This window comes from Pinus tabuliformis, chromosome 1_2 (assembly GCF_031772625.1).
Source record: "Pinus tabuliformis cultivar Carrire ecotype Pingquan chromosome 1_2, CPIR1, whole genome shotgun sequence".
NCBI lineage: Eukaryota > Viridiplantae > Streptophyta > Pinopsida > Pinales > Pinaceae > Pinus > Pinus tabuliformis.
This window is the reverse complement of record NC_142298.1, coordinates 23,237,700-23,309,788: the sequence shown is the minus strand read 5'-3', so window position 1 is coordinate 23,309,788 and position 72,089 is coordinate 23,237,700. Positions and strand designations below refer to the sequence as shown.

Below are 72,089 nucleotides of genomic sequence, written 5' to 3'. Positions count from 1 at the left end.
CCAGATTAGCGTGGATCCATGTAGGATATTTGACTCTAAGGGTGTAAACCATGGTAAAATACCAATCTGTGGTTTGGAAGAGAACATTAGATCTCTGAAATCCAAGTAGCATAATTCTAGACCTATGCAAATTAAAATGTCTGAGTCAAATTCAAAATAGGGACATATTTCAGATGATTTGGATTTGTAATTTAAAGAGGCACATATTTGAATTTTGAAGAGAAGAAGACTAAAAACAGGGAAAAAATTCATAGCATATATATTTGCAATTTAGAGAGAGGAAAAACGTGCTTGGAATGAAAATAATGGACAATGGGCACAAGTATTTGGTCCACAACTCCTCCAAGCTTCACGATACATTATAACCTCTTGGTTAAGCTACCTAAATCCATTTCAAACAACCTCAAACAAATGCCAAACTAGCACCAAGCTCAAGCGTCACATTGCTCTTCAAGGTTTCAACTCTGCTCCAAAACTTGAAATGCTCACAAATGCTCTGTGAGAAAGGTGTGAGAAAAGTAAAAGGGGTGGGATATCTCTTTATAGAAATTTTATCAGTTTAATGCTTTGTTTTTTAATTAAATAGTGAATTTTTTTCTTACATTCTGTATGGGGTCATCATGCATATACTTGGTTGAATAGGTCTTATTTGGTACCAAACTGGCCCATCGAGCCAAGTCGGACCAATTTTTAGAACAATAGTGTTGGGACCTTGTGCATTTTCTCGTAATATACTCAAAAGAAAATAATACTAAGTATATTTTGGTTGTTGTCCACTAAATATAATAGAAGCAAGACATTCCAATGTTGTATATAGCTTGGCTAGTAGCCACTAAATCCTATGCTATTAGAACAATAGAAATAAAAAATATAAACTAAACCCTCATAGAGAGAGGGACGTAAGATTCTTCATGTTATTCATTCACTTCAAGGAAATGGGCTTTTGGATGTCTTCTCTAGCCTCATGGTCTTCCCATTGTCCCTCATCCCTACCTTTTGGAGCAAGCTCTGAACCTTGGAGGGATTCGAACAAGTAGTATTCATCATTGAATTATTTTAGCTTTCATTTGATACCATTCAATAGGGGGTTCTTCTTCGAGGTTGATTCCATGTGACAAGTTATCATTTCTTTAGCATGCTATTATAGATCTATGGTCAAAGAGGGGTTGTTATTCTTGTTTCTTGAAAACTCTGCATTGGGGATGATGTGAGACAAGTCCTTTTCTACATGCTTGTTGTTGGTAGCAAATTTTTGTCCATTAAATTGTTCTTCCAGTTTGCCAGGATTATGAATTGTGTTGTATTTGTGCCACTTATTGAAACCTTGTGTTATACATTGAGACTCACATTTTTGCATTTGGTTCGAGTTCTTTCAATAGAATCTTCTTGAATGCTTATCTTTAGTGAATTTATATCTGTAAATTCTTTGGCCTAAACATATCTTTGAATCTATAATAAATAAATCTTGTCAATATTTTCTTTTCAGTTATTAAGTTATATGTATCATGTTTTATAAATGTTAAATTTAATATATTTATTATTTCATATATGTTATATTGAAAAATTTATATTGAAGTCTTTTATATAGATATATTTGAATTTAATGGTTAATTTTATTGAATTTTTGTATGGGGTGATTTTTTTTTGAATTTGATGTTCAAACATGAAGACGAACCAAGTAACTATGATTCTAGGGAGATGTACAAGGTGAAGTGTGCTACTGATGATAGTGTTGACTACCCTTCAACATCTCTTCTCTACTAGAGCTTTATGAGTCAAGGTTGTGGTATCATGGGTTTCATGCAATAGCATTAAACCTTAGTCAAACGAGGCTTCAATCTGCCTAGCCACTTTGACTTTACCAAAAAACCATTTTGGATCGCCACTTTGAATCAATCTAGGTTAAAAGTAATTTACTTAGGTTATTTTAGGTTAAAGTAGTTTAATTTAATTTAGGTCAGATTAATCTTATTTTTAATTTAGGTTTAAAACAAAATTAAATTTATTTATTTAATTTATCAATAAATATTTGAAAATCTAGCCGACCTCTCAAACCCTAAAGCTTCCTCTCCATCCTTCTATTAATGGGTTCACTTTCTTGACTCTCTCTTCTCAAAATACAAGATCTCATTACCCTGATGATGGACTCACCTAGCTAGTCCGAAACGTCGGTTTCATAAGCTGCTCACAGGTTTTTTCCATTGATTAAAAATCTCTACCAGCCTGTATGGAATCTCTCTTCAACATCAGTGATCTTATAATTCTATACATGTAAACCTTGAAGATGGGGTATAACTCTTAGAAAAACCTTGGGATTTCACCATTGTCTAATGCATGCTAATTTATGGAATCCATCTGATCCAACATCATTTGTATGAAAATCTTGGTTTAGTATCATCCTTGGGATTTCACCATTTTTTGATGCATGGTGTTGGGTGGAATTCATCTAATCAAACATCATTTATATGCAGTTCCTAGTTTAGTTGTATTCCTTTGTCTCCAATGGATTCTGGAAAGGAAAACATGAGCCTAATGACATGACTTCCACTGTCTTTCTATGGCATATGTTTGGAGTGTGGTTTACAACATTATCTTGTGTGGATATATTCACATGACTATTCTTGAATGTTTCAAAAATATGAGATATAACCAATTTCCAAATTTAAAGACAAAAAATATCATTTAGCCAACAATGAAAGTTTCAAGACCTTGCCAAAATTTTAAAATACAACACCCTAGAGTCAAGGTAACAATAATGTGGATTCCTTTCAAATATTGTTCGTTGATGTTGAAAATAGAAACAAGAAATGCTAAAAATAGAAATGGTATAAATAGCATCTCAGGTACCAGCGTTGGAAATAGCAGCAAGGAATGATAAAATAGAAATGCTAAAAATAGCATTGCCATAAATAGCATATTAGGATACATTCCAATTTTAGTTAGTCCCTGAACTAAAATTGAGAATTAAAATTCGAATTTGATCTTAGCAGTTGTTTGAAAAATAATTAATTAATTCATCTTAAGTTAATTAGTTGGAGAAAATCAAACATGAAGTCTATGTGAAGACATGCAATAGTTTTCCCCTTGATTGAAGAAGTTATCCCTTAATTAAGGAGATCAGGATGAGTTGTACTTTGAGTTGTAATTAGTTAGCTCAGTTAACTGAGTTAAGTCCAGTTAGATTAGTTCCAACGTTTGTGGAATTGATTGTGAGTTCAGATAGTTAATGAATGCATGCATGTAACTAGTGTACTTCAGATAACTGAATATTCTCTCCTAAATAACTCATGCATGTCAGCTCAGTCAGAGACCCAGTTGAGATCAAAGTATGGGACAGTGTACTATCAGTTGGAGGAATTTTCCTATATAGGAAACTCATCCATGCAGAAGGAATTATATCCTTCAGAATTATGCATTTGATTCAGAGGTTAGTGAGTAGTGTCAAAGGTAATTACACACAGGTGTAAGCTTCAGGACCCAGGAGAAACTGCGCAAGGAATACGAGGCTTGGAGGGTAGAGGAGAAGGTTTGTGAGAAGCCTTTGACTGTCTATGAGCAGCAGTGAGGGATTTTACTAAGACTTGGGTAGCTTGAGAACTAAATATTTGTGTAATCCTGAGATATTTCCACTTGTATGATAATACAGATAGCGGGGTATTTATCTGAGGCTTTCCCGAGAGTATTATTCTATGTTTCATGTGTATGATTTCTTCTTCTCTGTTATATGTGTTCTATTTGATCTTTCTCAAAATCAATTAAGCTTCCGCAAGTTTGTTTGGAGAAGTAGATCAAGTATTTTTCTTTAGTATATTGCATTATCAGGTGATCTACAGTGAGAATTTATACATGGTATCGAAGCAAAGGTGATCAAAGCGGAGAAAAGTATACAAAGAAGGGAGAAGTTTGAAGTTTGAAGTTCTTGATTATAGAAATTGAATTCTTATCACATCTCAAATTTCACCAATGGCGTTCAACGGTTTGAGACTCGAGTATGCCCTAGATGGCAGCTTGAATTATATAGCCTGGAAGGATCGCATGGAAGCGGTATTATAGGACAAAAGTTTGAAGGACTTCATTGATCAAGAAGTCCCCTAGTTAGTAGTTTCTAATGCCAAGAATTGGTGGAATGGAAGAAATGTGTGGCTAGAGCGAGGAGGATTCTTCTGGAGGGAGTTTGAGACCACATTGTCTCGAGTCTCCATGGGAAGGAGACACCATTTTCAATGTGGAAAACATTGAAGGATCTATATCAGAACAGAAATGTTCAGAGGAAGCTGGCACTAAAAGACAAGCTTCGAAAAATCAAGTGTGAAAAGGGTGACACAATCTCGACATATCTAAACAAGCTCACCACCTGTAGGGATGAGATTGGCAGTGTAGGAATCATGACAGTTGATGATGACATGATGAGTCTTTCTCTCCTCGGTCTTCCTAAGAGCTAGCATAGCTACCAGGACTCAGTTAATGGAAGATAGAAACTACCAGATTGGGAACGACTATGGTCAGATCTAATGCAGGAGGAGATCAGGAGAAGCACCAGAGATGGTTCTTCATCCAATGAGGATGAAGAATATTGTGCCTTAGCAAGTAAGGAAAAGAAATGGAAGGAGAAGGATTCTCATCCCAAATCAATTTCTTCTCATGGTGGGAAGAAGATTGACAAATATAAAGTGTGATTCTTTAATTACCATGAGGTGGGCCATTATTCAAATAATTGTCCATTGAAGAAATCCAAGAAGGGATCCAATGAAGGATCTGAAGGTGAGGCATTGACTTCTCAGCTCGAATTGGATTTTATCCTCATTACATGCATGGTTTCATCGATGATGGGTTATGGTTGGTTTCTTGACAGTGGACCCTCATTCCACATGACTAGAGATAAGAGTCTGTTTAGTACCTTAGAGGAGAAATACCTCAAGATACTCATAGCGATGGGTAATGATGAAAAGTACAGTGTTTCAGGTGTGGGCACGGTTTCTTTTCAGAGGGAGCATGGAGCTCTGATGCAGCCCCGCCTCTCCAGGCCGCAACTACCAGGATCTTCTTTACCCCATGCGCATAAGAACTTATGTAATCTTATGATTTATAAACTCATGCTTAAAACCCACACCTTTCAAGCTCTCGGTACCCTTCATGCAATTCTCCAAAGAATATTTTAATATGTGGATTTGCGCGCACTGCGCCCTACTGTTCTCCAAAGACCAGAATTCAAGTGCAATATGCCCACTCTTCCATTTCTGTTTTCCCAAGCTATATATATGCTATCATATATATATACCCACGGTATCCTCGTTACGCAACCAGCCCCGAACAACAGTTTATTATAATCGGTTTTCCTCGGTCATAAACATACAGCGAACCATCAAATTGATTTAAACATGCGCATCCAACATATATATGCGCAGAGAATACAACACTTTAAACGACCTTTATATATATACATGAATCCACTTGAATTGGTTTATATATATTCAGGGCGCGTTCACTTGAACCGATATATATATATATATATATATCCAGGCTCATTCAATTCATATGAGGGCATGGTTATACCGCCTTACCATCCACAAAGATCGTATAACTACCTCCGCTCCCGGCTAGATATATGCCGCCTCCCGGACAGTATACAAACATACAACGTGTATATATATCATAGCTTGCTGTAATTTAAAATCGGTGCACAGCAATTCCGCCTAAGCTCTTTGTCATTCCTTTTAAACCTGTATTGACTGTTAACTACAGCGCCTGAGTTCAATACATCAACAGTCAGTACTCACACCGGAAACCACCAACAACGGATTAGTATATCTATTTCTGTAATTGCCAACAATGATTGAATCGCTAGCGCTCCTGAGATCTCTCACTGTCAATATAATCTTGAAGCACAACAAGTAAGAACGCACAGTTATATTCCCCAATTACAATACAGTTAGTTAATGAAATCGCAATCATCCTTGTCATAACCAGCATATAAATTCAACATTATATAACTGTATATATGTGCGCGGGATATAAAATCAAGCCTGAAACCTATGCGTAAATGGAAAATCAAGCCAGTCTATACATCAACCAAAAGAAAACCGATTCATCATTATACACAGCCAATGCGCATGGGAAAATAAAGCCATTATCCCTTTATGCAAATTATATCCAACAAATGGAATTCACATTTTCATATTTACATAAACAAGGTTACACATATATGGCCAGATATGCAAATCTATGGCCTCTTACAACTGCCTGAAGTCACTCCCAAGGAGAACTTCTCCCTCTCACACTCACTCCTCTCTCTCTCACACAATGCCTAATTTATTAAACTTAGCATGATAAAAAATCCCAACTAAAGCTCATGCAATGCATACACATGGAAAAGCATCTTTTTGTCTTTTTCCATCTTTTTCCTATTCTAAAATAGAAAAGCTATCCTTATCCCTTAAGGATCTACATCCATCACTTTTATGCCTAAAAGCTCTTTTATTTGAGAATATCTAATAAAAGCCTAAATGCATGACCCCTACTTCTATTATTTACAATAATTCTCTTTTTGGCTAGATGCTCCCGCATCATACTCCCAAGGTAGAAAAATTCATGATCTCCTGATCATGTGTTCAGCTCCATGTTTGCCTGGATCCCATATCTTGTACTGTAACTTTGCACTTTCCGCTGCTTCTGTCGTTTGTTCTTCTCCAGGTCTCCATACTTTATGCTGCTTTGCTCCACTCGCTGTACTCATGCAATCTTCTGTTGTTTTTCTCTTGCTTCTTCTGCTACTTCTCTTCTTTGCTGATGTCTTTTTCTGAGACACTTTCAGCATGATTCTTCTGATGAATTCAATTTCACAAGCTCGCATTACCTTGACAGATTTGAAGTATGTGCTAGGACTGAAGAAGAACTTGGTATTGATAGTGATGCTAGAGGACAAAGGCTATGATGTAGTCTTCACTAAGGGAAAGGTTTTCCTTAGATACATCAGCACGAGACAGGTGAAGTAGATCAGTTCACGAGTGAGGAACATGTATGCTCTTGAGGTTCAAGATGTGTGCAAAGCCTTTAGGAGCAAGGCAACTATTGGAGACTTGGTGGTTGAGAGGGAGAGTACATTACCTCTCAACATGCAGTGTTAGAAGAAGTCTCAGAAAATTGTGGAGGAGCCGCAATTGGTGAAGCAACTTCAGGAGGTTGTGGACCAGCCACAACTGGAGAAGTAGAGAGGAGACTGAGTGGAGGCATCCACTCATGTAGAGACCTCCAGTAGGGGGAAATTTTGAGCCAAGTGGGCAGAGGGATCACATGCATCCATACCTCCAGGTGGGAGGTGGGGCGAGGTGGAGTGATAATCACAAGAAGGCTGAAATAGGGGTACGATCCTTGAGGTACCCATCCTCTTTGATTAGACCTTGCTACGGAAGCCATGATGAGGGGTAGTAGGATTGGTTAAGTGGGTAGAGATAGATCTGGATGGAGCGGCAGAGGAAGCTTCAACATCAGAGGATGTTTCTCGCCCAATAGGGAGGTCATTTGGGAGATCAGTTATTTACTTTTGAGTAACTGAGTTGCAGTGCAGCAGTGGGTAGCATGATGCAACATGATGAGAGGAGGTCTAATGCAGATGCAATGCTGAGAGATAGGACCAGCAGCAACACGGATGTAGCAGGAGGAACCAATGTGATTGATACAGTCACAGATCAAAGTGACAGAGGCTAGAGTAGCCAGATTCTAAAGAGCACAGAGGTGCAGAGTTTTCAATTGACAAAGGAAATAGCAGTTAGAGACTTTGATGACAGAGGCATCATTATGATTTAGGTTGGATATTTTTTTGTTTCTAGAGTTGTTGCATCAACATCACTAGGGAGAAGTGTTACATGCAGAACATTCCAAAGGTTCGGGATCGGGTTCGATTTGAATTCCTTTCTTGTTGAGAGGGAGTGTTGAAAATAGCAACAAGAAATGCTAAAAATAGAAATCCTATAAATAGCATCTCAGGTACTAGTGTTGGAAATAGCAACAAGGAATGATAAAATAGAAATGCTAAAAATAACATTGCTATAGATAGCATTTCAGGATATATTCCAATTTTAGAGTTAGAGTTGAGAGTATTAGTTATGTGTATTTTGAATATTGATATTTTGTAAATAATAGTAGTGTGTGGAAAAATAGCAACATGTGAATGGATGTTGTTGAAAGATAGGATGGATGCTAATGAGTTATACTTGAAATGATTAGTTATGTGTATTCGAATATGGCTATTTGGTAAATAATAGTAATGTCATGTAGAGGTTATTCATTATCCATGTAGTTTTTTTTGTTTATATGAACATGTTTTTGTACATTATTTTAAAGTTTTTTTTTCTTTGGTCTTCCGAGATGTAATTTTTCCATATGCTACCTATTTATGGTGTTATTAGAAAATACTATTATATTGTAATGGAAGAGGTGAAAGAAACGATACGAAATTGTGAACAATATCATGGTCGTCGTTCCATGTTTGAAAATGCATGAAAAATTGTTGGAGCCATCATGATAATAAAAAAAATTCCATCATGCTTTTGAAAAAATTTAGCTAATTTTTTTGAAAAAGTGGATTATAGTTGTCAAGTTTTAGAATTTTGAGTGCCTTAATTTTGCACAGAAAATGATAGAAATTATAGCGTAATTTTGAAAAAATCCAGCTAATTTTTTTGAAAATGTCAATTCAATACTCTCAACTCAGTCAACTGAGTCAACAGTCGAATAGTCACCAGCAAATGTTTCAATTCACTGCGATTCTCGAGCCTCAATTCCTTAAATATCTTCAAGTGACCAAGTGAAAGTGGTAGACTATCCAGCGAAAGGCTCCCTATTTCCAGAACTTCTAAATCACCCAAGTCTCGAATTTCATTTGGAAATTCTTTTATGTTTGTACCCCTAAGATCTAATTTTTTAGGTGCTTTTGATATGCTATTTGCGGAGGTAATATTTCAATGTTCTTACAATAGGAAACATCTAAACATTCAAGTGTGCTGATGTTTCCCAGTGTTTCATTAGAGACGGTTAAATTATAGCACCAACTCAAATCAAGATATTTAAGACGAATTAAATTACCAAAAGAACCTGGAAGCATCTGCAACTGTAGGGAGTGAGATAGACCTATGTATTTCAGGTTTATTAAATTACTGAAAGACTTTGGAAGCACCTGCAAATGAGAAGTGTGAGACAGATTGATGTAATCCAAGTTTATTAAGTGCCCAAAGGAATCTGGCAGTGACTTTAGATTTGGGAAACTTGTTAACTCCAATCGTTTCAACGACACCAAATGACAAAATTCATCCGGCAAAGTTTTAAGATTAATCTTATGGAGGACAATCAGTTCAAGGTGCTTAAGGTTCCCTATTGATTTTGGTAACTTTGAAAGGGGAGAATAAATAACTAATTGTCACAACAACAAAGGTGCTTGCAAAATGTTCCAGGGTTTTAATTTTAAGAAAGAATTCGACGATTAGCTTCTGCAAAACCATTTAAATTCGTTGCAGATCCTATTGTGCGAAATCAATAACGAATAAACACATACTTTAAATCGCCAAAATTTTATTTACCTGATATCTAGATTACCACAATGATTTCAATTTCTTCCTCTGCACTTCTAAAACCCTAAGGTTCTTCATAGGTATCCAAGAAGGCAGAGAAAACCAGGGGCATTTATTCCAACGAAGCCATATAAGGTTTGGTAATCGCAACATAGTCAAACCCTGGAAGTGGATAGGGATAGCTAAAGGCATGCAAGCAAAAGAGTTCCTAGGACTGTTGTGCATCAAGGCCTGTTAATTTATAGATTGATGTGTTTTGAACTCCTGAATCTGTGAGAATATTTTTGTCTCTAGATGTAATCAAAATTAAGTTATCTGCCCTGAGTACACTTTGAACCGACAAAAATGCACCAGCTGATTTGCCTGATCTATGGCATCAAAAACTGTGAAAGCATTAGAACATGAGAGATTTATTTTAAGAATCTATATGCCTTCATAGATGATGTCTATATGAATATCAAAGTGAGTCAAGCCATTGAGAATTTCACTCTGCAAATGATGTAATGAACCTTTATTTTCATTTTCCCTAATATCACATAAAAAGTAAGATTTACTGTAATCTGACCTCTTCCTATTGAAGAGTTCTTTCGCCAGGGTTGTCTTCCCAACCCTGCCCAACCCAACAATCCCCATGACTTGAACCTTTCCACTCTCCTGCTACTATTGTAACAGGACTCTATTTTCAAAATCCTTCACCTTTTCCTCCAAAGCAGTTCAATATTTGGCGACACTGAATATCAATTTTTTCACCTGTTTCAACACGCATTCAACCACTTGATCTAACAACTCCCCTTCATCTCTGGTTATTCACAAGAAAATAAATATAGCTAATGAGAAACTTTAACCTATGTATATCTAATCAGCGTGAAGTATTACAATACTAAGAGGGAAGGGTTGAGATCTCACCCATTATATGCGTCCAAAGCGAAACCCCTTATTTCTGCAACACGAGAAAGGGCATCTCTCCAGGTTTGAATGCTGGTGGAGCCGTATCGTGGTTTCCCTTCACCTGTTTTCATTATTTCTAAGTTGCATAGATCTTGAGCATACTCTCCATATTTGCCCTGCGACAAACAAAGATCATCCGGTTTTACACTGTAAAACAATGGAATAATAGGAGCCTTCGACTCCAACATCAGGAAGAGCTCATTCAAACACGAAGGCAATGCTGCATATGTATGAGAGAAAATAGCCACATGAACTGAGGCGGTTCTAATGGCAGCGTCTATTTCTGAAGAAAAATTCCCCCCCTCATACAATTCTGGCCGGTCCCAAAAGACTCGAATTCCGTGTAAACGAAGGCAATGGTAAAGAATTATAGCCAAGGTTTTCTTAACATCCTACCGTATGTGATTGATAAATACATCACAATAGAAGTTGTGATTTTTTTGGGAATTACATGAGGTGGATGCTGTCGTTGCAGCCGCGGAGGATGAGGTGTCAATCGCTAAAACTGCAGGACGAAGATTGTGAGAACGAGGAGGCGAACTTTCAATTTCTATCCCGATTTCAGTTTCAAGAGGGTTTTGGGGGCATGAGGATACAGGGGATGCCATTGCCAATGCTGATCCAACTATACAAACAGAAATTGGAGCCCATAAACTAAAATAGCTATTAACTCCACGAAACCATAAATGGAAACAGCCATAAACTCCACAAACTCTTCCAGAAGCTTGGCGCACAAATGTCAAGTGGAGAGTGAACTATCAGCCTAATTAACTAATAACTAATACGACTAGAAATTGTCCCAAAAGGTACAAAGAGAGGCCGATAGATTGATTGAGAAAATCAAATCATGAAACTCTTGAAGAAACTCCATTTCTAATTTTTCATTTTTCAATTCTGGTAGTCACATGTAGCATATTTCCTTCAGGTTGGCATCTCCTCACATATGACCTTAAGAGGGGATTGAGAGAGTCTGAAGTTCAACAATTTTTTTTGTGGAATTCTGAATTAGGCTCTTAAATATATTAAAGTAATTTTTATAAACCACTGCCATTGTACATAATTGAGTTAAATGTAAACTTTATGAACCACATACATGTTATTAGTACGTAATCTTAAAAGTAACATGTTAAGAGTGATATGGTTCATAAAATGACTTAATGTAATGTAATAACAAATTATTAATGTTTAAAATATTGGTGGATCCATATCCAATTTTAAATCTGACATCTGGTAACTTATACACATACATACATCAACTGGATTTAGCTCACGTGGTTGGCATAAATGTTGTTAACTTGTTATCGCCCCCAAACAGGTTCAATCCCTACATGTGATGTATTGAGTTCATAATGAGTATTTCTTGTAATGGCTTTGAGCCTTGATGTGTGAGTGTAGGAATTTATAGGGTAAGTTCCTCAAACAGAACACCAAAGGACACCGCTCACAACCAAATCACAGATCAATACACCAGTATTTTTGACATGGTTAAAACCCTCAAAGAGGGAAACAGTCCACGGCCTGAGCCAAAGCAACCACTTCAGGCAATTTATTAATAAAAGAATGAAAATTTACATAAGTTTCTCTCATAGACGAATTACCCTACAAATGACCCTCCATGCGCTTTAAATAGAAATCATGGACCAATCGGGTGTCAAGCCACGGATCAAGTGTCGGTAATATCGAGGAGAGAATGAACCGTCGGATCACTACATATCATGACCGTCGGATTGTAAGTTACAAAATGTACAAGGTAAAGAAACACACTTTACCTAACTCTATACTAGACCAAGTTGTACTTAACTATTTCCTATGTGTCGAAATATCCTAACATCCCCCCTTAAGAACAACTTGGGATAGGATTAAAGGATTTACAAATATGACACAATAGGAGAAGGAAGGAGGCACTAGAGCCTATCCCCCCTTAGTGATAACTTCCTGAACTCCAACCATAAATTGAAGTTTAGTGAACTTCGCCTTTGTGAGAGCCTTTGTGAAGATGTCTGTAACTTGATCATCTGTTGAACACTATTGCACTTCAAGAACATGGTCATGAATGAGCTTTCTGATGAAGTGCATGTCCAGTTCAGTGTGTTTGTTGCGCTGATGTTGGACTGGATCTTTGCATAGTTGAATGGCACTTTGATTATCACACCAAAGTGTAGTCGGATGCTGCTGCTAAAAGCCAAACTCTTATAGGATCTGACGAAGCCACAAGGCTTCCTTACTAGCTTCTATGGCACCACGATACTCTGCCTCTGCTGATGAAAGAGAAATGGCACCTTGTTTCCTGCAAGCCCATGTAATAGGTCCTGAACCAAGAGTGAACACATAACCGACAGTAGACTTCTGATCATCAGGGTCACCAGCCCAATCAAAATCATTGAAACCAACCAATAGAGGAGTTTCTTCGGCACTGTAATGAATCCCAAACTGAAATGTACCTCGAACATAACGAAGTATTCTTTTAGCTGCTTTCCAATGACTTTCACATGGGTTTTTCATAAACCGAGAAACAAGGCCAACAACAAAGGAAAGGTCAGGACGAGTATGGGTTAGATACAAAAATTTTCCTACAAGTTGATGATATAAGGTAGCATCAACTTCAGGAGAAGTACAAGTGACTAAAAGTTTGACTCCAGACTAAAAGGGAGAAGGGGCTGGCTTACAGTGTTCCATGTGAAAGTCATTACCCTGGCTTACAGTCTTACCCTGTAAATTCCTACATGGTATCAGAGTACCCAAGGACACCACTCACAACCAGATCGCATATCAATACACCAGTATTTTTGACGTGGTTAAAACCCTCAAAGAGGGAAACAATCCACGGCCTGAGCCAACGCGGCCACTTCAGGCAATTTATTAATAAAAGAATGAAAATTTACATAAGCTTCTCTCATAGATGGATTACCCTACAAATTACCCTCCATGCACTTTAAATAGAAATCATGGACCAATCGGGTGTCAAGCCACGAATCAAGTGTCGGTAATACCGAGGAGAGAATGAACCATCGGATCACTACATATCGTGACCATCGGATTGTAAGTTACAAAATGTACAAGGTAAAGAAACACACTTTACCTAACTCTATACCTAACTCTATACTAGACCAAGTTGTACTTAACTATTTCCTATGTGTCGGAATATCCTAACATTAAGCACTCCCCCAAGGATTAAGGCACATTGTTATTCAATTGTCTTGTGAGCACGAGTTGGCGACACAAGGCAGTGGAGAACACAGATTTGTGTTTGTGTGTGTGAACTTGTGAGAGGTTTAGCATACAAAGAGAGGCTTGTGCACATATTTATAGGAGAATTTCCTTGGGACTTGCGCAAGGAAATAGGGAAGCACGGATCAAAGTCTTGCAAGGAGTGCTTCAGCTTAGTACAAGAATAGAAAACCAAATTGGTTCCTATTGAAACAAGATTGTTTTTGTAAGATATCTATTGCTCATTCTTCTATCAATAAAATTCTCAATCAAGCAGAGGGTTTTCCCAGTTGGGTTCCCTAGAAAAACAAGTGTTTTTATATTCTGCATCTCGAGTTACAAGTTAGGTTCAGATTTGTTCATTCAAGCAGATTAGAATTTTCGTGGAATTTCTACACATATGACAATGAATTTTCTGTCATTTTATTTTATTAACCCTATACAAGTGACGTAACACACATTTAATATCCTCTGCACCCCTGACTGTAGAGTGCACCTCACTTCTCTCAGGGCAAATGGAAAAAATCAAATATCCCAAACCAATAAGGAAACACATTTTCACAAAAGCAATCCTCTTAATTGATGAGATTAATGGATTCATATCTAGGCGCAACAATCTAAATTTATGTCAACTATATCAAATAGCTAGTTGCAGAACCTACAATTGTTTGGGCAGAAGAGTCTTCGAATGAAGAAGAGGTCCAATTAAATAAGAATGGAACATGTTCCTACAAAATGGTTCACTACAAAGAAGTTGAGCATGATTTACTATGCGATGTACAAGAAGAGATGTTTTGATCCGAAGACCCACCCCCAAACTTCACCCCACAACACCCAGTACTCTTTCTTCCTGAACATTGAATATTTTTACTTTGGGAGAGATGTCCATTTGCAAAACTATAATTTAGAAATCACTGTCAATGGTCAGGGTCAACTCTAAAATTTTGGAAACAACGAAAAATTGACTTTCCAACATATGTCCTACAATATGGAATTCACTAAATATTATAATTGTTAGACAACAGCTAAGTACAACAATAGTTACATCTCTAAGGTATCCAGCAAAGACATTTAGTAAAAAGTCTTGACTTCAAGATCCCGAGTTAGCAATTCAAAGAATCTTTAAAACACAAATTTCTTACATATAGGATGGGCATATTTTCAAAGTCCATTGTCAAAGGTAGAAATAGTGAGTTACCATCAAACCTGTATGCCATATGTTATTATGCAATCCATGACACTACCACATTTATCCTCCTCGTATAGGTTATTTTCAATTCATCCTTGGATATCTTATGTCAATCTTACTTTGAAAAATGCTCTATGCAATGAAATGAATTCACATTTGCTGTACAAACAGGCAAATACAGAAAAAAGAAGAAGAAGTAGAAGTAGAGATACAATGCACCACAATTTATGCCCTTGCCTCATGGGCCACCCAATATCAGTAGAAATAGAGATGAAAGTTTGTTGCATTCGTTCTTAGCAATCACAACATATAAACATAAAATCAAGACTTTGTGAACAATCTAAAGTGTCCAAACTTGCCCTGATTTATGTACCGTATAAGTTAGAGAAATAAAATGTGTCCTACCAATAAAATTGTAGAGGAGAGAAAATAAAGCTTTCTCCATACCTTCAAAAGGAAAACAATGAAAATGCACTTTTAGAACCTAGAATAATCTTATACAATGAGAAACGGCTTAGGCTCTTCTTTTTAGTATGCTCTTCTCCCATCGCCTTCGGTTATAATATCTTTAAAAGCTCCACCACTGGGTATCATAGGCAAGACATGCTCCTGGTGTGGCACAATGGCATCCAATAAATATGGCTCGGGGTATCGAGCATTTGTAAAATGGCCTCCCTGAAATCTCCTTTCTTTGTTACCTTAGCTGCTGGTATATTGCATGCATCTTCCATCTTCAAAAGATTGAGGAAAATCTCAGATTCAGCAAATGGATCCCCGAGGTAAGTATGTGCTTTGTTTGCTTTGTAAAAGTGATCTTCCCATTGGACCACCATGCCCAAGTACTGATTGTTCAATATCATCATCTTAACAGGCAGGTTTTCTACCCTGATGGTGGCCAATTCTTGCACATCCATCATAAAACTGACATCTCCATCTATATGAACAACAATAGCCCCTGGATTGGCCGCGAAAACTCCCAAGTGCTGCAAGCAAAACAAATCCCATAGCCCCGAGACCCCTTGATGTCAGCCACAGTCGAGGTCTCTCATATTGGAACCATTGGGATGACCACATCTGGTGTTGGCCCACTCCAGTACTGATTATAGCATTACCATCAGTTAATTCACATAGCAGTTGAATGGAAAACTAGGGAGGAATGGCATCCTCAAAATCTTGGAAACTCAAAGGCCATCTTCTTTTATGTTCTCGTAAGTCCCCATTCCACTCGGAAAACTCCAGCCTATCATATCATTCTTGCAATTGTAAATCACGAAAGAAAAAACGTAATATATTTTTCTGTGTAATCCCAAGGTTGTTCTGTAAATCACGAAAGCTATGTCGGATGTTAAATTTAATGAAATTTGTAAATCATGAAAGCTGCGTCGGATATTAAATTTTATATACAATATATGAAAATTTAAAATACATACTTTACTGGGATGTTCATGAAAATGTAAGTTTGTTACATGTACATATTTCCACTGTAGCCCATCCTCAAGTAGAACAAAAGAAGATTTGCAATGCCATTCAATTCTAAAAACATCCATGAAACAAGGAAATTTACTCCGGATAAGATAATTTTCACATTAAAATCAATAATAATAAGGTTTATGATTATTCTTTATAATCAGCCGAGATATTTAATTCACTTTTTTACAACAGACAGCCTAATTATTAACCTTTCTACTTCTGAAAGCAGTAATAATAAGGTTTATGATTATTCTTCATAATCACCCGAGATATTTAATTAACTTTTTTACAACATACAGCCTAATTATTATCCTTTCTGCTTCTAATCATCACCATTTAGCGAAACAACTCAAATATCAATTTTGCGCTGACTGCCCTGCACTCTTTATAACTGGCCACATTTGTGATGAGGAGTATGAGGGTTATTGCAGTTTAGCTTACAGGTTGAATAATTGGTTAATGTGGTTGCTGCAGTTTAATCAAACCAAAATATGCACCTCCTTCGGCTTTGCTCAGTAGAGAAGCGTGATTTCCTTGTTCAACAACCTTTCCATTCTCAATGACTGCTATACTGTCAGCATTCTGAATTGTGCTCAAACGATGAGCTACAACCACGCTGGTTCTTCCTACCATGACTCCATCCAGTGCTTCTTGAACAACTTTCTCTGAATGACTATCCAAAGCATTTGTTGCCTCGTCCAACAACAAGATGCTTAGATTCTTTATAATTACCCTTGCTATTGCTATTCTCTGTTTCTGCCCCCACAGACATCTGAGTTCCCCTGTTTCCGGTGTAGTCTCATATCCATCCCTCATGCCACTGAAACATTAACAATGCATGGAATTTAACAAGAAGTCTGGCAAGTTGTTCATATAGGACTTATTTATTTATAACTTAAAACAAAAAGATAACCTCCATTGAATTCAGTAAGAATATTTATAATAACCACTAATTTTTAGGTTTAAGAAACTTGGTTAATAAAACATGAAGTTTAAGATAGGATTCATGAAGTGTCCCATGGAAATTAGGTTTTGTAAGTTCAGAAAAGTTTGTGAAACAACTTAAACATGATGAAAAAAGAAACAACTTATACATGATGCACAAATAAAAAACTGTGGTTGGAAAACAAATTTTGCAATGGCTGAAAAACAAATTGAACAGTGGTCAGGGGATTTATTTCAGTGTACTTACGAAATGAAATCGTGGGCATTGGCAGCCTTTGCAGCCTCTACTATCTCAGTTTCTGTTGCATTCTCTTTACCGTAAGCAATGTTCTCTCTGATGCTGCCTGCAAATAGAGTGGGCCCTTGTGAGCTTAACTTGGCAAATGAGAAGAAAACCCAAAACCTAGAGCTTGGAATAACATGCCCAATTTGACATACACTAAGCCCTAATTTAAGTATAAGTCGACAAAGTGATCATTCGTCAAACCTGGGATCTATTCAGATGAAAATTCCACAAAACAAATGTGGTCAGACAAAATCTACAACTTGATATAACAGAAGCTTGCCCAGTTGAAAATAACAAGAGCATTGTACATACACTAAACCTTAATTTAACGACATCATTCAACAGACTGACCACTTGTCAAATTGTCACCTTACCCAGATCAAAATTTCACTTAAGTAACCTAGAGAGAGTTTTCTCAGGCAAAAACTGCAACTTAATATAACAAAAGCATGGGCAACAAACCTTAAAACCCTAGTTTAGCAATGAAATTCAGGGACTGATCATTCGTCAAATTCGTTTTTACCCAGATGAAAAAAAGTGTGCTCAGAAAAAAAATTGCACTTCATACAACACAAGCGTGGCGAGATGAAAGCAACAAGGAACAAGCCTAAACCCTGATGAAAAAATCAATTGAAGAGAACTATTATTCGTTAAATTCGGATTTGCCAGATGAAACATTCACAGGAAAAAAGTGTACCTGATCAAATTTGACAAACTAAAACTTTGGTAATCAATTAATTGATGAGAATTAAGGATCAATTAATTTTCTGCCTTGTAATAGAGGGATTTCCAGGCATTAGAGTTTGCTCAGACAAAAAATTCAACGTAATATGACAAAAGCATGGGCAATTGAAAAAATCAAGGGCATTTAAACAAACCATAAAACCCTAGTTTAGCAAAATAATTCAAGAACTGATCATTCGTCGAATAATTTTTTACCCAGATGAAAATTCCAAGAAACAAGTCTGCTCAGAAAAAAAATTGCACCTTCATACAACCAAAGCATGGTGAGGTGAAAGGAACAAGGGAATTTAAACAAGCCCCACACCATGATGAAAAGCACAATTGAACAGAACTATTATTCGTTAAATTGGGCTTTTCCAGATAAAAAATTCACAGAAAAACTGTACTCGGTCAAATATGAAAAACTAAATCTTTGGGATTCAATTAATTAACAAAAATTGAGGATCGACTAATTTGCTACCTTGTGATCGAGGGCTTTCCAGGCATTATCGTCGTTGGCCGCCCAGTGCATGGAAGAATTCGTCATGGAGAGACGGCACAAGCTCGGATAATCCAAATAACTGAGAGCATGCGTTGTTATTTCGGGAACCAATTGCTCCATCATCGATGCTCCTGGAGGGTGCTGTGATAACCTCTCAACCCGCTCACCGTTAACCAAATTGGTGGTCCAAGCATTAAACGAATCAAATGCCTTGCAAAAGCACAAACAGCTGCAGGCTAATAACGTTTTTTAAGGTTTTTTAATGTTTTAAAACATTTTTTATTAAATTAGACGGCTGATTTTTGTTCAATCGTCTAACGGATACGATTAGGACAGAAAAGCATTTGGGGGAGTTCATTTCAGAGGGAAACGCCTTAACTAGATGCAGGAGCATGCTTCCATCTCCCCTCAACTGCAATCATGGTTATCTTTTAATATTCCTTACAACTCAGCAAAATGATTAGTGGAAAGAAACCGCACTACATGATGTGAAGAAAGAAAAACTAACCAGGGAATAGGTGCTAACAAGGAAACGTGGACGGAAGGTGGGCAGGCTACTTCTACAACTCAACTGTGGCAATTCCAAAAGGACATACCATCAATGAGATCTGTCACAATCAACTGGCATTTTTTAAGCTCATTAAACAGGAGTCTGGTTTGGTATAGATGTATATCCAGTGCTTATAATTGTCATAGGAGATAAAGAATGTGCTCAGATGAGCCATATGCTAAGGGAAGCCATTGTAGGGCCGGTATGCTAGTTATCTAGGGAGTTTTCTTTGTATCAAAGATTAGAGATAATGGAATAAAGGCAACTTTTCTAGCATTTCGGAAATCTAAAGATTGGTGTTGTCCCCTGTAGATTATTTATCCCCAACCTGAATATTTTAGTGGTTTGCATTCATAAATACCGCAATTGTTTGCAGGAACGGAGCATCATGTAATTCTTCACTAAATCTCTTCTGCTGTAAACTTGTTTGCAGGTTTTGAGATTGGAAATCTTCATTTGATCCCTCTACTAAAGCTTGCACAACCTATTCTCTATTATAGTTACTAACCCCTTTTCAGATCACGGGAAGCGTTCTTTGACATTTATGTCAGGTTTAAATGGGTGGTGTAAGTCTACCCCTATGGAAACTTGAGGACCAGAGTGCTGTGCAGAATGGAGGTGTCTGCATCAAAACACAAAGGCATACTTTTCTCGTAGAAGAACACTGTTAAAAATTCCATATGTGAGCATAATGCATACTTCGCACATGCAAAATATGAATATATCTTGTTGTGATATTCTTTGTACACACTAGCTTGAGCACTCTAGTATTGTTCACAACAAATGAGAAGATCCATTGATCTCCATTGTCTTTCACAAAATACACTACTTATTGAATAACAATGAAATTAAAAATGCTTATGAAGGTTATAAATTTTCAACATAAACACATCAATATAGTCACTAAATACACCACAATGGCAACCCCAATAACACGGAGATGTTTGAGCCTGGCCGAAAACAACCATCCATACGTTGCAATCAAGATAGCTAATAAATAGAATTAATACAATTATACCAATCGATGTGATGAATTATATTCCATGAAATCGCAATGTTTGAGATAACTGCATTTAAGATAGAAAAAAATGCCACAATAATATTTTTGTCTAGATAGAGTACAAACCCTTCACACAATTCTTTCAGGAAAAAGGATGATATTGAAGAATGTAGCTAAATTAAAGGCATATTTGACCATACCATATGTGAATAACCTAAAATAACCATCCATATACAATTACACCAATTGATATGATGAAGCATATTCCATGAAATTGCAATGTTTGAGATAACTACATTGGAGAAAAAAATTGTCACAATGACATTATTTTCTAGATAGGGTACAAACCCTTCATACCATTCTTTCAGGAAAAAGGGTGAGAATGAAGAATGTAGCTATTTCTTAGCTATTATCAGGTAAAGGTGATTTGACTATACCATGGGCGAATAGTATATTAAGAAATAAGTTAACTTCCAGTTCAAAATTATGCAGAAAACTACAATTTCTCTCTAATATTTAGAGATAAAAATAGAATCAAATAAAAATAATTAGGCTATATCCTGTACTAGTACCTCCAAAACATATTCTTATTTTGCACTCTCACAAGATCCGGTAGGGTATTCCAAAGCAATGCCTTTCTGCTCCACAATCCCTTGTTCAACTAGGCATCAAAAGGAGGTTCTTTCACACCATTCCCTCCCTTTGTTAGAAACCTCTCTTGCAGATAAAACAACAACAATTTCTGCAGAGCAGAGATCTCTCTAACCTTTCCTTCCAACTCACCTACTCTAGTTTCAAGCTCTCCTCCTCTTTCATTCATTCTTGTATCCAACAACCTTATGAGCTCATCTTGAATCACCTTCTGTATCATCTGGGACCTCTTATACTCCATCCACTTCCTGAAGCCACAGATCTGCGAATTGGCAATCTTTCCAGGCCTCGAACCAAGGGCCTCCCATTGTATAATGTATAGCTTTGGGAAGTTCCTTGTCATCAATCTCATTGTGACCAACAAGGAAATTCCACGTGTAGGGAATGGGTCCAATATCATTGTCATCAATCCAAATGAATCTATGCAAAAGTGCCCCAGATTGGGAATTCACAACAGAGGGTGTCAAAACTATATTCTTGGGGTGCTCGCAATTATACAAAACCATAGATGACCAGTTATTTCTAGGGTAAGTAGTCTGCACAACCCCATCCATTTTTGTAGTACTCTTGGGCTTGTAATCGTGTTTGACACACATTATAGCATACTAATCATCAATGAGCTCAGCTAATTCCCTAACTTCAATAGTATAGAGAAAATCACAGTTTACGAACATAGCCCAACCCTTGAACCCAGCTAGGAAAGGAGTGAAGAACCTGGAAAAGGAGAACTGGGTGCTCTCAGTGGGATCCCTTATGCGCCAGTAAATCCCAACCTTGTGGAGATCTGCTTGTTTGATGGGGATTACATCAACTGGAAATGTGGCATGTTTCAGCATCGAATGCCTACAGACCTCGTAGGCAAGATCCTCACGGGGATCGTAACCCACAAAGATCTTGAGCTTTGGAAGCACTTTTCCACTCTTGGTAATAACAGGTCCTCCCATAATGCCTGCTCAAGGCTGTGGTGAGACTGGATCTCGTGACTTCTGGTCCTCCTGCATCTTCAGCTTCGGTTCTGGAGACTCGGCCAAACATGGGGGAGATACTGCGAATGCCAGCCCGATGCCCAGTCCCAGTCCCAGTCCCGATACTAGCATGTCTCTGGAATTCCTATATGCATTCGAATGTGAATGCCCATTTCTGCTACTGAAAAATCTCTGCGGAGGAATTGAGTGCGAGGGGGATCGAACCTTGGCACTGATAACCTCTCAACCCGCTCGCCGTTAACCAAATTGGTGGTCCAAGCGTTAAACGAATCAAATGCCTTGCAAAAGCACAAACAGCTGCAGGCTAATAACGTTTTTTAAGGTTTTTTTAAATTAGACGGCTGATTTTTGTTCAATCGTCTAACAAAAGATTTGACGGCTACGATTAGGACAGAAAAGCATTTGGGGGAGTTCATTTCAGAGGGAAACGCGTTACGGTATAAAAAGAATTTGGGGGAGTTCATTTTAGAGGAAAACGCCTTACGGCGTAAATATTTGTTTTCATCTTAACATAGGTAAAGGAAAGAAAATTATTTTTAAAATTGGATTGATTCTCTTTATAATATCTTTTTTTCCTATAACTTTTTATGGCCCACAATTTTTTCTCAAATTTTAAAGTAATAATAATTTTAATGATATTTATATTTTGAAAAATAATGTTTTTTTTATTTCTCATAGTTTAGCTAAAATTGGATATTGTTATGCCATCCTCTATAATTATGTAGAGAATATTATATAACAATAAAAGTGTTAAGAAGATAGGAAAAATGTCTCATATTTTAATGTAATAATAATTTTAATGATATTTATATTTTGCAAAGTAATGCTCTTCTTTATTTCTCATTTGTGTAACTAAAATTGCATATTGTTATGCCATCCTCTATAATTATGTAGAGAATATTATATAGCAATAAAAGTGTTAAGAAGATAAGGAAAATGTATTGAGAATATAGTTATAGAGAATAAAAAAGTATTAAGAATATGAAATATAAATTTGATAAGATAGATTAGAGGTAAAAATTAATTTTTATAAAATTAATTTAAAAAAAATGAATATAAAAAAATGCAATTATATGATAATAGCTATCCTACAAACTAGACTTTGAATACCTTCGTCATTGTTATCATTTTTTTTGACATTGAACTCCTCATCAGCCATGGTCAGCAATGTAGAAGGGAGTGGCACTCCTTCTGATAGCAAGGTTGTTTCAAGAGATAAATGAACTTGCTAGCCTTCATTCTAAAACCCCAAAATCTTTAAATGATTCTTAGGAAAATCATTAAAAGGGTTCCTCATCACACGCTTCAACTATATGAATATCTCTAGGGAGTTGCCCTGCAAAAGCAACCCTACATCCAAGGTTTGATGTGCACTCCAATCACATCACGAAGTACATTCAATACATGAGGGATCACACCCTAATCATCAAATTCCTTGGCATATAACCCTCAGAAAAGGTTCTCTCCTACTTGATCTAGAAGGAAATTAAACCTAAAGGGGAGATAAATCTAGAACTTTTCACAAAAGGATTCTTTACCCTTGTCTTCACTAACATAGAAGACCATATGAGAGTATTTGAAAACTACTTTTATTTCTTTAACTCTACAGGACTATATCTTAGATTCTAAATGGAAAAATTTGTCCCATAAAAAAATGGTTTCATGATAGCCCAGTCTAGATTTGAATATACTTCTTAGCTAGGGACTTCTAGGATATGGAGATATTAGTCGGTTTGGTAATGCCCTAGGAAACTACTTTAAGGATTGTATGCTATGAAGTAAGACAGGTATATCTCATTTATTCATATCGTTGTTTATAGGAACATTTCAGAACCCCTTGCCAATTCGATGGATATCTACTATTAAGATGAGCTCTCAAAGCAGAGTTTGGGTTATGAACATATATAGTTCTATTGAAGAAGATGCAACAAATATGACTATCTATAAAATAATTCTCCCCTACTTGTTCCTAAGCCTACTTCGGCCCCACCCTAGTCACTGACCAAGATGGCCACTCTAAACTAATAAACTTTCTTCAAGGCCCCAAGTCCCCACCACCAAAATTACACTACTGGAAAACCCCAGTTACGAGCAAAAAATATTGATCCCCTGAAAAACCTTGATATCCCAACTCCATAAATGAATCCCACTCATTTTGTGGTTGACATGTTGGACTCAAGCCGTCCCATCAATCCTATCAAGGTTCCTCAAGCCTAGTCATTAGAATCATTAAATCATTCATCTCAAGAACCACTAAAGCTAGAGACCAAATTGGTGTTCACTAATGAATTGAATGAACATATGGAATTGGATGTTGTAAACCCTCCCAAAATTTATAGAGCATGGAAATCCAAGCATCCAAGTTCAATTCTAGAGCATAATGTCAAAATATTAAGAAGAGTCATTCTCAATTCTAGGAACAAAGTTTAAAAGGCATCAATAGGCCAAAAAAACTCTAGTCCACTAGGTGTCCATACAATCTCTGAAGGAAACAACAATGCCACATGGTACCCTCTCATTGGTCCATGAGGTAGCCTCTCATTAGGCCACCCCAGACCTACACGAACCAATCAGAACATGCCACCCTCACACATGCCACGTGTCAAAACAAGATTGACTCATCTAACACTATCTCCAACATAGTTAGTTGATGATGTCAGTTGTACGACTCCCTAGAAAACAACCTAGTCAACCATGTTGTTGACTTTTTAGTTGTTTGGCAAAAACTTCAACACGTCATAGCTTCTTCATACGACATCGAACAAAATCATTTCAAGCTTCATTGGAATCAAGATGATGAACACTAATAGTTGACGCTGATTTTGGTAGATTCTAAGCACTTTCACTTTTTAGCCTATTTTTTATCTCCCGATCATCACCCATGGTATTGTAACTCAAGAAGGCTATAAATAATGGGTCTCACTTTATAAAATGGTAGGTTGGTCCACCACAATGTAGCTATAACTATTTCACTTTATTTTAATAAAGAGTTTCTTAGTGTGTTTATCTTCTCTCCCAAGACAATCCAGTGTCTTTGAGCTTGACCATCTAAGATCTAGATCATTATTGTTGACTATGGTTGACTATGATTGACCATATTGACCATGATTGATGATGTCTCACTGCCATGTTTTTCCTTGGTTTGACCATTGTGAACATGGTAGTCCATGTTAACGATGTTGCCCATTGTTGATCATGACTGGAGAAATAATGGTCAACCATGGATAACCTAGTCAAACCATAACCATCCATTACCAACCATGGTCACAGTTAGTCAACCATAATCTATCCTATTCATACTTACTCAACCATAATAGCCATTATCAATTATGGTTGACCATGGTAAACCAAGGTCACTTATAACTAGCCATAATCAACCAAGACCAACCATAATCTACTCTTTTAATCCCTAGTCAAACATGGTCAACCTCATTAACGCTCTTCAACCATTAATGTAACAATTATTGTAACATTGATGTACCATTGATTATGGTCAGTATTAAAGCAACACTTATCATGACAAATATAACATAAATACATTGTCATATTAGTGATTAACCATAGTCATCCTTGGCCAACCACAGTTAGCTTCATCAATGGTGGTTGTCCATCTCAACCATCAACAAACCTCGTCAACTATGGTAAACCCTCATCAACTATTTTAAATCATTAACTATAATCAACCATGGTCTACAAATCTGCCCCAAAAGTAAACCATTAAGTAACACTACCACATTAGAAAATGTGGTTGATAGAGAGTGATTGACGATATTTGAAAATGACACTGATCAACACATATCAATCACTTTTACTAATATAATTGTGTTAATATATTTTATTGAAAATATATGTTACCTTATCTTCTTTGTAAAAATGAATATTTTTCTTAATATGAATGTATTTTGGATTAATCACATTATTGAGATTTGGTTGACATTTAGAACCAACTAATGTGGTTCCTACTTAGGACAAAGGTGAAAAAATCAATCTTCGCAAATATATAAATAACATAAAAGCATCCTTGCCCGGAATTAGCCGTTATGAATTAGACGTTATAAACTAACCGTTATGAATTAGCCATTAGGGAAAGGTTGTTAAGAATTAGTTAAGAGGATATAATATTAATTAATTAATTATTTTCATTTTCAATGTTATTATGTAATAAAATAAATTGAAAAAAATTATCATATATAATTCTAAATTAATGGGATATAATATTTGTATATTAAACATTTCTATTCATATTCAACGTTATAAACTAAATAGAAAAAGGATGTAGTATTTATTTATTAATTATTAATTTGTTATTTAATTTTATTAGAAATAGAATAAATAATATGGATGAAATCATAATAAAGATAATTTTACATTTAATATAAAAAGAAAAGAAAATTGATTTATTATTAACTATTAAAATATAAGGGAAAAATAACTAAAGGAAAATAAGAAAGAAGTACATATAGAATAAATGGAAAGAATAAGATGAAATGAAATGAGAAAGATATGAAAATAGAAATAAAATTAGAAAATCAGAAAATAGAAATGAAAACAGTCAAGAGTAAAGCGCAGGAATCCAACTATTGCTTAAGTTCCAACCATCATCTATGTTGAGATTTATTGCATGCTTCTCAATCTCAATGGATTCTCTTAGCTTCTTATGATGGAAATGATCAACCCTAACAATGACATGGGTATCCTCAATGCATAAATGGTGCTTAGATTTCACTGCATATCCAGATAAATCTTAGGAAAGAGAGTGATTGTCTCTAATGTTTGTTGCATGTTCTTGCATTCTTTCATTTATGGATTGACCAGTTTCACCAATGTAAGGAATCTCACATGATCAAGGAATTGAGTATACCCCTTTCATGTCTTTAGGTCTTTAACAGATCTAAGAGAATTTCTAATTGTATTAAGGGGCTTGAAAATTGCACCAACTCTATTCTTTTTAAGAATATGAGAAATCTTATATGTGGTCCCCTTGATAAAGGGAAGAAACACATTGGAATTATGATGATCGCGAGCAGGCTTAACTCGGGATTCTTTACAGGCTCTTTGAAAGGATCTGAGGCCTTGTTGTCTCTTATAGCCATTATTTTCAAAAACTTTCAAAAGGTGATATTTTTCTTCTTCAAGGTGATTCTCATTAGAAATCTTAAGAGCCTTTGTGGCAAGAGTGTTAAGAACTCCTAGTTTTTAGGCTGGAAAATGATGAGAAGAGACATCAAGATATTGTTTCGTGTGAGTTTTTTTCAAAAAACTTGGTGAGAAACAGAGAAATCATCTATTCTAGAGAGGAAATATTAATAATTATTATTATATTTTTAGATAATATAATACTAATTATAATTATTATAATAATAATATTAATAATTATTATTATAATAATTAATATAGTTAATCTGATACATTTGAACGTCCTCAAGGGATATACATTTGTTCTTCTTCATGTACCTTCTTGCAATTATTAACGTTTGCGAACTTCGGCTGCTGACCAAATAGGGCAACGATCACCGTGTCTCCATAGCCGAAGGAGGATCCGTGCCATATCTTCTGGACCATCCCTACTTCCCGGACACCAAACTGCTGAAAACGCAATCATGTCCCTTCTAAATATCTCAATCTATGCCTCTAATCACGAGGTGATAATGTTAATCTACGATGCCTTAGACTCCATTGTACATTGCTTCAAGAATTGTAAGACCACGCCAGAATCGCAACATAAAGGCTTTCTTTTTATTTTAAATTAATATTTATTTTTATTTTGATATTAGCCCCCTAAAAAAAATAAAAATGGATTGTCTTTATAATATCTTAGTTTCTTTTCCTACCTATAACTCTTTATTGCCCCACAACTTTTCCTCTGTAATAATAATTTTAATGCTATCTATATTTTGCAAAATAAAGCTCCTTTATTTCTCATTAGTTTAATTAAAATTGGATATTGTTATGCCATCCTCTATAATTATATAGAGAATATTATATAACAATAAAAGTGTTAAAAATATAGGAAAGATGTATTGAGAATATTATATAACAATAAAAGTTTTAAGAATTTAAGAAAAAAGTATTAAGAATATAAAGTATAAATTTGATAAAATTTAGAAGTAAAAATTAATAAAATTAATTTAAAAAAAATAATATAAAAAATACAATTATATGATAATAGCTACCCTACAAACTAGACTTTCAATACCTTAGTCATCGTTATCATTTTTGCTAATACTCAACTCCTCGTCAGCCATGGTCAGTAATGTAGAAGGGAGTGGCACTCCTTCCTATAGCAAGGTTGTTGCAAGAGATAAATGAACCTGCTAGCCTTCGTTCTCAAACCCCCAAACCTTGAAATGATCGTTAGGAAAATCGTTAAAAGGCTTCCTCATCACAAGCTTCAACTATATGAAGATCTCTAGGGAACTGCCCTGCAAAAGCAACCATACATCCAAAGTTTGATGTGTACTCCAATAATAATACGAAGGATATTCAATACATGAGGGATCACACCCTAATCATCAAATTCCTTGGTATGTAACCCTCGGAAAAGGTTCTTTTCTACTCAATCTAGCAAAAATTGAAGCCTAAAGGGTAAATAAATCTAGAACTTTGCACAAAAGGATTCTTTACCATTGTCTTCACTAAAATAGAAGACCATATGAGAGTATTCGAAAACCGCTCTTATTTGTTTAACTCTATAAGACTGTAACTTAGATTCTGAATGGAAAAATTTTTCCCATAAAAAAATGATTTCATGATAGCCCCATTTTATATTCGAATGTACTTCTTTCCTAGGGAATTCTAGGATATGGAGATATTAGGAAGTTTCGGTAATGCCCTAAGAAACTTTGTTAAGGATTGTATGCTATGAAATAAGGCATGTATATCTCATTCATTCATATCTTTGTTTATAGGAAGATTTTAGAACCCGTTTCCAATCGACGGATATCTACTATCAAGATGAGCTCCAGAAGCAGAGTTAGGCCTATGAACATATATCATTCTATTGAATAAGATGCAACAAATATGAATATCTGTAAAATAACTCTCCCCTAATTTTTCATAAGCGTACTTCAACCCCACCCTAGTCACTGTCTAAGATAGCCTCTCTAAACCATTAAATTTTTTTCAAGGCCCCAAGTACCCACCACTAAAATTACACTATGGAAAAACCAGAGTTACGAGCAAAAATATTGATCCCATAAAAAGCCTCGAAATCCCACCTCCACCAATCAATCCCCCTCCTTTTGAGGTTGACATGCTCGACTCAAGCGCTCCCACAAATCCTATCAAGGTTCCTCAAGCCTAGTAATCAAAACCCTTAAATCCTTAATCTCAAGAACCGCCAAAGACAAAGACCAAATTTGTGTTCACTAATGAATTGAATGAGCATATGGAATTGGATGCTCTAAAACCTCCCAACATTTATAGAGCATGGAAATACAAGGATCCAAGTTCAATTCTAGACCATAATGTCAAAATATTAAGAAGATTCATTCTCAATTCTAGGAACAAGTTTTAAAAGGCATCAATAAGCTAAAAAAAATCTAGTCCACTAGGTGTTCATACAATCTCTGAAGGAAACAACAATTCTACATAAGGATGAGAAGAAAAAGGGTAGAAAGAGCAACCATAAAATCTTAGAAGAATTAGGGGATATTCTTGTCAACTCAAGAGGAATCAAGTTGATCTCATAGGTGTATCCCTCCTCCGATCCCTCTCCTCCATTAACATCATCTCCTGGAATTTTAGAAGCCGTAATTGCAAGGGAAAAGGAATGCTTCTAAAAAATAAATGGACCTTGAAACATCCAAATTTCATGATGATTTAGGAAACCAAAACTTCCTTTGAAGCTTTTAATAAAATGATAAACAAATGGCATCATAGCTTCGAGTAATTAGGTCTATATGTTAAAGATCAATCTAGAGGTTTTTCTATCATGCGGAACTCACAAGATGTGTTTAGCCTCAACATGTTTGTTTTTAGAATTATTACCATCCAATTCCATCCCATTGGATCATCGAAGCATTGTTTACTCTCAAATGTTTATGACCCCTTTCCTCTTAGAGACAAATCTTACTTCCTTAGTTTGATCAAACAGTCCAATCTTCTTCTTTTCCCAATTTTCCTAGATCTTGGGAGGAGATGTTAGTCTAACAAAATTATTTGAGGAAAAGAAGGGTGTTATCATAAAACTTAAAGAAAAATCAAAATTGTTTGAGGATGTTATGACCTCCTCTTATTTGGTAGATCTAGACAACATCAACCATGTTTATGCTTGGAATAACTAAATAGGGGTTCTCAAAAAATACCTTCAAATATAGGTAAATTCCACATTTCTCAAAATATCATGGCAAGGGACATTTTCATGGAAGCCTCCATCACTCCTAGTCATGGATCAGGTCAATAGCCTATTAAACTTAATGTTGAAATGAAATATCATCTCATAAATACACCCTTTAACCTAGAACAATTTTGGCTTCAACATTTATACTTCCAAACAAAAATCAAATATTGGTGGGATGAAATAGCTAACCTTTATGACTTAGTTATGTTTTGTCTTCATAGAAGAAATAGACACATCAAAATTCAACTTAAAACATGGAACACACAAAAATTTGGTAATATCCTATAAGGCAAGTAGAAACTAGAGGCTCAAATGGAATGCATCCAATAGGAATTCATTCAATAAGGAATATTTGATGAACTAATAAAGAAGCAATCTTTCACACAAACATAGCTTGAAGAATAGAGAATGCAGGAAGAAATTCTCTAGCAGTCAAAATAATGAATCAAATGGCTAAAAGAGTGGAAATAATATAGCTTATCTCCTCGATGCTTCAACGTCCATATCACAATCACATCTACTCTTTTAAAAATCAAAATGTTGTCAAAGTCTAAGACTGCTACGGTATGGCACATGAACTGATAAGATATTATACATATTTTTTAATTGACCACATACCTAATAGATCACAATTTATCAAAAAGATAATGCATCATATCCCTCACTTTGATACCAAAGAATATAATGAGGATCTTATTCATGAAATATCCCCTCATGAAGTGGAATTAGACGATAATTCCATGCCTTGAAACAAATCCCTTGGTCTATATGGATTCACAACTTAGTTATAGTATATCGATTGGTCCATAATTAGTTAGGACATATGGAAAGTGATAAAGGAATCAAGGAAGTTGAAAGCTATCTTGAAAGCTTTGGAAACCTCTTTCTTCATCCTATTTGTGAAATGGGACAAGTCGGAGGCCAAAGTGGTTTCTAACGCATAACTTTTTGTAATGTCTTCTACTTAGTTATCACCAAAATAATTGTTAGTTGCCTTAAGACTTTTCCCCATACCTCATGTCATCAAAACAAACCAATTATGTCAAAGCGTGACAAATCCTAGATAGAATCATTATTTCTCATGAAACCATCCACTTCCTTAAAATCATCCATAAATCTTAGCATGTTTCTCAAACTTTGACCTTTTCAATGCCTTTGATAAACTCAATTGGAGCTTTTTATTCAACAATCTCATTACTTTTGGATTTGACTATGAATGGGTCTGTTAAATCAAAAAACTCATTTCTTTAGCCTTTTTTTCCATCAGCTGAACATCTCTCGACTAATCCTTTTTATAGTGGAGAATTATGGGTTATTGACACATTGGTAGGTGTTGGAAAAGCTTTAGGGCATTTTGTCTAAAATTTCATAGGAAATCAATTAAACAAGGTATATATCTTATGTCTGTATATGTGTTTAAATGAATTCTTTAGAACCCTTACCTGAATCTATCGATATATACTACCAATATGACTTTGGAAGAATACCCTAGACTACAAGCACATTCCCTTCAGATTCCACCAATACCACGAATATGGATATCTCCATTAAAACTGCTCATTATTAGTTCAAACAACCCTAGTTAAATGCACTAAATCTAAAGATCACGATGAATTTTCTAAGCCTTCTGGTCATCATAGAGGCCAAATACCTCCTCAAATTCCACCCCCTTCAAGCAATATCCAGCATTAGCAATAATTTTCAACCCCTTTCTTCCATCTCTTCTTCACCCCAACCCCCTAAATCCACTTCCCTAAAACTAAAAACTCCTAATACATGATACACTAAATCTCCTTCTCACACCACTTGAACCCCACCTCATTATCCCCTCTAAAATTGCTTCTTATGAACCTCCCTTCGCCGCCCTCGAAACATACATAAATAGTGGGGAAATTGAAGACATGGATCTTTATTACCTTGACCTTCACAACCTAGAAAAATCTTGGAAAGGAAAAGAATAAAGTTCCATTTTGGAGAATCAAGTTAAGATCCTCAAAAAATCCTTCCTTCGGTGGGTCAAGAACAAGCACAAAATGCTTCACTAGGACAAACCAGTGCCAATCCACATGGCATTCATGTCCAACCCTTAAAGGGGAACAATAAGTTGCACAAAGATGATAAGAAGAAAGAAAGAAAGAGATTTGTCAATGGGAATTGAAAAGGAAATGAACTCGACACATCCGATCATCTAGTTGGTGGTGAATATCCATCCTCAAATGGACTAATCAAAGAAAGAATACACTTTCTTTGTCATAGGATTTTAATAAGTCAATGTTTAGGATTTCAATAGGATGATTTGGAACCTTCATCAAATAATAGCTTCTTGATTGATTGAGACCATGTCATGAATTCTCATTTGCAAAAGAAACCCAAAATTTACTTCTGAAATAAATTCAATCAAATAGGCCTTAATTGTGTAGCAATAACCTTGGCTGAATGCTTATATATTATGTAACAAACTGAAATTTGTTGAAAAAGTCTAGAAGAAAATCCATTTTCATTTCAATATTGAGAGTACTAAATGTAGAATTTAGAGATCCCAAAAATTTATTTTACCCCTAAGACTCCCTAATCGCCTTTAGAAAATAATCCTTCAACAAGTTATAGAAACCAATATAAAAATAAAACATAAGCCCATCTACACCTAAGCTCTTATGTTTTGCATGGATCCATGATCCACAAGATTTTTAGAATAAAAAAATAGCTTCCTCGAGTGACTAGCTCATTTATTATAAAAAATCGTGGAATCTGTTTATATCACCTCAAGAATTTCCTAAACTAGACAACATTTTGGCTCCATAAAGAGTGATTAGAAACAATGGAACCCCTCTTAAGTCATTTCATTAAATGAGAGACCCAAAGAATTGTATACATATTGAATTTCAAAAAAAAATAACAATTTGTTTTTATAGTTTATGTATTGATGAAAAAAATTGGTATTATTATAGTCCTCTTTGATCCAAATGGCATGATTTTTAAGCTGCCAAGCAACTTACTCCATTCCTAAAATTGAGTGTTTACAAGATTACAATGCATGTAGCTATAAATATAAATCTAATAGAGTGCATAAGGCATGATATTTAAATTATTTTGTAATACTTAACTTCCTATAGTTGTGGTTTGTACCTTTCTCTAAATAATTTAAACCATTTTTTATGGTTGCTTTAATTATCACAATATTATCCACAAATTGGCACATAAAGGAAATGTCGCGTACATATGTGGATATGGTGAAGAAAAGTCGTGTATATTTTCCATGCCATGGTATTGTCAATACCATTGGTATTTACCATGGTATTGGCCCATAGTGATGAGTGTGACAACAGATATTTGATCTCGTCAAAGAATACCATTAACATTACTAAGGGATTTGCCTAAGGTATTGACTAAGGCCTATGCCATATAAGGAGATGGATATCAAAGTGTTAGGTGTGAAAGTTATGGGTTATTAATGAATAATTTGATATGAAACAAGTGTGCACCAAGGAGCATTAAGGAGGTTTAAATTTGATAGATTTGAAAGCATTGTAGTGACTAATGAACATTCTTGTTTGATATTTTATGATTATGATTAACAATGATATATTTGTGATGGTAATGATACTCTAACATGAACATGTGATAGTAAGGGTTGTAGACTAATGAATATTATTGTTTGATATTTTATGATTATGTCTAACAATGATATATATGTGATAGTTTTTTGGTTGCAACAAAGGCATGATTCATTGATTACATATCTGTACGCAGGTTTTCTTCAGACAGGTCGTGTACATACACGGATCTACCTTAGGGGAATCACGTAGATATTATGAAAAAGTACAAAATTTCTACGCATATCTCAAGTAGTAAAGGCATTTACATACATGAATGTTCTTTATAAGAGTCATGTACATATACTAGGGTTTTACAGGATGAACTATTGATTATGTTTGATCAATTCTGTTATGTTTGTTGTTGTCTGTAAATGGTGTCTCTCTCATGATAAACTGTGTTTGAAAATAATGGTTGGGTTGAACTGATGAAATGTTGATGATATTGTTGTATTGCAACCTGTGTTTGGTTCAGTAATATGTGATGGGGTCATCATGTGGTTTAGTGATTGATTCAGTGTGACAATGATTCATATTTAGGTAACAGTGTTTTGATATCTATACGCGGGTATCCTTCAGGGAAAACGTGTACATACGCATGTATGATTAACAATAATAGAGTATACAATATGATGCATGATTAATCAAGGTTTTAAGGTATAACATTCAGTTTATGTGATGGTTAACGGTGTTTGACTTGGTATATTGATGAGTGTCTATGCATTGGTATGATTCAGTGTTTGAGGAGTTCATTTCAGAATTGTTGGGAGTGGATCTAGTTTGAAACATTTTGAAAAGTGATCCACAAAGAGTTGAAGATAGTAGTCTTCAGAAAGGTGGTTGTAGCTCCCTTCCAGTAGGATTTGGAAAACGAGAGAAATGTGTAGCCTTCTATAGGTAGAAGCTTGTGTACTCGTTAATTTCTGTGCTAATACAAGATTGTAAGAAACATTTTAATAAAAGAAGAAGACAAAGAAATTAGGTTTCCACCTAAAAATCCTGGTGTTCATATGTTTATGTGTGTCAATGTTCTATCTGCTTCTTAATTGGTCATAATTATTTTTTATTTGATAAATAATGAAATAATAATGCATTGATTAATACTACACATGTACTTAGATAAGATATCTAGATATATGTGGATTTCGATAGTAAGATTCAGGTATATACGCTAGTTTCCTTTGCAACAGTCACGTATAGAAATAAAAATAATAAATTGAAATTGAATTGAATAAAATATTGATTCACCCCCTGACCCTCTTATTATTTTCCTTAACAAGTGGTTTCAGAGAAAGTCCTCCAGAAGAAGCTTGATTGCTTAAAGGAAGATTCATCAAGATGGGTAATCAAGAGGGATTAGCATCTATCAGGCCACCATTATTTAACGTAACAAGCTTTGTTTTATGGATAGTCAGAACAAGAGCTTATCTACAATCACTTGGAGCTACTGTTTTGGAAATCGTTGAAGGAGGCTATCGATATCCATCCTCCCTTCACACAAATGTAGTAGAAATGAGAAAATATGAGACCAATGAAAAGGTTGTCAACTCTCTATTAGGAAGCTCGGTAGAATCAAAATTTTGAAGGTTATGCAGCTGAATACAACAAAGGATATATGGGACAATATCGTCCAAAGTTATGAAGTTAACACTAAGGTAAAGAGTGTCAAAATTCAAACATTTATAATTCAATATGAATATCTCAGAATGCATAGTGATGAAAGTATTGTGGGTTTCTTTCTTAGGGTAGATGAGATCATTAATTCAATGAGAAATATTTTTGATGAAGTAAAAGATTCAATAATTGTTGAAAAAATCCTAAGATCTATATCTCGAAAATTCGATTTGAAGGTATCTACCATTGAAGAAATGCAAGATTTGAAGAACCTTACTGTTGAACAACTTCATGGGATCTTAAGAACTTATGAAAAGAAAAGGAGAAGATTAAGGAATCAAGTTACTTATCAGATGAAGAAGAAGCAAACTTCGTAAAGAAACTCCAAGTAGGAACTGGTAGATTTATAGGTAAGCTTCATTTCAAATGTTTTTCTTGTGGAAGAGTTGGTCATTATGCTGCTAAATGCCCTTATAAAGAAAACCATGAAAAAGGAATAATTTTGCAAGAGTGAATATTAGAGGAAGGTTTGAAAACAAGAAATTTTTATACACACATGAAGATAGTGATGGTCTTTCAAATGGTGAAGAAGGTGAGTCTGATCAAGAATATCAATTACTTATGGAATTTGAAGATAAATGTATTGATGAGTTTGATGATGTTTTTATGGATTCCCTAGAAGAAAAGGATAATCTTATTGAAGAAATAACTCATCTTAAAATTCGTCTAGAAGAAGCTAAATTAGTAGAAGTGTTATAGACATTTTTGTGCCTTACAGCTATAAGCATGAAATGTCCATAATCCAAGGGATCCAAAGTCCCTAAAGATGTTGTTACAGCTCCTAAAGGAACAAGGTCAACCAATGACATCTTCTCCCAGAAGTTCTCCACCAAAAACCACTCAGAAACAGTCAATTCAGGATCAATTCAAGTGCTCCACTAGCTGCCTGCGTTGCAAAGCACCCCAGTACACTGTCTAGGTGCGTTGCAACGCACTTGAATGCACTACCCAGGTGCGTTGAGCGGGAAATGACAAGTGGCAGAGTCATTCAACGAGGTGGAAAGACCATGGAAGCTTCCAGAATCTTCTCCAATGACACTTGCCTCACTGAATTCGACCAAGTGATGAGTAAGAGGCTCTCAGTCTCCAAGTGGAAGCAAGAACTGACAGAGAGAGGCCACAAGTCAAAACATAAGCTGACTCATCCTCTCTGCTTACATCTATATATGGATCCCTCATCCCAGAGATCCAGAGGCTGGAATTTTGTACTTTGCAGAGAATTGTTGTTGGTTTGAGATTGAGATTAGTACATTGGGTGATTTATGCTTTGTTGGAGGAGAGGAAGGGATTCCTTTGCTGGGAGGTAGATGCTGGATCGGAACTCACTTGGTTGTATCTCCTCTTGGACTTTCTTATTCTATCAATAAACTATTTGAGTTTCTCGTACATGTTGTGTATCAATGATGTTTTGTTATACTTACATGTTTAGCTTAATCTGATCTTGAGCTTTTTATGAATGTATATCTATATCTTCGTGTAGTTTCTCTCTCTTGTGATCTTGCAGGAATTCGGTGAAGCTGGGCCGGTAAAGGAGCAGGGAGCTGGGAGCTACTGAAGAGAGGAGCGATTTGGATCAACAAACTAGCGGAAGACACAGGTTAGTTACATCCTTCCTCCTCATTTACATTTCATAAAGAAGAATACTCAATTAGTTTTCCTTGTTTGTTGCTAAGGCACTATCACACCTTAGAGTGGGATAGGGGCATTCTGAATAGATACTTTTCCCAACAACAAATTGGCGACTCCGTTGGGGATCGTATCTGGTTAGTTTATTTGTGTTTCTATTGTTGTTCTTTTCATAAACTTAGGAGTGTTGAATCGAACTGCATTTGCCATTTACAAATGCAAAGTAGAGATCTGCCACTCTAGTCCACTCACTAGGCCTTTTTATGATCTGAACAAGCTGATCCACAAATGCTCTAACTGCCCTTTGTGATAGCTCTTAGTCCTCCTTTAAATCATCCTTCTAATTGTACCTTATTGATAGCTTTTATCCAGCCAAAATCCATAGATTAAACTGCAAACCGTGACCCAGAACCCGGAGACAATTCTCGTTTCTGCTTCAGCGCAGGCTCTGTGAAGAGATTCTGCATTTCAACGCAGGTCCCGAGAGGGCTACCTGCGCTGCAATTCAGTTTCTCTGTTCTGCAGGTGCACTGATCAGCCTTTGCCCTGTGCAGCTGTGGTTCTTTGCATCCTTGTGTTCAGTTTTATCTCTGTTTTTTGCAGCCTGTTATCAGTGTGTGTACCTATCTGAAAACCCCTTTTCTCTGCCTTAATTCTGCCTCAGTTGTATCAAAGAAACTGTATTTGTTTTTGTGTATTTGTTACATCATTTGCAGTTTCCCATTACAAAAGTAAACTAGTCATACTGTCGCCTTTAGATCTAGACCTGTCGTAAGTGTCGTTTTGATCTTAGGAGTAAGTTTGTTTGCTGTTGACAGTTGATTGCACTTTTACTTTTGTCTTTTGGTTTGAATTTATGGATTTCTAGTGTCGAAACAAGTGTTTACTTCAAAATCATAAAGTGTCGTAATCATCTTTTTGAGTTCAAAAAGAAACTTGTTTGTGTTTTCACTTGAAATCGAATTCAAATTTTGTACAACAGCTTTCTTTTTAGGCATCAATATTAAGAAAGCGAAAACAAATACATGCATTTGTGCATTTGCATATTGATAGTTTGTATGGTTTGATTTAGGAAAAGTGCATTTACAGTGTGCTCTTTGCTCTTTGAGAAAAGATTGTGTCTTTCTTTTCCCCTTGTAGCTAGGATTTTCATTGTTGAAAAGAGATAAATGCTTGCTTATCATCTTTAGACTGCATTTAGGAATTGTATATACATCTCGTGGTGATCCAAAAAGGCAAACTTCTAAGAAATATCAACCTAAAATAAATTGAATGAACTTAACAACGCTTTGTAACTTAACGCACAACATAGAGGTCTAGGCTAGAGACGTGTTCCGGCGTCGTAAAACCTGGTGACTGTCGATCTCACTGATGGTTGGGTGATTCCTCCTGAGAGACGATAAGTGCCAGTACGGATTGTGCTCCCACGTACCGTCGAGTATATATTGGGAGACCCATATAGGCATAAAACCTTTATCCATAGGAAGCCGTGTCGGCCGCCCTACTGATCGCAATGCACTGAACACAGCATTCGGGAAGATTGACCGCCCGTACCTTAAAAAGTATTCTGCGGTTTTGCGAAAAGTTTGGCACACCCTCTACCTAGAACTCCCAAGCAGTTCCTTTTGGCCTTTTTCAGACTCTATAACGGAAAAAGTCCATCCGAGCATTTGTCACTTCGGGCTCGTTAAAACATCGAAGGAGACTAGAGTCATCTTTTGCTTTTTCTCGACTCTTTAAAATTGAAAAAGCAAGTTGTGTCCAAAGCGTCTAAAATTCATTTAATTCGGAAACATATTTCCCCTTTTGTATTTTAGTTGATCGAGTAATCCGAAATCGTGGAAGAAAGTCAATTGAAACCCCGTCGTTCACGGAGACTTACGAGTCAACCGTCTTTGTCTCCGGAATCGAAAACAGTATGGACAAAGCGAACTCGTTTAACCGGTTCGAAATCTCCTATTAAAGTTAGAACAAGTGTTCCAACAACATCCGAGATTCCGGTTACTCCAAACATTTCTGGAAACCCTGCCTCTACAGAAGAAGTTCAACAGCCACAGAGGGACAGTGATACTGATCCTAGTCTGAGAGCAAACACTTGTGTTACTGAACCAGTTCCATCTGCAACCGGTTCGGAAAGTCTTGCTCCTCAAACATCTGTCGCTGTCGATTCAACCCCTTCTTCGGCACCAGAAATATTTTACGGACCTGACGGTCTTCCCCTTCCACCTGGTTTGATTGCGATAGAGGAAATTGTAGAAGATCCGCAAGCAAGTACTCCAACACATTTTGGAGTCGGGGTCACTCTATTTCCTTCGACATCAGAAGTTAGTCTACCACCAGTGGAAGTTCCTGTAGAATCGCTAGGTAATCTTTTGGATAGACTCAAAATGTCTGAACAACCATCAACATCTAGGACTGTGTCGACTGACACAGCGACAACAGAACTCCCTGCCGTCACTCCGACAATGTTTGCCGGCGTACCATCTGTCCCGACTAGCTCACAACCGCTAGAAGGAGTCCATCCAGGGACTATTTCGACAGTATGGTCCGTTCCTGTTTGTTCCTCCGGAATAATATCCGGCAACTCTTATGTTGAGACTCGCCAAATTGATCCATTTGGAGGTCAATTTGGGCAATCCAGTCCCCAAGGGCAGACAATCCCTTTGAGTTCCGGATTGCCACCGTATGGGGGGCAGTATGCCCTTTCATTACCCCCTCCGGGAGGATATCCATACAGGAGTTCACAACAGTATTCAGGTTATACTGGAATTACATCAAGTGGTTGGGTACCTATACTACCCCAACAACCAAGGGTTGTGTATTCTATGCAACAATGTGTACCTATGTCGAACATCCCGACTACGCCAGCTATTGTGACAGTGTCACAAGTTCAAACGCTGCCTGTTGTATGTCAACCTCAGATTTCTCAGGTTGTAATGCAACAGCCCCTTGACCCTGTGACTCAACCACAATCGCCGACTGGTGGGGCGACACAGGTCCAAACGGGTACAATTACCCCACACCTTGGTCCAACGGTTAGTATAGCGCAACAGAACATGGCTTCACAACCGTGGCTGGTGCAATATCAACAACCACAATTCCAACAAGTATACCAAGGTTCTGAGCAGCAAATCTTTGCGAACAATGGACAACCGTACATTCAAAACGGTCAAAATCAACCATTCTACAATGGTCATGTCCACCAACCGTATCAGTCGTACCAGCATCAATTACATTATGCTGGTATGCAAAGGCCAACTGCTCAGGCAATTCCATCATATCCTGGGTATGCTTCACCTAACCTGAATCAACAGTTACCATTCGTGGCAACTTTAGAGTTACCTGATTTACACCGGTTAACAAATGATCCAATTGCTTACGCCCCTTGGTGGCCAGCGATCCCTCATAAACTTCCATCAAATATTCCTAAATTTAATGGAAATCCAGGTGAAGATCCATCGAATCACGTGATGAAATTTCATCTATGGTGTTCGTCAAACGCCCTAAACGATGATTCGATAAGGCTTCGCCTTTTTCAGAGGACTTTAACGGGTCCAGCGGCAAAATGGTATATTGAATTGCCTAGAGCTTCGTTCGACAACTTCAGTACCTTAGCCACGACTTTCTTAACCCATTTTCAATTACCGATAAGGTATGAAACGGGAACGGAAATCCTAACCAATTTCAAACAGACGACGGCCACTCACATATCTGATCATATACATGAGTGGCGACGTCGTCGTAGGATGGTAAAAACGTACGTTCCCGATCAGCTATTAGCTGAATGGTTTATCAAGTCGTTACTTCCTGCCATAACGGAAGATGTGGCAAATGGGGGAGTCGTAACGGAAGAGCAAGTTATCGCTCGTGCGCAATATCTCGACTTGGTCTATACTCAGTTTGGCACGCTCTACGACAAAATACCTGACGCCCCTAGACCGGAATTCTCAATTCCTCCTCCTCCTCAATCAAACAATGACTCTCATGCCGGAGATGGCGTAATTGGCACTACAAACGCGAAATCGACAAAGGCTCCATCCAAGAAAGCCCGTAAGATTTCAGATCAAAATGCAAAAGACGAAATTCTTGCTTCGGAAGTAAATGTTGTATCGACAGATAAGGGCAAAGAAACCAAACAACCAGGAAGCAAGAAGAAGCAAAGCAAAGGTAAGAAGAAGAAACAGGATGAGTCATCTCCTGAAAAAACTTCTTCAAACCCTCCTGGAAATAGGAAACCAAAAAATCCATGCTATATATGTGATGGGGATCACTGGACCGCAGATTGTCCACACAGAGCTGAGCTTAAGAAATTCTTTAAAAGTTCGAAAACCTCAGCCATGTTAACTGATCCGTTCCCAAATCTAGGAACAAATCTGGTTGATAGTGGAAATGCTTCCCCGTCTCAAGTGCTAATGTTGTCGGTTTCAAAACAGCAAAATGATGCTTTGATTTCGACAAGGAACAAAGATTACGGGAATCCGCAGCTGTCGAACGACAAGGATAAAGATCAACCAAGTAGTTCGACAACAACTTCGACAGAAGTTGTACCACCCATCATTCCTGAATTAACAATAAAACCGCCAAAGGGAGTAGTACACAAGTCGACGTTTAATCCCCGCGCTAGAGCGGCACAACATTATAACATAGTGGAAGATTTGGCCCAATCGCCATCCGCTATGTCGACTCTTGAGGTGCTACAAAATTGCCCATCCCAAAGGCAGGCTTTGTTATCAGCCATTGGTGGGGTTGATCCTAAGGATTCCAATCTTGTATCCTTCGACCACAAAGGATACGATCCTCAGTTACCAGCCCAACTAGCTTTCCTTATTCAAGTGAAAGCCCTCAACAAAACTGTTCATCGAACAATTATTGATGAGGGGGCATCTGCATGTATTATGTCGATGAGTTGCTGGAAAACTTTAGGATCTCCAACCTTGTTGCGATCTTCGACGACATTAAAAGCATTCGACGGAAGGACATATACCCCGTATGGTATCCTAAATAACTTGAAGGTTGAACTAGGGGGAAAAACAGTAGAAATAGATGTTGAAGTCATCGATGGAAATCTTGATTACAACATCCTACTAGGAAGACCGTGGATATATGCCATGGCAGCTGTTGTGTAGACCTATTTTAGGAAGATTGCATTCCCCTTCCAAGGAGGGATTACAATCGTCGATCAACAAAACTTCCTCCCTAATGGTTCTCAAGTTACAGGAAGCATTCCCATGATCCATGGAAGCCCCCATTCGCTTCAGAATATCGGAGTAGGCCTACTAAAAGATCCTATACTAATGGGAACTTTCGCTCTTCCACCTCCAATCAACTTGGCGGAAGTAGCATCGATAGGAACCTGCAATATGATATCTTCCACAAAGATTTCAGAAAACGATATCGACATGGATCATGCAATGGTTTTGCCCCCAAGCCCAATAGAAGTATTATAGCAATCAATGTTTCTAGCATGGGAGGCAAACCCGAATCAACGCTTGTCAAGCGTTTGGGTAGATAGGTCTAGAGAATATGGTACCCCTTCAGATCCTTGGTCGCGAGTGCATGGAACCGACGAAGGAATTGTACAATCAATGTTGATTGAAGGGGCACCATGGAATGATTGCCACCATTGTTCCCTTCTTCCAGATTATGAAGAAGATACTCAAGATGACCTTTATCATCCTTCAGTTTTTGAATTCCTTTCAAATACTGTAAATACGGTGGATTCCGAGCGAAACTTATCCAACATTAAAGAGACTATAGCCATAAATATCTCGACTAAAACAGATGTTGTAGAGAATATTTATGTTGGCAAATGTTGTTCTCCGTCAGAACTGGAAATATATAACGCTCTTTTTCACGAATTCAGAGATGTCTTTGCTTGGTCATATAGTGAAATGCCAGGCATCGACTCGAGTATCGTTGAACACCAAATTAAGATGTATCCAGATGTCAAACCGGTACGACAACGGCTCAGGCAAGTGCACCCCAAGAAAGCCGCTGCCATTAAGGCAGAGGTTGAAAAACTTCTCCATGCTGGTTTCATCTACCCGGTTCCTCTAACCGATTGGGTATCGAATATTGTCCCTGTTATGAAAAAACAAGGGACAATTAGAGTGTGTGTCGATTATAGGGATGTAAATCAAGCTTGTCCAAAAGACAACTACCCTACACCCTTCATCGACCAAATAATTGATGAATGCGCCGGATGCGAAATCTTTTCATTCATGGATGGATTTTCCGGGTATAATCAAATAAATATCCACCCACAGGACCAGTCAAAGACTGCATTCATTTGTCTGTGGGGCACATTCGCATATCGAAAATTACCCTTTGGTTTAAAGAACGCAGGGGCGACGTTTCAGAGGGCAATGAATTATGCCTTCCATGACATCAAGAACATCGTTCAACCATATCTCGACGACCTTCCGGCTCATTCGCGAAAGCGGACTGATCATCCGCAGCATTTAAGAGCGATATTTCTACGTTGCCGACACTACAAGATACGACTCAATCCACACAAATGTGTATTTTGCATCAGTTCTGGTCGTTTACTAGGCTTTGTAGTCTCCAAGGATGGGATTCGTCTCGACCCGTGCAAGGTACAGGCAATCATAAATTTGCCTCCACCTTCAAATTTGCTTCAGATTCAGAAACTCCAAGGGAAAGCAAACTTTCTGAGGAGGTTCATTCCAAATTACGCCGAACTTGCTAAAGGTTATACACGTCTTTTGAAAAAGGAGGTACCCTTCGTTTGGGATCAGGTTGCGCAAGCTTCCTTTGATGCTTTAAAAGATTCCTTAATGAAAGCATCATTAATGTACGCCCCCGATTATCAAAGAGATTTTAACCTGTATCTGGCTGCAGCAGATACCACCATCGCGATGGTTTTAGTTCAAGAAGTCGATGGAATTGAACACCCTATATATTATTTAAGTAAGAATTTAAATGATACAGAAAGTAAATATTCTTATGTTGAAAAACTAGCGCTTGCAACTGTTCAAGCGATACAAAGATTTCGACACTATGTCCTCTTTCGGAAAACTACCATTTTGTCTGATTGCAACCCCATGACTTATATATTGTCGCGACAGTTGCTGGGGGGCAAATATTCAAAATGGATAGCAATCCTTCAAGAGTTTGATCTGGAATTTGTAAAATCCAAATCAAAGAAAGCTCTAGTTTTTGCAGAATTATTATGCGATCTCCCATCGTCGTCCAACGATGAAACATCCGAAGAATCAATCGTGGACGAGAATTTGTTTCTGATATCTACAAGCAATGAGTGGTATGGAGATATAATAATTTATCTCCAAACCCAAAAGTTTAGGCCTAACACCTCTCACTCCGAACAGAAACGTATACGATACCAAGCAAAAGACTACATGATCGTCGGTGATACACTTTACCGTCGTGGTATCGATACAGTTCTGAGAAGGTGCCTCACCCATGAGGAGGCCGAAAAAGCCCTGAATGAGTGTCATTCAGGAGCTTGTGGGGGGCATCAATCTGGTTATGCTACAGCACAAAAAATCTTACGAGCAGGATACTTCTGGCCAACCATGTTCAAGGATTGCATAACCGCAGTCAGAAGTTGCCATGCTTGTCAAATTTTTTATAGCAAAACCAGAAGACCACCCGCACCTCTACATCCAATAGTTGCTGTTGGGCTGCTCGCCAAATGGGGCATCGATTTCATGACATGTAACCCCACCTCGACCGAGGGGCATGGGTATATCATAGTCGCGGTTGACTATTTTACCAAATGGGCCGAGGCGATGCCTACATTAAATAACACTGGTGAAACAGTTGCCCTTTTCTTTTTCAATCATGTAGTCGCCAGATTCGGCATACCACAGGCTATAGTCACAGATCATGGATCGCATTTTCGCAATCACATGATGCTTGAATTAGCTGCCAAGCTAGGATTGTCTCATGACAGTTCTACTCCGTATTATCCGCAAGCCAACGACAAGTTGAAGCGATCAACAAGGTCCTGAAGCGTATGTTGCAAAGGATGATTGGAGTTCACAAAAGAAGGTGGCACCTAATCCTGTACTCAGCCTTGTGGGCTTACCGAACATCGGTAAGGAATGCAACCGGGTTCACACCCTTCCAACTGGTATATGGCCTGGAAGCAGTCTTACCAGTCCAGTGTGAAATCTCGTCTCTTAAACTCGCAATTGACCTCCTCCCCGGAACTTCAGAAGAAGAGGCCCGTTTCTTGGAATTAATCCAATTGGATGAAACCCGTCGTGATGTCGCTTTGGCTAACGAAGCCCATAAGAAACGAGTTAAGGCGCAGTTCGACAAAAATGTCAAACCCCGTGTCTTCTCAGAAGGTGACTTGGTCTTGCTTTACGACCAAGAATCCGATAAATTGGGAGCAGGTAAATTTAATTCTTTATGGATGGGCCCCTATATTGTTAAACGAGTGTTAGCAAAAGGAGCCTACGAGTTAATGGATTATGACGGAATTCCACTGGCGCAACCCCGTAATGGGTTGTACCTCAAGCGTTACTATGCTTAAATAGTAACCAATGTGCTTTTGTTGTATTTTGTTTTCGCTAAAGTGTTCGTTTTGGTTGAGTAATCCACCTTTTTACATTTATTGCAGATGTCAAACCTTTTGGAGACATGTGTTGGATATGCCGACGGAGCGAGTCGTAGTTCGCGGAACCTGTCCTCCGCAGCCTGGGCCATTTTTGATCCAAGCGGCGAGTTAGTAAGTTTCAGAGGTGTATGTATCGGTCAATCAACGAATAATATCGCTGAGTATAGCGCGTTGATAGAACTTCTCTCTGATGCCATCACCCATGGTATACGCCGACTAATCGTCAGGCTAGACTCACAACTCGTAATACTACAACTCAATGGTATATATTCCGTCCGAAATCCAGCTATTTATCGCATGTTCCTAAGAGTTAAGATTTTGGAAAGACAATTTGATTTTATTCAATACCAACATATTTCCAGAAACTTAAACACATTAACCAACTCATTAGCAAACTATGTGTTAGATAGACATTTGCAACATTTATAAAAAGAAACATCATCAATGTTTTACATGTGGATCATATAACTCAACCAGAATAAAACCCGAAAATCAAAATATATATATAGCTATTTATGGTTTACATATAATGTTCTGTAACCAAGACAAAATCGGTCGCATGACCCAAAAACTCAAAATGCTAGGGGGCACCCTAGTCTAATGATGCTCGTGATAGCAAGTCACAGCCTGTGCGATCATGCGTAAGAGACGAGTCCATCGTCTAGGCACACCAGTAGTATGTCGCTGTAACTGCAAAGGTAACTCATCGATCCTCACATCGGGAATACCGAGAGTAAGGCTCTCAACCTGCTCCTGCACAGCTGTAAGAGTCTCGGCCACATCAAGGTCACGAAGAATGACCCTCCCGGCAGCCTCTCCTGCTGGGGCAGCAGCCGGCACTCTCAGACAGACTACTGGACGAACAGGACCAACATCTGCATGAACACAAGAGTTTGATTAAAAGTCTTGATAAACTAAAGCACAAGGACATTATAAATAAAAACAGTAAATAGTGATATGGTCAAAGATTTTACCAATAGCGCCCCACTGCTCGCCATCCGGTAGTACTAAATCCGGATCACCCCGGAAATCCATGCCAGCATATGGATACTCGGCATAAGCCATCTCCTGCCGATCGAACCACCTGAAGAAGGTATCGGAAAAAGAAATCTGAGACTGACCAGCATGCCTAGACATGTGGTCAACCCATCTCTGCATGCGTGGTTCAGTAGGAGGAGGTATGTCGAGTGCAATGTACTGCGGCTGCATCAGTGGTATTTTCTCCAAGGCAAAGGCGGTCAAAATAGAACCAAACCCAAAGTTCTTCAACCTCCCGTCCTTTATCTTGGTCAACTGACTCTTCATCACAAGAAGTACTGCATCACACCAGTTGAATATTTTCGGTTGGAGACACTCCAAGGCATGCTGCATATAGGACCTGTTGGCTACATGAAGAGATGCACTCCCAGCCATCCTACCGAAAGTGAACAGGATAGACCTAAGGGACCTGTCAGCGACATCTCGGATGATGATCTTGCCGTCTTTACTCGGCTGAGATCCTTCCCTGCAATACTGGTGGACATAATCTCTCACAGAGTCACTCCCTCGGGCCGAACCTGACAAAGAAATGGGGGCACCCCGCCGTGACAAGCCAGTCAAGAAGTAAATGTCTACTGCAGTCAAGGGGATGGATTTGCCCCTAATCTGGAAAACTTGGTTGATAGGATCCCAAGCATCGAGAAAATACTGCAGTAGGTTGATCTGCTGTCTCATGCTAGAGATGCGGAAGAACTTCAGCAAACCACAGTTCCGCAGCACGTTCACTGTAACAGGATCATGTAGGGCAATCATGTCCTCTTCTTCATGTTCTCGTTCTCGCCATGTAAGGGTCATTTTGCTCCAATATCTCTGCAAAAACAAACAAGAGAGGAGATTAAATCCTAATTTTGATGAGAAACAGGGAAAAATTTCACTGAAAACTGTGCAACAACTTTCCTTTCTGCGCCCAACGCACCTACACATGTGTTATGGGTGCGTTGAATGTCAAGTCACCTTCATGATGACTCACTTTCAGCGCAGGTTTCGATAGGCCTAGGGTGCGTTGATGGCAGAACGCTCCCATCAAACCCCAGGGGCTCAGAAAAGCAGGGAATGAAGCACAGAATGCAGAAAGGAAACCATGAAATGAAAGAGCTCAGGTTTAGCTCCTACCTGGTCCAGACGGCGCCGAGAATCGTCCACAGAATCTCCCGAAATCAGCTGATGAAAATCAAGGGGGAAGAGGCACCTCCAAAGCTCCAACAAACCAAGTTCAAATGAAATGGTAAAATGAGAGGTAAAAACACTTTTTTATTGCTTTTTACGTAGTTCAAAGTAAAATATTAGCGTTTTAATCTCATTTCCATGTAAATGTGGTTCATTTCTAACTAGTTTGATGAAGCAATTGAAGATACAGTACTATCTTTGGAAAGCAAAGCTATTTATGGTAAAAAATCAAAACAAGACCATGTTATCGAGCAGTGTTACCGCAAGGTTCAAGCTCGTTAAAAAATAAACCCGCACCGAGCAAATGTTTCCACCCACGTTTAAGCTCGTTTAAAAAATGAACTATCCTTCGGTAAATAACCACCGTGAATGTAACATTATCAGCCATTAAAGCCTTGGTCGTGTTTGCACCGTCACCTCCACTTTTCCATTGGCCGATCATTCACCTCCATATGATTGTTTACCCATTTTGAGGAACAGCTGCGAAGAGTGATTTCACTAGCCATCCTTGTGACAATGTCGTGCTTGGAAAATTCCAACCCTTACCTGGAATCAGCTGCTACCCATTTTATCACTCGTTCCTCAAAAGACGAGTCTTCTTTAAGCTCTTTTCATTTGACTCGTAAAATATGAAAAGATTGCCCAGTTTTGGCCTTCCAGCTCGTTAAAGCGACCGGAAGAGCTATCCCTCCTCTAGATTTTAATCTTTTTGGACCTGAGGGATTATTGCACAAAAAGATCGAGCGCTTGTTTTATTTGGCTCGTTAAAACTATCGAAAATTCATCCCTTCTGTATTGTTTTATATTTTTTCGGACTTAAGGGATTAGATGACGAAAAAGGACTTTCGGAGTTAACTTTATGTACCTTTTCAGACTCTCTAAAAATGAAAAGGACCGAGTTATCTTTGTCGTTAGACTCGTTAAAAAGATTAATAGCGACAAACTTTCCTTTAGACGAGAACGAGTTTCACTATCGCTAGGCTCGTTAAAACATAGCGATGGGTTTGCCCGAAGGGCAAATTATAGAACAAGCATATGTTATCCTCCTCAAGCTTGACAAAAATAAAGAGGTACTGGTCAGCAATGACTGGGGAAAAATTGGGAAGAAACTCAAAGAACCTTTATTGGTAGCAAGTCGCTCTTGAACATGACACTTCCACTCCGTGCCTGAGTCGGGTTGGGTTGTTTCATTCACCGGTCACATCACCATGGTCTCACCATACCATCCACCTTTGGGGTAAATGCTACCAATCCATCACATAAGTGTCGCCGATATGTTCAAGAGAAGTCATCCAGAGAAGTCAATTGTGTCCCATCCACTACCATACATTATACTTCATACTTTCATGACCGCCACCCTGAACCATATATCATCAGATCGTTTTCACCTCCATCAAAATCATTTGCTCCGTTCCGTGTCACTGATGTGGGATACATTAAGGCCCTCCTTTGACGGATCGCTTCTTGTCGACATCAGCTCATTATCCAAGAAGTTGATCTAGGAACACCCCCTTCAGTACTTTGAAGCTTGCATGCCTCAATGGCAAGTTTCTCACTTCCGGCGACAGGTATACATCAATGACCTTCGACCGAAAGATTTTGCGTGGTGTTCGATGCCAAGTCCTTTATTCACACCACGTGAATTGTACTGCAGTACCTTGAGGGTCATTATCATTATCGGTGATTCCTCTCGCGCTTGTTAACAGTTTACATCATTGACTGGTAAAAGCGATGTCTTTCCATGTTCGACTTCAAAACATTTCTCACATGGATCGACTTGTACTTAGAGTGAAGATCGGACGAGATTGAAGACCCCGGATCTAGTTTCATCCATCCGGGCTGCGATATATATTCAGGAAAAATAAAGACGTTGACATGTACATCATTGCAGAGCAGATAATCATCCTACCAAAAGGATGATGATTTCATCAAAATCATCAGTCTACCATCAGACGATTGTCTGTCCTATGTACATAAAAAATGAATTTATAAAGCTGAGCATGGGAATGCCCGCCTCAGCTAGATCATGAAAGCAGCATGAAAAATAATGTATTGTATTGTATCTTATTACAGGTCTCCTCCCAGCATTGAATGAACTTCGGATCCTCCTAATAAAGCATTTCACCCGATAAACGACCTCATACTTTAGGGGGCAACTGTTATAGACATTTTTGTGCCTTACAGCTATAAGCATGAAATGTCCATAATCCAAGGGATCCAAAGTCCCTAAATATGTTGTTACAGCTCCTAAAGGAACAAGGTCAACCAATGACAGCTTCTCCCAGAAGTTCTCCACCAAAAACCACTCAGAAACAGTCAATTCAGGATCAATTCAAGTGCTCCACTAGCTGCCTGCGTTGCAAAGCACCCCAGTACACTGTCTAGGTGCATTGCAACGCACTTGAATGCACTACCCAGGTGCGTTGAGCGGGAAATGACAAGTGGCAGAGTCATTCAACGAGGTGGAAAGACCATGGAAGCTTCCAGAATCTTCTCCAATGACACTTGCCTCACTGAATTCGACCAAGTGATGAGTAAGAGGCTCTCAGTCTCCAAGTGGAAGCAAGAACTGACAGAGAGAGGCCACAAGTCAAAACATAAGCTGACTCATCCTCTCTTCTTACATCTATATATGGATCCCTCATCCCAGAGATCCAGAGGCTGGAATTTTGTACTTTGCAGAGAATTGTTGTTGGTTTGAGATTGAGATTAGTACATTGGGTGATTTATGCTTTGTTGGAGGAGAGGAAGGGATTCCTTTGCTGGGAGGTAGATGCTGGATCGGAACTCACTTGGTTGTATCTCCTCTTGGACTTTCTTATTCTATCAATAAACTATTTGAGTTTCTCCTACATGCTGTGTATCAATGATGTTTCGTTATACTTACATGTTTAGCTTAATCTGATCTTGAGCTTTTTATGAATGTATATCTATATCTTCGTGTAGTTTCTCTCTCTTGTGATCTTGCAGGAATTCGGTGAAGCTGGGCCGGTAAAGGAGCAGGGAGCTGGGAGCTACTGAAGAGAGGAGCGATTTGGATCAACAAACTAGCGGAAGACACAGGTTAGTCACATCCTTCCTCCTCATTTACATTTCATAAAGAAGAATACTCAATTAGTTTTCCTTGTTTGTTGCTAAGGCACTATCACACCTTAGAGTGGGATAGGGGCATTCTGAATAGATACTTTTCCCAACAACAAGAAGAGGCACTGAAGAAACAAATTCTACGAAAGGAGAGGCATAATGAAAAGTTAGAACTAGAAATAGTAAATCTAAGAAAGGAACTTGAGAAAACAAAAGGTCTAAACCTTAGATCTTCTAAAGGATCTAAGACCCTAGAAGAAATCGTCAAAGTACAATGCTCTCCTCTATTAAAAACAAGTCTTTGATATAATGGATAATCATCAAAGACTATAAAATCTTATGAAACATGTATAAGAAGTTATATCAATGCAGTAAAGGGAAGCAATCAACAAAATTATAGCTCTTATCAAAGGAATGAGGGATCAACTGTTTCTCAGGTAAAACATCCTTACCACACTCAAAAGGGAAACTACACAAAAAGCTACTATACTCCCACAAACTTCTACTTCAATGGCCAGTGCTCCACTTGTCATAATTCTAGTCATAAGAATTCTCAATGTGTCGCTTATAAAACTCTACATGTCCATGTGTCCTATCATTCACAATGCATCAATATGTGTCAGAGTACTTTGTGTTGTCTTGCTTCTTCATCTTATGAGTTATCTCCTTGATCAACACTGTTGGCTTGAGGGGGCCTGACCTAGGTTCATATTTAATTAGCCAAACAAATCCCTACACTATTGGCCTTTTCGGCATCATCTCGCAGAGCACGGATTGAAGTCTCACCTGAAGCAGTATGGGGGGATGCTGGAACTATGTTTCCGCACCTTAGAGATGTCTTAGGGTGCGATTTAGTCCAACTATGAATACCTTCGCGCAGGTCACTTCACGCACTGTCCTGACCTGCGAGACCTTCGTGATCTGTTATAATCAGCTTCGTGTAACCCTGACTAGGGGTTGAGATGCTTTCTCGCTACTAAGGCAACGATCTGCGCTACTTCCCCAAGTTACAACACAGATACTACTTATCTTCTTATAACTGTTAGTTAACTTCACGTAAACAGAAACTTTATCTTATATTCACTTAATCAACACAATCATATTATTAAGTTCGCGCACCATATAAACAGTGGAATTGCAATTTATACCCAATACATTCAATACACAAAACAGGAAAAAGATACACAAAAATGATATGAAACTTCTCTTTATTACTTCTTCAACAATTACAGACTCGACTCACCCTATGCAATCAACTGCAGGGCTTCGCGCACTCAGCTGTGGACTACTACGCCTCTGTGCACTTAGTTGTAGAGCCTTATCCTACTCTACGACCCAAAGACTTGACTCTACACTTAGATCTCCTGCTATCCTTCTATTCCATCATTATTCTCTTACTTACTTATTTACAACTTATAGCCTTGCTCTATTTATACAATCCCATGGTCCGCAGACCATGGGTAGATCTCTAAAGCCAACATTACATTAGAAAAATGAGGGCAGACGACCCTATGACTCATTTACAAGCTCACGCTCTGTGCCCACAAAACGCAGAGTCTTTACATCGGATTTAGTCATAATCTGGGCTTTAGCCCCAAAACTTCCCTTAGGGGATCCCGCGCCCAACAGGCCCCCAACAAAAACATCATGGCTCGCCCTCGAGTCACTCTATCGGTGCATAGATCTTCACGCGGAGACCTTTCAACTCTACCTGGACCACTGCAAGGTCAGAAGCACACTGAGCGGCTACCTCCTGTACCTACAAGATGCGTTGTTCAAAGACCGTGGTACCTAAATTGCATCCCTGCATCTACTCCTGCGTTCCCTACTTTTGTGTGAGCTTGGCTTCAATTGAGGTTGTAAGGATGAATGCCTCATCGATCCAAGGTTGTACGCGCGCCTTCAAAACCACTTCCTTATGTCGTGCCACGTCTACCTGCTCTTTGAGTGCTTTTGCCTGTTGCATCCGCATGAGCCTCTGTGTAAGGGCCACCATCAGTGCAGTCCCTTTTATGTCATCGTACCTTTTTTGCAACTCACGCACCTCTGTTTCTAAGTGTTGTATGTTCGGGTCCTCCTGCGGAGTAGTGAGGACTTCGAAAAACTCTTCAAATAATTTGGTGTAGTCCTTCACTGCATTGTCGATCTCCTCTATTCCCCTTGTAATGGTGCTGGTGCATTGTTCCCTCACCTTTGGTGGTGTTGAAGGCTACGCCTTCAATTCTAGCTTATCTATTTGAAGGTTCAGCTCTAGCTGAACCTTAGCCATCTCTTCCTTCGCTTCACGCACCCTTGCTACTAGCCTCCAGATGTGCGCCTTTGCTGGTGCCTTTGTTGGGATGGCCAACTCAGGGACCATCTGGCAGGCTTCTTCAACCACCTACACAATCTGTTGGTTCTACACCACTACCTCATCGCGCTGCAATCTTAGTTGTTCCATGTTAATTCATTGTTCACTCATCACCTGGAGCTCACGGCCCTCCCTAGCTCATAATTTTGCAGTCACTCTGTCCTGTAGAACATAGAGCATCTCCCAAGGGAGTACAGCCATGTTGATCCCAACTCCCTTCACCGCACTGATAGTAGGCCCATCGACCTCATTTTCTATAACCAGTGCCCCCTCTGGCAACACTATAGTGTTGGTCATGCGGGCACGCAACATTTCCTTAGCTGCGGCCGTGCCTACTACAAGGCCGGTCGACAGAGTACCAGTTTGAGGAGTGTGCACCTGCAACTCCTATATCTGTGCCCAGAGGGCCCCCAATACCACCTGATTTTCCTTCGTGAAAAGTTGGAGGGCCTCCGTGATGACGTCGCGCACCATCTACCGCTTTAGCTATGTGCACGCTGTCTATGGGTCCGCACCACCTTCCTCTGTTTCAGAATCCTGTTCAAGTGAGGGTGACTTCTAGCCCTTGCACTCCTTCTCTGTGACCTGTTGCTATTTGGATGCTGCATTCATAGTATCCCATGCCTCCTGTGCCTTTGCCGGTGCTGCTTCGTTCCTTCTCTTTTCTGCCAACTATGCCATCTGTAGTTTTGCCTCCTCTTTCTTCCTCTGTGTAGTAGACTTCTCTAATTCCAACGCGGAATTGGCTAGAGTGTGCCACTCTGGTGGCCATGACTTCAGCACAATGAATATGACATCATCCGTGGTCAGGTAGGGGAGCTCTTTCCATTTCTTCATGGGGTCCTTGCATGCCTTGATATATACATGATGGAAGTCCACCTTGAACTTCGCGAAGCTCTACAGACTATTGTAGATAGTGGGTGACAATCATAGCTTGTGGTTAATCCCCATTCTAATGTTCATCTCCATCAACACCCAGAATATTTTGGTGTCTCTGATCCTTTGCGAGTCTCTAGTTGCCCACAGTGAAGCATACTTTACTACCTCTGGAAGATCCTTCGCAATTGTGGGAAACTGGTTGTCCTTAGGAAATTCCCAAGCCACCAGCACTATGGAAAATAGAAACCATGCATAGTGGAATGTTTTTCACTATTCCTGTGCCTTGCGGAAATTTTCTAAGAACTCCTTGCAAAAGTACTTTGACTAGTTAAACTAGACCCCCTCTATGCATTGCTTGGCACGTGCTACCATCAGCGTGGGCACCTCATCCATGCGGCACTTTCACATAACCTTCCCAGCCAGTATCTGGATCGCAACTCTGACTGCATTATTATTGATATTGGAGATCGCGTACCCTCACTTCTTCTTCTCCAGCTTGAATATTTTCTTCATGGCCTCTGCGATGGCCAAATCGTTGCTCTTACCATCCGAAATATCCGTTGGTCCTCCCCTTGCAAGGGAGTCGGGTCATTCTATGAATTAGGTGGTCCATGATGGGGATGGGCTCCTCCAGCCACAAGCACCCATCATGCACCAGCTAGACCAAATGCCTGATGACAAAGATAGTTATTGGGGCACGATGGTAATGCGGCACCCAGAGTAGGTTTAACAACCCTTCTTTCTCTACTCCGTGCAACCACTTGTGTGGCTCCAACTCTATGACTCCCGCTGCGGTGTTTTTCTTCGGCCGCATGAGCTACATGGTTGCCAAGTGTGGGAACTTCTCGTGGTCTGCGAGATCCCAGTCTTCAAAATTTAGACCCGGCACCCATCCCAAGTGCACTCCATCAAAAACGATATCATCAGGTAGCAACGAACTCTATAGAGAGCTCTTGTTCTTATCTATGTCCTTTAGCACCCTTGCCTTCCCCTTCCATGGAGGAATATACACGGGCAGTCTGGTCAGAAGGTCCGTGCCCTTGATTTCTTCCTCCATTTCTTTGTCCTCCTCCTTGTCGACCAGGATTTCCTCAAGGTCTTCCTTCTCCTCATTGGTTTCCATATTAACTGCTTTCGCCTTTTCTTCCATAGTCAGTTTAGTTCTCAGCGGGTTTAGAGGGGACATGCACACTAGGACCATAAGCTGCTTATCCTTCTTAGGTCTTGGCGTGCGTGGTGATTTAGGGATTTCTGTGACTATCCCGGTGGTTTCTGGGGCATTTGCCATCGTCATGCCCTCTGCGGCCTCTTCAGCAGTCATATCTCTGGTATCCATGGCTTCCTCCGGTGTGGCCATACCATTGTTCCACAAATCTCTCAACGGTTCAGGTAGGTGCTCAAATAATTCCTTCAAGTTCAAAGAATTGAATAGATCAGAGTTACTAAATCTCAGGACGTGCAATAGCTCAATTCTCAAATGGCGAAGTGTTGTTTGCTAGATAGCCCTTTGCAATTTATTGTGCCTTTTCAATTCAAATTCGATCATTACCCCCAAGTCTGGTCCATTAATGCTCCCTTGGCGGTAGATTTTCCCAAATATAGCCCATAAATTTTGCCTTAAATGCCTACTTCCCGCTCCATTTGGTCTCAAACCAAGCATCACATCGTGAATAGTGATTGCAATGGTCACTTCCCAGTCGACCCAGGTGGCAGCACAGCTACCCTTGTGCTGTCATGGACCTTGTGACACTTCGCTCCACCGCACAGTCCTGACATCGCGCAGTTCCTGGGTAGAGTAGTCTATAGTCCCATGCCTCCTTTCAACTACCTGCAGTGCTAAGACTGTGCTTCCCACGGCTAGTCAGGTGGCCAAACCACCTGTATATGGCTCTAGCTGACTACCATTTACTTTTCCTAGAAAGAGTTCACCATTTAACTTCATCAACTACACCGCACCACCATCTGTGATTTCCCTAATAACATAAGGTGCCATCCAATGCATTAAACCGATAAACTCTTGGTGGTAGTCCCCAAGTTTTCTAACGTAACTGTGCTCATCATGTTCTATCACCATTGTTTTGTTTTCAAGAAAGTCCCTCTTTATTTCTTCCTCAAGCTTCTGGACTTCTGCTTCCACCAGGGTGCTTTTCTCCTTCAACCGAGCTCTTTCATTCAAGAGTTCTTGAAGCCTAAGATCACTCGGCTGGGTCCCCTCATCAGCTCCCAAGCATTCTTCTTCGAGCTCTTCCAACTACATGGTCCCTACTTCCAAGGCTTTGTGATCCGTCATATCCATGGCTACTCCTATGCATGGACTAGGCATGATATACTCCATTGGAATTATGACGTTCGCTCCATAGGCCAACTTAGAAGGTGTCTATCCCATCAGTTTCTCACACATTGTCCTATAAGCCCATAAAACTGCTGGTACGTGCATGTTCCAATCACTTCGTTGCACACTACATACCTTGTTCAGTGCTTCGTACACCTTATTAAATGCTTCCGCATGGATAACCTTTTGCACGATCGTTCTCTCCACACTCTGTCACTTCAACTTGAGGAGCCGTTTGTGCATTCACCCCCCCCAACACATGCTTATTGACCATATCTCCTAATGCGAAGTTCATGTGAATCCACGTAGGTTGTTTGCCATATGGTTGTACCCATCTGGACAGATGCGCGCGCAGATCATCCCATCCATTGTATTTACCAACCAATTTCACTTTAGGCTTCCCAAAACATGTGCACATCATCCTCCTACATGCGCTCCAGTCTTCGAAGCTTCCTTTGTGTGTACCCCACCACCTTGTAGGCGTAGCGCGCAGTACCCTATTCAAGGCCTGGAAACATTGCTTTTTTGGCACTTCTCTTTCAAATCTATCTAAGAAGGTATCTACCTTAGTTAACCCATCATAAGTAGGTACGTACCTTACTTCTTTCGATACGCAGCACAATAACCTTGTCATATTACAATTCAGTGTGGTTACCTCATCTAACTGGTTCTGCCATCGCTCTATCTTCTCATCAAAATCCGACGTACAGTAACTTTCACGCTCCCATGTGATTCATCTGTCTGCGGTGGGATTTACCCAATCTTGCTCTCGCATGGTTATTTTATAGATGCAGTCCAAATCATCGTCACTTTTATAGTCATGAACCAGCTCTATATAGCACGATCCTTCAGCAGGGTCCAAGGGTATAATTACGCACAGAGACTTCTTCTCAAAAATCATCTTACACTTCTTCAGATTAATCACCCCATTCATGTCAGTGGCCCAATAAATTCCTAAGAGCACAGGATAGGGATTACTTCAAAGTCTGTTAGCGCGCTCGCTCCTTCAATATCCACAGTGATTCCCTACAATCGCTCCATGCATATTATTTTCTGCTGGTTCACCATTCACAGTTTAATAGGACTCCATTGCAGCATAGGCCTCCCTAGGTGCTCCCATGTCTGCTTCAGTAGAACATTCGCGTCCGATCCTAAATACAAAATTACTTGGTCCATCCATATTCTCTAATTTGTGCGGTTAACCTCATTTCTCTTCCCATCCTTGTCGTATACTTTCCAATCTTCTGGACTATGTGTGGTTCTCCTGGTGCAGTCCCAGCACATCTGTTAATGAGTTCCTATAGTCCCTTTATAGCCTTACTGTCATGCAACAATTTCATGCATGTTTCGAGGAACGTCATGAGCATAAATGGTTCCATTTCTGGCTCCGATCAATCCTTGCTTCTGGAAGAGGAGGCATCAGCGAATCCCTTCTTAGCTTCCATGAAGGTTTCCTTAGCATGTTCCAAATCAAACTCCGCTTATTTTGCTGGAGCTTTGTGATGCCAAGCACTATCTTCAGGTTGTTTTCCTTTGTCATCTCCCATCTCGATTCTACTTTGGAGCACAATGTTCACATTTTGATCTTCGTCGCGCGGCTCAGACCTCATCATCTGTAGGTTTTGAGTTGGGGGAGGTGGTACAATACATACATGATGGATGCGTTGGGTTCATACAATTGCGGGCATAATTTCCTGGCCCTCCCCAATTGTATCATATCAGCTATTCGCAACCTCTTCTAGGTCCTCCTCCACCTCGGCCTCGTCTGCATCACTGAAAACCGGTTCGCGCCACTCCTGCATTCGGGTCTAGGGGCCGTTATTCAACCTAAACTCTATAGGTGGAAGTTTTGTCCATCATTAGCTCATAGATTCTATAAGTGCGCTCATCGTGTCCCACTGACCTACAAAATTTTTTGTATACTTTTGTAACAAATGGCAATTGTTCGTAGCGTGTTTCCCTCATATTTGACAAATCATGCACCACAAAGCAAGTGCCGTACTAGGTCCTTCTTGTACCTTCGGTCTTAATGGCATAGGTCCTCCTCCTACAAGGTAATTGGTGAACACTGGGCAATGGTCCTTATCATAACCCTGACCCTTGCATTTTGCACACCACACTTCTTTGCACAATTCTGGTTGCACTGTTATGTACTATTTCAAACTCTTCCTCTTAAGGCATAAGTTTTTCAACTACATGCGGATTTTCTGAACTCCTAAGTTAGTATCCTGCATTGGGGTCTCATGCAGCCTCATCGTGATCTCTAAGGCCTCTACCTGAGTTGTTAACTTCTGTTGTGACAATGCGCTCCTCAGATGTGGCATTAGCAATGCTACAAACCATTTGCGATGCTGTCCATCCGTCATATTCATATTAGCTTCACGAATCGTGCACTTCAGCCTCTAATCTAGCTCCCAAGGTGTCTCACCTAGTAGCATTGTGATCTCTTTGAATCCAATGATCGACTATGCCTCTGACTTTGGCCTGCTAAATTCCTTATTTAGCGTAATTTGGATATCAATGATTCCCACATTCAGATTGTCATTAGAATGCTTAATATACTAGGTCAGTGCATGGTCCTGTAGGGCGCTAACCAATGTCGATTTCTTTAAATTGTCATCTATTGCTCCCTATGCTTCCCATACAACTCTTATCATGAACCAAAACTGGTTTTGATCCTCATTTCCTACTCCCTTGAACACAAGCAACTTTATCATGCTTACCATATTGACTTACGGTGGTGGCGGAGGTGGTATGGGTGAAGATGGAGGTGAAGGCGGTGAAGCTGGTGGCGGTGTGGGTGGGGTGGTATGCCCGGAATCCTCTGCATTATCAAATGGATCACACTTCGCAGAGAGATGTTTGCGAGCTCTTCCCTGTCCACTCACAGATGTGAAATCAAAGGGATATCCTTTGATCCCTTACTTTCTTCGTTTTTGTAGGTTTTCTTTGCTTTGCATAGCTTCCAACATCAAGGTAATTGCATAACCCACGTTTCACACAATATAATTTTAATCCAAGTATTTAGAGACTTTACGTACTTACTTTGCGGTGCTTTGGGAAAGCGTCACTCCGCCTCGCTATAACTGACTGAAGTATCTACCGCAAACTCAGTAATGAATCCTCCTATAATCCGATCGAGCCAATGATCAACAATGCATGCGATCTTATCCTCCGATGCTTCCAATCTGCACACCAACTCTGGGGTCCACACAATAGGACCGTCGAGCTTCAACCTTCCTTGGCTACCTGCTAGCTTCGCGATCCACTCGTACAACTCACTAGGGAATGATACGAAAAAGATCTCGTGGATTTCTGTGTATAGGTAGCAATATAACCACTCTCATTTTGTTAATCGCTGATTCCTACTCTCATGTATCGCGAACTTGTGAATCCTCCTATCCAACCAACCTTCAACTTCCTTCTTAGTTGGATTCCAATGACACGACATCAGACATCTCTATCCAGATTCTGGTCCCTACGACGGAACCATTTGTTGGCTTGAGGGGGCATGACCTAGGTTCTAAGTTAATTAGCTAAACAAATCCCTACACTACTAGTCCTTTTAGTGTCAAACCACAGAGTGCGTACTGAAGTCTCACCCGAAGCAGTATGGGGGGATGTTGGAACCAAGTTTCCTTACCCTAGAGATGTCTGAGGGGTCGATTTAGTCCAACTATAAATACTTTTGTGTAGGTCACTTTGCACACTGTCCTGACCTCGAGACCTTAGTGATCTGTTATAACTGCCTTCGTGTAGCCTTAACCAGGGGATGAGATGCTTTCATGTTGCTAAGGCAGTGATGTGCGTTATTTCCCCAAGTTACAACACAGATCTTAATTATATTCTTATAACTATTAGCTAACTTTGTGTAAATAGATACTTTATCTTATATTCACTTAATCGACACAATCATATAAGTTCCTGCACCATATAAATAGTGAAATTGCAATTTATACCCAATACATTCAATGCACAAAACAGGAAAAAGATACAAAAAAATGATATGAAACTTCTCTTTATTACTTCTCCAACGGTTACAGACTCGACTCGTGTTGCGCACTCAGCTACAGGGGTCCGCGCACTTAGCTGCAAACTACTAGGCCTCTGTGCACTTAGCCGCTGAGCCTTCTCCTACTCTACGACCCAAAGACTTGACTCTCGACTTAGATCTCCCGCTATCCTTCTATTCCATCATCATTCTCTTACTTACTTATTTACAACTTAGATCCTTGCCCTATTTATACAATCCCATGGTCTGCAGAGCATGGGTAGATCTCTAAAGCTACATTACATTACAAAAATGAGGGCGGACAACCCTATGACTCATTTACAAGCTTGCACTCCACGCCCACTAAACACGGAGTCGTTACATCGGATTTAGTCAAAATCTAGGCTTTCAACCCTAAAAATTCCGTTGTGGGATCCTGTGCCCAACAAACACAATGAAATGAGGTTGTCCATAATGAAAATAGTCTCAACACCCAAAACTCTTCCAACTCGTCATCATCTTGTGTGTTGCATGAAGACAACTCATGAAGTTAGGTTGCTGAAAATTTTGATGAAGCCTGTGACCACATGCAAACCAAGGAACTGAGTAATGGAAAAGATCAGGACCGCATGCAAACTCCATCGGATGCATGATCATCTTAAGGGTAAGTATGGTAAGTACGGGACATCTTTTGAAGTACACCTCTTAGTTTATTTTGCAGGACTGGTTGTCATTATCATATCATCCTATCCTTAGTAACATGCATGTGTGCAAACACGAAAGGTCACTTTATGTGTTGCTTATTTTTCACTTGTTCAACCAACTGTCGTCTTCTACATTTTGATTGCTATGTCATGCTTGTGACCATGTTCTGGTCATGCACAAGGTCTTCTCTTTGTGCGTACATGTTTTTGCTATGAAAGCATCTGTCATGCTCACACACAAAGTTGTATGCATATGCGTGCAAGCGTCGTCACGATTGTTCAACGATTTATCACAAGCGTCACGCTTGTCGAATCGCACTGTCGAGTAGTCATGTTGAGCATGTGTGTCTGAATGGTTTAATTCTTCCTATCATCAAGTCATGTGAGTGTGTGTTTGTAAGATCACGTATGCACCATTTCACTCGCTCATACACTTAGTCATTTTTATTTGAGTTCTGACGACCACATCACCCTCTAATAGCTAGAACTTCACCCCGCCATCAACTCTACCGACTATCACCTAGAATGGCATAGAAGCACCCAACAAGCCATTTCAAGTTGTGCTACCCACAAGCTGATAAATCAACCCTCCTACTGGTTAACCAGAGAGTTTGACCAAGTAGTCCCCTGGACTGACTCCCCTTAAAAATGGCGTAGAGGCTATAGACCATGCCTGCTCCGCTGACTAAGAAAGTTACGTAGATAGGTCGGGCAGACTTCTGCAAAGTTTTCACCAATAGTGCCTGGAACTCGAATCCTAGCTCGAAACTTTCATCTCACAGTTTCGTAACCTTTTCTTCTCTCCCGGTCACCTGCATCCGAAACGATCATGCATCATGGTAGTCTAGGAGGCATATGGATTTGATGTTGTCTCGTCATGAGTGACTTCAAATACAGGTACACTAATAAACATCGAACGATGACGGATGGGATGAACAAGAGGAGTACATGCAGAAGGACATGTTTGCAAACAAATGAACAAACGATGCATGCAAAGAGTTTTCACAAATGGACAATCATGCAAATATGTGTTCGCAAAGGGACATACTAACAAACATACACTTTTCGCGAACTGACAAACCTGTTAAGCATGCCAACATACAAGAAAGGAGGAATGTGTGAATGCAACATCAAGCAAACCCAACGACCTTCAAAGACTCTGTGCACATTGCCATGTGGAGGTGAAGCTGTGACACACCATGAGGACATCCATCACCCAACGACACTATAGCTTGACATGCACACCAACAACAACATGAATGTACCAGCACAGTCATGTCGAGTCTTGTCATGAGTCATGTCATCCACATCACTATTTTGGGCCTTATTGTTGATCAATGTAATGTAACATGGAAGTCCAAGAGACCCACTTGTAATCTGAAGAGTCATGAAAACTGAAAAGTCATGGAAGTCAAATGGTCATGAGGGAAGACAAATAGTTACAAGGGCCAGTTTCACCCCTGGCTATAAATGCCACCTCATTTGTACATGAAAGGCATGTCTCACCTTGGCTCCTCTGGCATAGCCTTGAGAGTCTATAATCTTTTCGTTGAGGAGTAAGCAACAGCTCCAATGCTCTTTCAACGAGGTTAGTGATGTATGGTGTATTGATGTGTCTTGGAACTTTCACTTAATTCAAAAGCCTGCTAATAGGCCAGCACGTTTTCACACGTGTTGTAACTATTTGTAATATTTGTCTTGAACACTTGTAATACATTTTTCTTTAACCTGTGTTTAACACTTGGATTCATTCTAATATTATAATACATATATATTAATGAAAATGTGTTGTATAAGGTTTTAACATTGTCCTGCCCATGTTGGTTACCTCTCAGACATTAGACAGAACCTTTCACGTAAACTCGCTATAACGACCATCGTGCTCATGCTGATTACCCATTGAGTGTTGTACATGTTATCTTCCCTTGTTTGTTATGACTTCCACATTCGTGTGGATTCCTCCTCCAGAAGCTGTGCACATCTTGTTGTGTTGTGTGTTCCTAACAGAGTTGGGTTCCCACCCATTCAAATTTGGACTCACTCCCACCCTCTCTCACTGCCATGAAAGAACCTTGACAAAAGTAACAATATCTATCACCAGGCACGTGAACCTCACTACTCGAAGACAAAGCAGACCACTCTCCCATGCTGACAAGCAAGAGCTAAGGCATATCTTTAAGATAATGGCAACCAGGTCATCTTAGCGGATGGAACTCCTACACCAAACGGTGTGAGATCTAGTTGGGACCTCATACAAGGGAGATCCCCTAATGTTGGTGGGTCCAACACCATCAACATTTTGTCACCAAAAGGAGGGCTACATGACAAGCTAAGCCCATACATCTGGGTTGAAACTCTTACTCAATGAATCATACACAATTCGTGCTCCCGGTGTTTTTCTCTCATTTCTCCCTTAATCAGCTATCAATACCCAATGAGCTTCTCGATCACTTGTCCTAGTTAAAGTTTGATGGTGAGGATAGAATGTCCGTAACCGAGCACATTTCTGATTTTCTTCATTTCTGCGAATCTCATGAAATCAATAGTGATGAGCTTGTTTCGTATGATTCTTCCTCACCCTTGAAGGTGGTGCTAATTAGTGGTGTCATACCATGTGACTTGCTTCTGTCCATTCCCTTCTCACTTTCCTCAAGGATCTCCATCAAGCCTTCGATGAGTTTGACCACCAAGATGTCTATGAAAGAATATCTCATTTAAGAATGAAGCTTATCAAATCAGCTGAGGACTTTGTTACCTGCTTCCTTCACCTCTGTCATGAAATTCTTGAACGGTTTGTTGACCTTGACTTCATAAGCCAAGAGCTTAAACTCTTGGTTCATTTTTCTCAAAACGGTGAACCTCCTGATTTCCCTTCTTCCTCAACTCTTGTGGATCACGAGACACCTCATGTCTCAAAGTGGTTACCCTCTCGTAGTGGTTGCAAAGTGGATAAATATGTGTAGCATTTGGCCAACCCATCTACTCAGTGCTCTCCCACCCTAATGGAGGAAATCCCAGAATGGTTAAGAAAGCCTATGGAGAAAACTCATCCTTCCGTTCCACAAAAGGACATCATCATTCATAACCTAATTCTTTAGTCTAATATGCATCTCTTCCATCCTCCATCATCTACAGGCCATGAATCCTTGCACCATGACTCACTTGAGCGATCTACTTCGCAAGCTAGCTGCAGAAACTCTCTTGATTCTTGAGCTGCTGGCTCAAGTTATAGTCATGTGCAAGGCAGTGTCATCATACAAGCAGAGGACCAGGATGATGAAGACATAATAAGTTCCTCTCAAAACATTGAGCTTCCATTCTTGATCGATTCTTGATCCACGAATCTTTGTGAAACATCATGCACAATCAATTCTTTTGATCAACCTCCAATCTTGGGTTGTCATCACTCCCACGCTTTCGTATGTTGTGATGAATGCCCAAACACATCATATGATCTACTGTCATCTCATGTACACTCTAACTCAGATCTGGAATGTGCACTAGTCTTAGTAGACATCCATATCGAAGCATCCTCTACACCTCACCTGCATGTGTGTCTTATCATTCACAGTGCATCAACATGTGTTAGAGATACTCTGCATTCTCTTGCTTCTTCATATTATGATTTATCTCCTCGATTGACACAAGGCAATGAGGTTGTCCATGCTGGAAATATTCTCAACACGCAGGACTTTTCCCACTCGTCATCATCTTGTGTGTTGCATGAAGAAAACTTGTTAAGTCATCTTGTTGAAAATTTTGATGAAGCATGTGACAGAGATGGTTGTCATCCTAAGAGAAGTTTTGAAATCAGTAACAACAACCATCCTCAAGCCATGTATGATCTGGTTCACATCTCAAAATGAAAATTTTCAATTCAGGAAAGTTCTAGGACGTGCCAAGGAGTCGAGGCACTTCAACGTCCATTGATGGTTATGTCACGACCTCGGGACTCTAGTAAGCCCATCAAACAAAATAATATCTCACGTCTCATGCACAATGCGTCTATCTGCATGGTTTCACTCAATGTGGATCGTCGTGCAAAGAATATTTACTATTCTGGGTGTGATATTTCAAAATTTCAAATTTTTGCTAATGATTGAATCCACAAGTCCGTTACATCATGTACATATTCATGCGCCTCTCTTACATCTAATTTGGGTTGGGAGTGTCTGTCCCTCATGTAATCATGGGACAATGAAGTTGATCATCTCAAATACTATCTATATCCAGAATCATACTTATTGGATGTTCTCTCTCGTAATCAACTCCTTGGTCTTTTTGCAACTTTTGCACGTCAAATCTGCCCACTCATCACACCAGCAATCTCCCTGTGTGATTACAAGCACACAACCTATCACGCAAATTAAGTTACTCTCATTTCACCACACCCCAACTGGTTTCACGCATTCACAGTGTTGGTATCCTTTCTACATTTATGTGATGACGATGATGCATGCACAGTTTTTCACCAGTTGCAGGTGGGTGTTCTATCATGCCTAGCATACAACAAACTTGGTTCCCTTATTCAGAGCATTCACACAATTGTTCAAGAATTTTATTTGTTCATGTCAAACTGGGAATCTGGCATCTCGACCGACTAGTGTGATTTTTCTTCTATCTTAGGGGGTTGTCATGCAGTTTATCATTTTCCCAACATTACATCCAATGGCAGTTGCTTTGCACACTACGATCTTCACCGTGTAACATATTTATTCTTAGACTTCTGTCAAGGAAGTGCGGCACTTTGGCCTGCATTGATGGCTATGGCAGGCCCTCACTTTCTTGACATGATTGCCGCTTATTCATTTATTTTAGTGAGTTCTCTTCACAAACATCTAGAATCTTTGTTTCCTCTGATACCACAATCAAGGAATTTAATCAACTAATAAAACACTAATAAAATAAATAGCAGAAATATACATAAATAAAAAATGGCGGAAAAGGCATGAGAGCCTCACATCATTCCTCACATTCTCATTATTAAAATAATGTTTATGATACATATAAATACATGAGGAGAATTTGACTAAAGATAGTGCGTCTATCTTGGACACTATGGTTGACAAAATCTCTCAACCAAACACTAATCTAGGAGCCTAACTAGTTGGAGAGAATCTCTCAACCAACTAGGCCTAAACTGACTCCTAGCCATGAGGAACAAACTCAATCTAGAAAGTTAGGATTAAATCCAACTTTCTTGATTTTGATTAATTTAATTATTTTGGAGTTATAATTGTTTTAAACACGTGAGAGTGAGGCTAACATTTTATATGAAACAAATGTGCACCAATGAGCATTAAGGAGGTTCAAATTCAATAGATTTGAAAAAATTATAGTGGCTAATGAACATTCTTGTTTGATCTTTTATGAGTATGACTAACAGTGATATATCTATTATCGTAATTATACTCTAACATGAACATGTGATAGTAAGGATTGCAGACTAATGAACATTCATGTTTGATCTTTTATGATTATGACTAACAATGATATATCTGTTATGTTAATGATACTCTAACATGAACATGTGATAGTTAGGGTTGAAGATTAATGAACATTCTTATTTGATCTTTTATGATTATGACTAACAATGATATATCTATGATAGTTTTTTGGTTGCAATGAAGGCATGATTCATTGATTACAGATTTGTACATAGGTTTTCTTCAGAGAGGTCGTGTACATACGCAGATCTACTTTAGGGGAATCACGTATATATTATGAAAAAGTATAGAATTTGTACGCATATCACAAGTATTAAAGGCATGTACATACATGAGTGTTCTTTATAAGAGTCACGTACATATGCTAGGGTTTTACAATATGAACTATTAATGATATTTTATCATTTTCGTTATGTTTGTTGTTGTGTGCCAATGGCGTCTCTCTCATGTTAAACTATGTTTAATAATACTCATTGGGTTGATGTCACATCTCCCTTCTATAAAATATGCTGGAGTAAAAAAAAAAAATTATCTGCTAGCTTTACAGTGTGAATGTTAGGCCTATGGTTTAATGTATTAGCGTTGTGTAAAATATTGATATGCAATTCCTGTTTCTGGCTGTCGGAACCAGTAGTCAGAGAAACTCTTTCCAGCGGTAGTCTGACCGATGCATTTATTTTGCCGCTGCTTGGACTGCTTCTCCCTTTATTTTCCATGGTACCATCGCCTCGGTACGTTGGTACTTCTCCCACAGTTGGCTTCATTTGCATTATCCACCTAGCCAGTCATTTACTTCCTGCTTGGTCACGGTGGCGTGGCAAGGGCTGGCATCCATTGGTGATCATGTACCTTGGGCACCTCCAGTGATCGACAATCAGGAATGCAGGTGATGAATCGAAGGGTCGAGCATCGACCTGGGGTTTTGTGATGGTTTATCCGGTGGTATGGTTTTTTTTCCCTCATTTTGCTTGGATGCTTGTTTTCGCTCTGCCTGCTTCCTGCCACATTCAGCTTGTGTGCGAACCAGTTTCTGTAACCAGGATTTGATGCGCCGGAGCTGGTCCACCCCACCTCCAGGTAACTTACATGCCATTTTGTAGGTGCCTCATACAATTTGATTGCTTCTGTCTCTGCAAATTTGATTTCGAAGCTTACACCTATTTCAACCAAACCCTGACAGTTTTCCCTCTGGTTTACAGGTTTTTGGTTGGAATATGGATGGTGGAGCCAGAGGAGGTCAATTTGGCATGGGGAATCAACCGCTGCTAACTGGGTTGCACACATCCAGCGTGGAATGCTGGGTAAGCACCCATAACTCAGGTTTGGCTTGTCTAAGGTAAGTTTACTGCTCTCAGTTTGCTATTCTCAAGGACTATAAAGTACTTCCCTGTTTCTTCCGGTTTTGGCTGCAGAGAGGGTCTTGCCGTGCCTGGGACAATGTTCCTCTGTATTCTTCACAATGTAAAAGTCTGGAGCCATAGGCTCTCCTGGCCGAGGCTTGGCTAGGCTGTTGTAGATTCAGGCGAAAGTTGCCTTGCTTGGAGTCTAATTGTATTAATAGATCATCTTTTGAGATCTGCAATGTAATTGTAATAAATCTCAATATTTTGATTTTGTGTATACCTGGGTTACATTTCTCTTTCCTGATTATGTGAGAACTTGTATCAGAACTATGTTTTCCTTATAAATTCTACTCAGCGAAAGCTGCATCCATGTTGTTTCCCAACAGGGATTTTGACTTGATTTCTAATTTATGTATCAATTTATGAAATGGATAATCGTATTTTTGTTTCCACCATGGCTCTATAACACTTGTTTTATATATGGTTTCTCGTTGAAGTCTATTCCAAGAATTTAGAGTTTTTATTATGCGTATGCTATGTTGGGACCAACAAACTCTAGTCTGTCGATTTACCGTCGAAATAATTTCCTTTTTTTAAGGTCATTGCTGGTGGGTTTAATGATTAAAACATTTCCTTTGTGGGGATATTCTTCCAAGTTTCCTCAGGGTTATAACTAGTCGCTATCTGATGGCTTGCAACCATGTTAGGACAACCACCGTTGTTTGCCTGTGGTTGGACTTACATTCAACATTTTACATCCATCCAGTTCAATTCAAAAACTCGCGGTAAGAAATTCCCTAATAGCTCGGTCTACCTCGCCGGAGCACTGCCATTCTAGGGGCGTGCTTTTTGTTACTTAATTTACTTCTTGAATATGGTTGTCTTTGCCTTTGCTCAAGATGCACAACTTTCCATTGGGTACCTAGGGTTTGATCCTAGGGTTCCGATTGTCCACCTTATATACACTCCGTTTGTTACTAGACTCACTTGTAATTTTCTATCCGTCCATGGTTTAATAAAATCCATCCGGGTCTCTTGCCTGGATTTAACCACAAGTTGGAATCGATATCGATTCCAGAGCTTGAATGTCAACCCCCCCTCCAAGCTTATGATTTTATTCCCGTTGTTACTGTTTCCCCTTATCCGCATGACAATCTTTCTTCAGTTTTAACAGTAATTTTTCCTAGGGAGTAAAATATCGATTGCACAAGTTACTTCTGTTTCAAGCTTGAGTAATCACATTTATAATTTTCTATTGTCGATGGTACTCTTGTCTTTGCTACCATGAACTGTAGAATTTACAGCCTAGGGTTATTCACTATTCCTTAGGGGTTTGTATGATTAGGCCACAGTCTCTAATCACTGTTCTCAAATTCCCTCACTCAGGGTTATTTCTGCCACTACATGTTTTCTAATTTCTTCTTTTGCAATTTAACAGAGAGATAAGAGAACACTATCTATGCATAGTTAACTGTTATTAATCAATAAACCAGACCCCTTCATCCATTCCCTGAGCAGTTACATATAACATATTTAACACATTTGCTACCAGAAAAGTTAGCAGATTATTTAACAGATATCCAAGTGGTTTTCCTACTTACCTGGTCTCCGCCAGGTGAATAGGACTCCTTAGTGGTTCACCTGGATTCTTGCTGCTTCTCTCTTTTTGACCACCCAACCGTGAGACTCGTCTTTCAAGACCAGAGTCTCCCCCTAGCTTTCCCTTGCCGGATCACTATCCTCAGCAAGAACGCACTCAGTGCTTGGCTATCTGATCCTCACCAGACTTAGCCTCCTTTTTCCGTCCTCTACCTGTCCCTACATCGCAGATTTTTTTGCTTCCCTCCCCTCCTTTCTCTGGAAGCCTTTCTAGTTTGGGATGTTAATTTTATTGCAGTTTCAACAACTGTCTTTTCCCAACTTCCCTCTCAGAAGTTGCCAGCATTTCAAGAAATATTTCTTACACATATATATTTTAAAGCACGCAATAATAATAACAATACTTATTAATTTTTCAAACAGTTAACAATGTCATACTTAGTTTTGTCTTTTACCATAGTGAAAAATCAGATATTTACATTTTGCGGGGACATCACATCTCCCCCTCCTGAGATTAGACATCGTCTCGATGTTTGATGTTCATAAACAGCTCTGGGTAAGCCTTTTTCATGAGCTCTTCATCTTCCCAAGTGGCCTCATCAGGCCCAAAGTGCTGCCACTGCACCTTAACTTGGGTAATAGCTCACTTCCGCAGCTGTACTTCTCTCCAGTCGAGGATGCTCAGCGGCTCGACCAAGACTTCTCCTTCCGGTTCGACCTGCAACCAGCAATATTCCAAATCAATTTCTTTTAAAGTAAATTTTTAGTCTGGTCTACTAGAAATAATCCTCACCTATATATCTTGCCATCGAATCACATGTTTAGGATCATAAACGTATTTTCTTAACACATAGACATGGAAGACATTGTGGACCCAGATGTGACTTGGCAGGGCGAGCTGGTAAGCCACCGGCCCAATTCTTACCAAGACTTGGAATTGTCCGCAATATCGGGGCGCCAACTTGGCACACCTGCTCCATTGCAGTGTACTCTTTCTGGCTTGGATCCTTACATAAACATGGTCACCGACTTGGTATTCTTTGAACCTCCTCTTCCGGTCAGCAAAGCTCTTTTTCCTATCCTGAGTAGCTTTTAAATTAAAGCGTACTCTTTTCACCATATCCTCCATTTCCTTAAGCATTTTTGGCCCTAAGCTTAGTTTGTCTTCAGGTCCACCCCAGCTTGAGAGTGTGTGGCATTTCCGCCCGTATAAGACCTCAAAGGGACTCATTTGTACCGAGGTATGATACCCGTTGTTGTACGCAAATTCAACAAAGTGTAAGTACTCCTCCCACTGCATTGGTTGCTGCATCACATAGGCTCTTAACATGTCTTCTACCACCTGATTCACTCGCTCTATTTGCCCATCAGTCTGGGGGTGGTACTCTGTACTAAAGTTCAGCTGTGTTCGCAATTCTGCAAATAGTGTCTTCCAAAAAGCCGATGTAAATTTCACATCACGATCAGAGATTATCGTCTTCGGGAGTCCATGCAATTTAAACACATTTTGCATGAAGATATGGGAAATTTGTACAGCCTTGTAGGTGGATTGTACATGTATAAAATGTGCTGCTTTACTCAACTTGTCTACCACCACCATAATAGAATCGTTATTCTTCTTTGTCCTAGGCAACCCTGTTATGAAATCCATAGAAATGGTTTCCCATTTCCATTCCGGAATGGGTAAGGGTTGTAATAGCCCTGCTAGATGCTGATGCTCCACTTTAATTTGTTGGCACTCCAAACACCGTGCTAAATACTCGACTACATTCTTCTTCATACCTGGCCAATAGTACTCTTTTCGAAGCGCAGTGATCATTTTCTGATACCCTGGGTGTCCAGCATAGTGATTGATGTGAAATTCATCCAAAATCAGATTTTTAAGACTATTTTGACTAGGTACATATAGCCTCTTTTTATAATATAATATTCCAGCATTATCTACTTCATATCCTTGCTGATTCTTCTCGCTGGTAAACTGCTGTACTTGTTGTTTTATTTGCTGCTATTCAGCATCTTGTTTTGCTGCCTTTTTTATCATTTCCTCGAAGGGAGTTTTCCATTCACTGAAGGAAATTTCGTACAAACATTGTACCTTCCGACATAAGGCATCAGCTACCCGGTTTTCTCTCCCCTTCAAGTGTTCGATATCGAAGTCAAAACCACTTAAGAAATCTGCCCACTGTGCTTGCCTCGCGTTTAAAGTGGGCTGGCTAAAATAATTGGTCAAACTGTGGTGGTCTGTCAGTAATAAAAATTTCGTCCCCATGAGATAATGTCGCCACATCTTCAA

The 72,089-nt window shown here is 39.0% G+C and overlaps 1 pseudogene; it reads right to left on the bottom strand.

The window, feature by feature from the left end:
• Window positions 1-21,044: 21,044 nt before the first annotated feature.
• LOC149204142 (uncharacterized) lies at window positions 21,045-54,273 on the bottom strand (annotated as a pseudogene).
• Between the last annotated feature and the right edge of the window lie 17,816 nt (window positions 54,274-72,089).